Source organism: Mixophyes fleayi, chromosome 3 (assembly GCF_038048845.1).
Source record: "Mixophyes fleayi isolate aMixFle1 chromosome 3, aMixFle1.hap1, whole genome shotgun sequence".
Classification (NCBI taxonomy): domain Eukaryota; kingdom Metazoa; phylum Chordata; class Amphibia; order Anura; family Limnodynastidae; genus Mixophyes; species Mixophyes fleayi.
Genome location: NC_134404.1, coordinates 304,944,998 through 305,017,086, shown reverse-complemented (window position 1 = coordinate 305,017,086; position 72,089 = coordinate 304,944,998). Strand labels below are relative to the sequence as shown.

Below are 72,089 nucleotides of genomic sequence, written 5' to 3'. Positions count from 1 at the left end.
TGCAGAATTTTTATGTTATGACATTCTGCTGGCAGGTCCACTTTAAGAATGCAAGTCACCACCCGTTTCACAATAAATATAGTTACAAGTATTTTAGTGTGGAAATATCCTCCTATAACTACTGCTGTTTGCTGCTCTTGGAATTGTTTATAGTTTTGATAAGGGATCCAATGGAAACAGTGAGTCAGTTTCTTGGCAGTAATAGGTAAAGTAATGTCGGTTAGAGAGGAGTGTGGGACTCACTTGTATGTGTTTGGTCCACAATGTAAACACCTTCAAAAATAAAAAAACATGCCCAGTAGATTTGGATTCATCTATCACTTACCATGGCACTTAATGTGCAGCTGTGTGCTTTCAGCAGCATAAGCAGAGAACGCTGCCTGAGCCAGCCGGCTTGTTGTTAAGGAAAGGCATGATCTGGGAAATTGCCAGAGGAGATTTATAGCAAACACACTAAGCTAGCAATGCATTTATCATCATATCTGATGTTCGATAATGAGTATATATTTCACTGTAAACATGTAACGGGACATCACAGGTCCTGTAAATAAAGTAGCGATGTGTACATTTAATATTAATCAGATCACAGCATGAGGCAGCGTCTGTCATCTGCTTTATCCAATAACTTGGAAAGATTTTCAACACATTTTATTTTATAGCTTATAAATTGTTGTGGGTGTAGCTGCTGATGACACTAGTGAGGACTATGGGAGACTTCTGGCATGTGGAAGGAATATTACACTTATCAGCAGATTTATCACATGTCATTTACAGGTTGCAAAGAGCCCTCAGGATGCCATTTATTTCAAATAACTGAATTACAGTCAGCTGGGCAAGAGATACTGTTACCTGTGATCTATGCTATCTTTTACCTCATTATGCTTTTGAACACTTAGAAACATGCTTTATTTAACTGACAGCTAACTATGTTTTAAGGGTTTTTGTTTCACTGGGGTTTGAGCACCTATTATATTTATTTATTTTTTACTGACGTCCATGTATAATGGCTGCCACACGCTATTTGATCCTACTGCTAAACCCAAGAGTAATGCAATAAGATCATCTTTCAATTTTACCACGCACATTAGTGCCAAATTTGGTTGAATTTCTGGACGTTTGTTTCTCAATTTCTACATCACTATGTTCTTCTGATGGAAAATGTCCACAAACCATGCCTAATAATCATCACAATGATTTTGACACTTCATTATCTGGGATCACAGTTTTTTTGGGACTGCCATATCTAGCCAATAGGCAGTGTATGTAGACAGCTTAGGTGACTTTAAGGTGGGTGGAGGCTGAAACCAATCTGTAGAACATTAACAGAGCTATATCAACTTGTAGCCAATCAAGTGTATTATAACATTCACAAGGATAGACCAACATATAGCCAATCAGAACATTAGAAAATGTACAACACAAAAGTTAATTGACCAAATGCAATAAAATAGCAACACTTTATTTAACTTTCCACTGGGACCTTTCGGAGGGAAGAACGAGTGGTGTCACACACCAGACATGCTGACGGGCTCCCCGCGGTTACTCACCCTATTCACAGGGGCTGGACTTCTCCGAGACGGATGCCATGGCTCTCCTGCGAGATGCCACCTCGTCTGGTGGACTGCGCATGCGCGACCCGGCACTTCTCCCCAGTTCCTTCAACTAATCGGATGCCTGACCACACTATTTAAACACGCCTCTTACCTGTGTAAGTTGCCAGATCTTCAGGTCTATCCTCTTGTTCAGATGTCCAGTTCCCTGGCTCCTGTTTACTACCTGTTCTCTGAGTCTCCAACACATCTATCCGAAGATCATCACAGCTTCTGTGTCTACTCCACTAACCTGTAGTAACGCTCTGCAGATTAATGCTACCTGTTCTCTGAGTCTCCAACACATCTATCTGCAGATCATCACAGCCTCTGTGTCTACTCCACTAACCTGTAGTAACGCTCTGCAGATTAATGCTACCTGTTCTCTGAGTCTCCAGCACATCTATCCGCAGATCATCACAGCCTCGGTGTCTACTCCCCTAACCTGTAGTAACGCTCTGCAGATTAATGCTACCTGTTCTCTGAGTCTCCAGCACATCTATCCGCAGATCATCACAGCCTCTGTGTCTACTCCACTAACCTGTAGTAATGCTCTGCAGATTAATGCTACCTGTTCTCTGAGTCTCCAGCACATCTATCCGCAGATCATCACAGCCTCTGTGTCTACTCCACTAGCCTGTGGTACTGCTCTGCTCAATACAGTCTCGCTTATCACCCCCTAAGAGGGATGCGACCTGAGGTCTGGGAACAATAAAGTCCAAACTCCCTTGCAGGAGTCCCTGGCGAAAACCTCCCTCACTGTTAGACTTTGCGCCTCTGTGGAGGTAATACCAACTTGAGCCAACTGTTCGGGCATCCCTCTGACCCTAGATGAGTGACAAGTGGCGATTCATGAAAGCAGCAATTGCGTCATTACGCTGCATGGGTCGGGGTCAAAATTACGCAATTTGCAGCAAATTGTGTCTTTGAGGCCCTCTGTTCCCACCCACTTCATTAGGAAGTGGGAAGGTTGCAGGAGGGTGTCCTGTTCTCCCGGGAGTTCGGGAATACTACCCAAAATTGAGGTGTCATCCGGATATTCCAGAAGAGTAGACAAGTATGAACAATTTATGTGTGAAATGTGCCTCTATATGAAAATAAAATTCATTTATCAGTTTAATCTCATTATAAGCTTCATATAGTCAGAACACTCATGTCGATCTCATACTGAAAGGTAATTTAAGTGATAAAAAAGATAACTTATCTTTCCTTCAATACTGAGCAGCTTTATGTTTTTAGGATTTTATTAGTTTCAACTCAGTTTTCCCAATATGTTGCTATAGCTCAAATTAAAACCTATCCTTGTGCTAAGTTTAACATTGCCATGAACACTGCTGTCACTACAGATAGTTATGCACTGAACGCAGCAAATTAATACATGTAATGAAGTGGAAAAATAAGACTCGGCTGATTACATTCTCAAAAACTGATGTACTGCTGGCATTTAAAGAGTTAATCCATCGGGAACACTTTTGGAGGAATCTATGATATGTTTTGTGAACTGATTGAATTCTACTAATTATTTTCTTTCTAAGAGAGTATATCTGAGAGGTTTGTGTGTAGCGGGAGTAATTCTATGGTACTCTTGGATATAATACATTTAGTCACTAAATTTTATATATAGGAAGTCAAATAATATTCCAACAATGCCAATTCAAAAATTGGGACTTTTTAAGTTATGTTCCTGTTCCACTGATCGTCCTGATGTCAACAGTGATGTTACAGTGATATCACAACATGTGTCACCCACTTTCCTGTCTCATTTTATACAGTCACCCATTTTGACATCAATGACGTCACCTACTATAATTTCATTATGTCACCATTGTTATAAAATAGTGTGACCGGTTAGGGGAACAGGTTCCATCTCCTGGGGTAGATGGTATTGTACATCAGCAGAGATGTCACATGAGTCAAAGGTTTTGGTACAACTGGCCTTATCCACTTTTATTAAGAAGAAAAAAATAAAGAAAACTTCAAAATAAATACCTTGTCTTTCCAACACTAACTAAACATATGTCATTCCTGACTATCAAACTAAAGAAAAACATAAGACATTCCAGCACTTATAGTCACTCCCAATCAATATCAGGCTTTTTGTTTTAGAGAGTCTGCAGTCCCTTCACGCAGGCTGAGCAGCCACTCAGACTGACATCCTATTAAACACCTTTCACAGGTGCAATCATTAACCAGTCTGTTGTCAAACTGGCAGAACAGAAGACCTGCACTGGGCCTTGTAAATGGAACCCACCCTTCTCTCTCCATTTACACTCCAGGGTCTTTACCCTTTTCTCTAAAGCTGAACACACTCTCTGGGAAGCTCTTTCCCACACAAAACAATGTCCCTGGGGTTTTTAAAAGAAGTAGGTCAGAAACCTGAGACAAACATATCTGTCCAGAAACATTATTCCAGTGTTTTGTGACAGTAGTTACAATTACAATATTAAAAGTCACAGATTTTGAAATCAGTGGTGAAACATTATGAAATGTCAACCATTTGTCATGAGTGATTGTGATGTCACTCAATGTAAACATCTATGTAAACATCTTCTATGTTGTTTTCACTGTAAAACTGTTCCCCCCAACTTCAATAGAAGAGTGGGCATGGATTTATCTGCACCTGGGGCTCCTGTCGCTGCTGGTTATGCTTATGCATTGTGATGTCATCAGTGATGTAACTCACTGTGAGGTCACTCATTCTGATATCATCAGTGATGTCACCTTATAATAAGACATTTACTGAGGTCAGTGCCCATACCTAATTTTATAACAGTTGTGATTATTATTCTTGTTAAATTGTAAGGCGCCAAATTGCTCACAGCACCCGACAGTGTTTGGGGCTTTAACAAAGAGATGGGCTTTCAGAGAGAGTTTCAAGATTTGAAGGTTGTGGGAGAGTGTGAACTCCATAATTGGGTAGCGGTATGGGAGAAGTCTTGAAGGCAAGAGTAAGAGTTGATTACCAGAAACAAGGTGAGGCATAATTCAGAGGTAGATCTAAGAGGGCAAGAGAGAGATTATTTTGAGTTGAAATTTGAAATGTATGAAGTGGTGGTGTTGTTGAGGGCTTTCTAGGTAAAGGTGAGTAATTTGAATTGGATTCTGGAGGACACAGGGAGCCAATGTAGGGATTTGCAAAGTGGTGCAGCAGATGTGAAGTGGTGAGAGAGGAAGATCATTCTTGCTGCTGCATTTAGGATGGATTGAAGTGGGGATTGATGGGTGAGGGAATGTCAGACAGGAGAAGTTTACAATAGTCAAGGCAGGAGATGAGAGAGTGGACATAAGTTTTAGTAACATCTTGAGTAAGAAAACGGTGTATTCTGACAATATTTCTAAGGTATAGGTGACAGGACTGGGAGAGAGAGATTGGATGTGAGGAATAAAGCAGAGGGCAGAGTCAAGAGTAACAACAAGACAGCAGGCATTGGACACTGAGGAAGTTGTGATGTTATTAAAAGCAAGGGAGATTTGAGGGGAGGTATTGACTCTGGGACGTAGTGAAGATGACAGGTGCTGTTTTGGGCATGTTGAGCTTTTCTGTCACTACTGTTGCTATTTCCATTCAGGTGCTGGACCCACAGAGCTCAACTGTTTTTGATGTCGTCATATCTGTTTGACTGTTGGTCCCAGTGACTGTAACTGTCTTTGCTGTTGCCAGCTCTCTTTGGCTGATGGGCCCACTGAGCCCAACTGTCAGCATCCTGGACCACATGTCAAAGCTACAGAGACTACTACTTTATTAACACCAGCCAGGAGGCGGTAAAGTAGCCTCCCCCTCCTCCACTGCCCTGAAAAAATGTGATCAATAGTTTCTCCCAACTCTCTTATTACCTACCCGAGCCAATTCCACATTCATCCACATCTTTCACACCACTCTACGATGCAAGTACTCAATTTACCTTCTCTGTTCTTCTACTCACTTTCACCAGACTTCTCTCCAAACTCCTCTTTTCTCTCAAGCATCCTAGTTCTCCTAACCCAACTTTTTATCTCCCTTTCACTACTTCCCCCCTTGCTAGTCTGCACCCATGCACTGTTGTGTTTCTTGAACTCAACGGCCTACATAAGCAAAAAAAAGCCTTGTCCTTCTATTGGCTGCTGACGACATCTTACCTAACCCTGGGTCCCATGCAATCCCAGCTATCTGCTCATGCTCAACGTTCAACCCCAAAACTTTCCATCCACCTCGTACTTCCAATTCCTCCAACCTTACCCACATATCACCACTATGCTTCCTCCCCTTATCCTGTGCACTTTAGAACTCAAGATCATTTTGTAAAATTTGCATCCATCCATGACCTTGGAAGGGAATAAGTTAGAGGGGAGGTTGTAGAGTGAGATGATAAGATGAGTGTAGAGACCATTTTTGGATAATGGAGACGTGATCACACTTGTTTTCGAGGTTTCCATTGTAATTATTAATATCCCTATTATGATATCAGCATTGATATCACTCATTTTGGTGTAATTTATGTATTCACAGATTGTAGTGTCATCAGTGGTATCATGTTTTAATGTGAGGCAGACGCACCTCACCATCTTCTTCAACTCTCTGTCGATCGCTCGGCCTCCAGCAAAGCTCTTTAACAGCCAATTTGAAAACTTTTTGTATAATCCCTGAGGAGCCGCATTTTGTCTCTGGAGAGCTGGCCTCCAGACGATCACTCGACCGCCTTTGGGGTTTAGTCATATTTCACAAACAACAGTCATCTGAGTGTGTGTGAGACAGGGTTAACCAAAAAGCAACCACCTGATCTGTCTAAAATGATGAAATCCTTCCATATCTATGCCAAACACTAGTTTTGCCGTACCAACTATGCCACCACCAAGGTTTTTTATGAAGAGCTGACACTCTTATTTAGGAAGCCTTTGGTTCTCCCTAGAATTAATCTAGCACAATTTACTTTAATCAGCGTTAACATAAACCACAAATGTTCTCCTCGTTTCAATTATGTAGCGTCTTGACCAAACTGTCGCGTGAATTCGTAAGAACACAGAGACTTGAACTTATTAAGTGTAATTTAATATGGAAAATACATCCACAATGCTTAAGATAAAACAGTTAATAAAAGACTTACAAGTATAATGTAATTGTTTCTTATAAAATAAAAAGGATAAAACACAGAATTGATAACTCACTTATAATCAAGTTTCTGGTGCTGGGAGAAGCAGGAAAAATGGGAAACTCTTCAATATCAGATTGACTCCCAAAAGTGAATAATTTCTTAGAGTCACAGTACAGTTTTAAAACCAAGCTGCAGGGCCCACAGCCCCCTTTCCTGTGATGTCAGAACAAAAAGGTCTGTGAGAATGCAAATTAGGGTTTTATGACTCTGCTGGAGAAACACCTTTTAAGTCAGGTTTTTGTTACTATGTTCTAACTTTTCACCAGTATGACTTACAAACATGTTTTTACCTCCACACAACAGTTCATAAGTTCCCATTCATCTGCATACCACACATGCCTCTGGTAAGTATGATATTGGACAAAATTATATGATATTTTCCTGTGACCCTATTCAGCTTGAATTTGTCATTAACATACAACCCGGTCTCTGCAGTTGGCATGTCTGAGGCTTCCCAGACATGTGTTAGATTTAATTGTCTTGAAATAGATATTTTCAAAGGCTTTCACATTTGTTACCTGCCATAAATGATACAAGGTACTACAATGGATCCAGGCTCTTATCTACCAGCCCCCTCTGGGTAGTTTAACATAAACAAAACACATTGATTTAAACAGCTTCTCTGAGCCATGTCACACTATTTCAAGGAATTAATTCACAAACAAAAATTTGCAGATTTATATGCCTAAAAATTAGCAACAATGCTAGAGTACAATGAGGTCTTCGATTATAGCAAACCGCCTTTCCCGTAGACTGCTATATATTCACAGGTACTCAGATGCCCCCAGGACCTAAGGTCAGGGTAGTAGTGACTTATCTGATTACCAGCTAGTGAAGGGGTATGAAGACTAGTATACACGAGGAAGTAACCAGGAAGGCCAATGGTCAGGGGCAAGTAGCTAGCAAGAAGATCCAATAAAGATAAGCCATAGGTCAGGGTGGGCAGTGAGCAAGAATATGCAATAACACAAGCCAAAGGCTGAGACAGGCAGCAGACAGCGAATTCTAAAGACAGTATGTCAGGCAACAGAAGAGCAATAGGAACTGAGGCAGAAAGAGCAGCCTTCAGGAACATGCACACAGCAAGAATGCTATCATGGTCAGTAAGGCTGAGCACTCCCTACCATTTAAACTACTGTCGCCCAATCAAATTGCTCCATTAGGAACGAGTCCCCCCAACAGACTAATGCTGCAATTGCGGTTGTGACCGGCATTGAGGTGGGAAGAAGCTGCCTAGCAACCAGCTGCAGCCAAAAAAAGGAAGAGAGTGGCTCTCTGAAGTGTGAGCCATCGCCAGTAGCAAGGTAAGAGGTAAACAGACTAAGTGCAAATGATTACCATTACTTGCTATACGTTTTCCTTATAACTAAACCCCACACTCCATTGTTTGTTTTACTTCTGTTTGCTACATTCAACAAGCAGGTATTTTTTAGATATTATTTTTTCAAATTCCCACTTGTATTTACTAAACTGTGGGCTTGAAAAGTGGAGATGTTGCCTATGGCAACCAATCAGATTCTAGCTATCAGTTTGTAGAATGTACTAAATAAATGATAGCTAGAATCTGATTGGTTGCTATAGGAAACATCTCCACTTTTGTAAGCCTGCAGTTTAGTAAATATACGCCTAAATTTGTTTTGTTTTCTGTCACTGTTACTAAAGCATAAAATACCACAGACTGGATGTCCTAAACGTAAAACATTGATATCCAGGAAAAAATAAATTATGTTAGCATAATAAGAGCACATTAACACAAACTGTTAATGTGATACACAGGCTAGGAATGTAACAGAATAATGTATTTATGTAAAATTATCTAAAAGACACTATGGGGGGTATTCAATTGTTGGTCCGGACCTCAGAAAAACTTGCGCTCTAAAACTATTACTTAATATGGTAATATTGTGCATAAATACCGTTCATACGGTAATTTACTCGCTGAATTTCAGATTCCGTATTAAAGGTAATAGTTTTAGAGCGCAAGTTTTTCTGAGGTCCGGACGAACAATTGAATACCCCCCTATATCTGGGTGGAGAAGTCCAAGGTCAAATATGATACTGAGATTGATAATGATCTTTGTTTTTCACTTAAAGATTATTAAACTAATTTCCTCTTATATTGCCTTGGTGTTATCAGCAACAAGATCTAAAGATCAAAGTTACAGTCAAATATTTAAACATTCAAACATATAAACATTTATTGTGGCAACACTATAAAAGCAATACATTGTCAGACAAAGACCCGTGAAACACACAATGGACCTGATTCACCAAGGCACGTATTCTGATCGCACGTGTTCAGTATTATATGCACGTATTTATAATTTGTGTCCGCCTCAAGGCAGCAAGGGACAGATTTCAAGATGTGTGTGCTTTTGAAATCAGGGGCAGGTCTGCTGTGCCCTACTACACCAGACACAGCAGGACGTGTCTAAAACCTATGTGGATTATAAATTCGCAAATGAAAGCACAGGAAAAAAAATGTTAAAACAGTAAAAAAACAAGAAAACATAAAAAAAAGTGTTTTTTGTTATTTTTTTTCCTCCATGAAATACATTTATTTGAATGTTTTTAATGGGTACTGAGCATAAAATATTTTTTTGCAGTTGCTTGTGATTGCAAACACATGTTATAGCATGCATACGAGACTGTCATCACTACTGGTCAGGATTTAAATGAGCCCTTTAGCTGGAGCAAGAGATACGGCAGAAAAAGAAGTAACTTTGAGATGCCCAAAGCTTGAATCAGAAATGGCCGCCCAGTTCACTCCCCGAAATCGTAGGCTGCAGCAAGTGTCATTTGCGCTCGCAAGCACACAGAACAGAACAGAACAGCGTATACGGACGTCTCTGTCAATTCTAGGCCTGCATAGAATGATTTTGCTTACAATACGCTCAAATCAGCTGATACGTTCCTTGATTAATCAGGCCCAATAGGTGTAAAACACTTCTTGAAAATGTACTTGTCACCTTTACATTGTGAAGGCAGACATTTTGGGCCTCATTTAGAGTTAGGAACAAAGCCAAAAAAATTGCTCCTAGGCAAACCATGTTGCAATGTAAGGGTTGCAAATGCATTTATTTTTTTGCATGCCTACTTGTCTAAATTATGACAACTCATACAATATACAAAAGTTATCGGTGAAATATAAGATCATAAAAATTGTAATGAACATACTTAGATGTAGAGTGAAGAGAAAAGGTTCCAGCAATTAAAGCCTTAACTCCCAACTGTCCTGATTTAGGTTGCACAGTCTGCCTTACAGACACTCAAGATTTTTGTCCCAAGTGCCGGGACTGAGATATTTCTCAACATTGGTCATGGCCAGGGCCTGTCTTGGCGTCCCCCTGCCAGAGGTTACACATGTGCAGTGAAGCCAGGGTAAGTGTAGCGCCCTCCTGCCTGTCTTTCCAGGCCTACTGTGTTCCACTAGCTCGACCATGGCAATGCAAGATAAAATATTTTTTTTAGGTTTTTAAAGATTTTTAAGGAAGGGTACAGGAGCAAAAAAATGGAGGGAAGGGAAAAGACAGTACATTTGGGAAAGGGTAGGGGGGTGCATAGTGGGTAAGGAACACAATAATAGGTCATCAAAATCTCAAAACACGTAATCACACCCCTGAAATACTTTGACATGGTTATAACAGAACAATTACACAAATACTCTGCAAACCTTCACAAATAAGTGTACATAACATTGAAACACTACTCCGAATAACACAGAGGATCCCATGGAGTCGGCATTGGTAATCTGTTCAGAGGTCCGTGGCAGAGCTCCCTCCCCCTCAGTTAATTAGATATGCCAATTATGCCTTTCACTAATAGAGAGGCAGCTGGCATAGAGTGTGGCACACTTAAGGTCTCCATTTAGAAACTACGATTCACTTTGATGTAATCTTTGGCAGTGTTAGTGGTTGCTTCCATGCCTGAGCTATGGCAGCCCTAGTTGCTATGAAAACGTGACCCATCATGTATCTGTCCCATTGGGGGGTAGTGGTGCAGTAGTAACTTTGGGGAGGGATGAACCGGATGTCGGAATATAGCTCCAAGTAAGTTAAATACCTCATTCCATAAAGATTGAAGAGCTGGACAGGACCAAAAAATGTGAAAGCTATCTCTTCTTCCAGAGCAATTACGCCAACATGACGGAGAACCCAAGGGCCACATCTTATGTAACTTCTCTTGGGTGACTTATAATCTATTCAGGAGCTTAACCAACATTTCAGTGTGGTTGAGACACTTAGACAATTTAAAAGAGTTTCGTAAAATACGCTCCCACTCCTCTCCCGAAAATTCCAGGTGAAGATCTGTCTCCCAGTTGTATTTTGGATTGGGTAAGTCTACTTGTGTAGTCAAAATGGTGTACCATGAGGCTATACTGGCTCTGTTACCTGCCTTTATCAAATTAGTGCAACATAATGCTGGAGGGGGTCTTATTGACAGGTCCTTAAGTGGTGGCGCCGCTAGCCAGTGCCTTGGCTGTAGAAATTTGTAGAAATCGCTTCTAGGCAGCTGAAAGCGGTCACTTAGGTGGGCAAAGGAGGACAGCGTACCAGATTCAAACAGAAGACCCAAAGATGGAATTCCTCTAGAGATCCACGCTGATAGGTTTAAGTCTGGAATTTGGCAACTGCCTGCATTGATGCATTCACTGTGGGGCATGGAAATCCTTCAGTACCACTACAGAGCCAATCCCAAACCATCAAGGAATCTCTAGTGAGAGCAGGCAGGTTGTGAGCTGGAGGTCTCCAATATCCAGGAGCCAATATTAGGTCTACTAAGGGGAAATCTGGGTTACACGCCGTCTCCAGATCGACCCATGATTTCCTCCCCCGAGAAAGAAACCAGTCTCACAAGGTCCAGTCCCCTGCAATTTTCTCTGAGTCATGCATTGCATCGCCATACATGGGGGTTTAGTTTTCCACACATATGACTTCATTACAGCTGTAGTTTATTCATCAGCCACGCTGGGAGCCAAAACAGAAGCATGCTGAACAAATACATCAGCTTCGAGAGTTTTCAGGGATTGGGAGTGAGGTTCCGGGGTGACCTAGCTCTTCAAAAGCGCTGGGCATACCACAATGTGATGCGGCCACACCCTCGTGTGATGGGACCAAGCCCCTATTTCAGATGCTGAGTGGTGGTGTGCACTCCCAACTTTAAATGTTAGAAGTTATAATGAAAAAACTGCTGTTACAATATAAATTGCACTGAAAGCTCTAAGAATATATAGTAGGTACTAACAAGGTTTTTACTGACATTTTTATTTAGACTTTTCTGATGCCACTTTTAATGTCCTATGTTTTGTGCGACAGTGTAGTGCACTGATTAGGAACAAACGACCTACGCGGCCCACAGCACCGTCCAAGTTTTTTTTACCCCAATCTGACTGCTATTCAGTAAGTCAGAACTGGGTCTGTTGGTGAATCTGTCTGTGAAAGAAAAGTGATTGGAAGAAGTCGATTCTGCATATCTTCAGGTGGATGTAGAGGGACTGCAGATCAGAAGAGAATATATCAGCACTAGGTGGACTTCTTCATTCCTCCACAGGAAAGACCTGAATCCTAGCTTAAGTACACCTTTTGGTTAGAGAGGTATATTGATCATTGATACTTAGTGGCCATTAGTAAATCAGTGGTCATTAGTTGCTAATTAATGGTGAGTAGTCGCTGGTACTTCCAGTGCAATGTTGTGGGGAGGTCTGAGTGAGTAGTTTTGGAGTACATGTGGGATCTGAGGGCATATGGGGCTTTTGCGGAAAATGGGAGTCTGAGTGCATGTGAGTAAATTTTTGAGCAAGTGCAGAGTCTGACTTCTAAGTTCTGAAGGGATATGGGGACATTTTGGGATGAATGATGCGGGGGTGCGTTAGTCATTTTGTGGGCGTTTTTTATTACAGAGATTAAGAATAAAATGCAGCTTTTATGCGGCCCTTTAAGTATATCAGGTTGCAGTGTCAGTCAGTGGGAGTAACAATCATAAGATTGCAACCAAAACACAGTAATGTTTTGTAGATCCTGGGTTTGCAAATAGCTGTAGAATGTGGGACAGGAAAAATGAGGAAGAAAAAGGTTTTGTTCCAAAGTGCACAGGAGAAAAGAGGATAAGGCAGGCAGGGAGCACGGCAACAGAGAGAAGTCAAAGGTTGAGGCCAAGAACACACAGGAATTAAAGAGAATCCTAGGTTGGAAGAGACATTACTAGGAACAAGCAGCCGAAATAGAGTAAGTAAAATGTTGGATGATTTGTTGAAAAAGCAATTATATATATATATATATATATATATATATATATATATATTTATATATACATACACACACACAAACACGTTTGGAGTGTGTGTGTGTGTATATATATATATATATATATATATATATATATATATATATATATATATTTATAAACATGTTTGTAATAGCAATATTGCAATCTGTTTTCTGAGAAAGTGATGACTGCAAACAGGTAATAAATACTCATTAGTACACACTCAACTGCAAGTATAGAAACTTTTTACATATATGTTTCTAATGGTCAAAGTATGTTTTATTTCTTTTATGAAGAAAAATCGTATATACTATATGATGATAATGGAATCTTTGCCTTTACCTTTAGCCTCTCTCCTTGAGAAGATTCAAATGTGCAAAACGTACTGCGCAATATTAATAAAACCAGCACTGTTGATGATATTGTGCGTGTTCTACATTATCGAGAAATTAGTGCAATGTGGGGGAAAAAACATGCAAGACTACCATTAGTCAGTAGCGGAACCACCGTAAATGCCCCCACTCCCCCTTAGGCCAGACCACGCATGCTCAGAAGAGGCACCCTTCTCTGTTCTTTTCAGAGTAGAATGGGGAACCTGGGAGGCTTCAGAAGTATTGACCAGCCCCTACACAAATTTGGTTATGGGGCTCTACACTTTTCCTCCCCTGCCCTTAGTAAATACCTCAAGAACAATTCACAGTTTCAACGCTAGTTGGTAATTTTACCGGAGAAAATTCCAATCCAAACACCATAGATACATTATATATAAATAGGGCTGCCATCATGGGGGTACAGGGAGTACAGCAGTAAAGAGCCCAACCAGCCCTGGGCCCAAACAGATTTATTAGGGTAGGGATCCTATGCATTAAAGGACGTAGCAGGCTTTACTTCTAGGCACTAGCTGTTCCTGAGATGTGAGGGGTAGGGGTGGTCTCTGCGCTGAACAAAGGGATGCAGCAGTGAGCCTCTTGTAGGCAGCGCACCAGTCTCCATCCCCAAGAAGTGTGGGACATCACGGCTCCTGCTATTTTCTCCAGTGCAAAGAGCTACAACAAGGCAGAGATGCGTTCAGCTCCCTGATCCCTGCAGAATCTCTGACCTAACTAATGATGTCACAAATTTGTCAATGTAGAGGAGCGGAAAGGAGCCAGCAAGAAGCAAAGAGGTCAGTAAACTACTGCAGGGGTTATATAGAGCTGGAGAGAATGGGGATGGGATGGGGTGGCCAGGTGCCAAATGTTGGGTAGATGATCATATACAAATGGGGTGGAGTGAGAGAAGGAAAGGTGGGGCCCTGTCTGTTACATTTGTACTGGGCCCTGCAATTTCTGGGAGCAGCCCTGTATATACAGTAGACAGATTTTTAAGCCATGCCCACAGTGAGATCATGCCAGCGCAATGATAGCAAAACAAGAATAAACTTACAAACACAATTAAAAATATTACGCTGTTCAAAAACTAACTCTGTGTGACTTTTGTACTCGTTTTAGAAATGTTGCTCACTGTGTACTATTGTTTAGGATGTTGGACTTTTTAATTTCAGAATAAGTTACATTACCACCTATTGCTAATATCCTTCCAAAGCCTTGATAATTAAAAGAGTTACAAATTCTAAGGAAATTGAGGGTAGTGATATAAATGGTTTAGAATGAATATAGGGATCCAATAGGTCACTTCAAAAGTTTGGACATTGGTAATCTAAGAAAGTGGTTCTTAACCACTGCACAGGGGAATGTATCAATCACTGATTAGTCCACCTGTGCTGCTTACTGGAGATCCACAAAGCATGCACTACTGTACTTTAAAGATTGAGATACCAATTACTGATGTCTGCCCTGGAAATTAATATTGTAGATACATTGTTTTACAAGAAGACAAATGCAAGGAACTGCTGTATTGTGAATGATTTTCAAATACATTATTCTGTCGACCATCTGCACGATAAAAACGTTTGTCTGCTAGACGCATGAATACATGTTACAGTAGTCAAGTAGACACATATACAGTATATGCAATAACCAGTATAGATCTTCTGAGGGCAGCAGATAAAAATTGACAACGCTTGTAAATATTGATAATAATATAAACATTTATTAACTACCATATTTTCTGACACTAAAGGTGTCTGAGGATAAGACCCACCAAGGACAATGTGGATCAGCTCTACACCATTTAAAAATAATTGGTCTAAGACTTTTATTTATAGAATGCCAGATTATTACAGAACTCTGTGATTTTTCTTGTTAACACGTTAATTTGACTTAATTTGATATACTGATAGTTGCTAACTCTGTGTGTATCATTTGGGCAAAGATAAAGTAGCAAACTGAAGATAATATGATCACTGCTTCATTTACATTTTCAATTTAAGTAGACCTTATTACTGTCTGTACTATGTGAAAGTACGATAATGAGCGTAATATACTCTAATATAGTTGACTCTGATCAATACTTTGTTAAAGCATGAATATTATTATACAAAATAATGGGTACAATCTAAGGTTAAAAAAACTGATGAATTAATAAAGATGAGAGATTACCAGGAATGTAAATCAAGGAATGTAACATGTTAAGGAGGAAATCTTGTTCACTGTATAGTAAGACACAAAATCAATATTTTCCTGCATTTCAACCCTGCATATATAGCAGGGAGTAATTTACAATGAAAATCAATAACTAAAGCAAAAAAAATCTGGTATATTTATGAGCAGTCCTGATCTTGGACTTTGCAGTTGATTCATATATTTTAACATGTAGGTTAATAAAACAGAGAAGATAGGATGGATAACATTGTTTCTAATGCTGTGGGTAAAGGTTTGCCTCAATAAAGACTGGAGCACATAAATATCTCAGATACTAGAACTGTCATAAACACACATACTTGCCTACTCTCCTGAAATTTCCCTGAGGTTCCTGAATTTCAGGGAGTCCTCCCAGACTTCCTAAAGAGTTGGCATCCTCCCCAAGTTAATGAAGGTGGGTCTTAATGATGTGATTTTGCGCCCCCTAGGCTCGCCCACTGGTATGAAATGCTGTAGATTTCTGCTTTTCCGAGCAGAGGGCGGGGCTACAGTGACGCAAGGGTGTCACTACGCCCCATCCCTTGTCACATGACTTCTCCTCCAGGATCTCCCGGAGGAGAAGTTTAAAAAGTAGGCAAGTATGCATACACACAGTGAAGGTGGCCATTTTGGGGCTGAAACAATATTCATTACAATACAGCCTCTCAATTGATTGAAAGCTAGTTACATCAATGAGGTATGCTTCAGTTATAATTATGCGCTGTCTCCTATTAAAGAAGAACCCCAATTTTGGGCGAAGTTCAATGAGTTAATAAAAAAAAAAAAATACATGGTACTTGAAGTGGACGCACAGTTCATTGGATCAACTAAGGTCCCTTATAGCTGTAACAGCCCATAATATTCCAGAGTGCCTCCAGAACGCTCCTGAAGGCACTTTGCTGTGATGTAACATCACAGATTTTTTTATGGTACCACACAGATGTGTGTAGGATAATTCATGATGTTCGGGCCATGAGCACCATGAGCACAGCCGAACATCGCTGTGATGTCCAGAAGCTCATCGTGTGGTGTGAAATTCTCTCATTATTTTTCAGGCTTTTTCAAACTAAAAGGCTGTTGATGTCCCATGTTCTACCTTTCTTCTATGCCACTCCCCAATGAACTTTCCAGTCATGGGGAACAGTTGCCAGGGACACAGTGTATAACATTATTATTATTATTATTATTATTATTATTATTATTATTATCGTTTATTTGTTAGGCCCCACAAGGTTTCCGCAGCGCCGTACATGGTACAAACAGTACACTATACAGGGTAAAACAATACAGAACAATAAACACAAAGTACCAGAACTTCAGAAACTCCAGGCAGGCAAATACAGTAGAGACGGAGTGGAAGAACAGGTATGGAGACAGGAGGGGAGAGGGGCCCTGCTCATACGAGCTTACATCCTAAGGAGGGTAAACAAAATCAGGCACAAGAGGGAGCCAGTGAAGCAAAGGGGAGAGAAGAGGAGCCAGGGGAGAAACAGAAGAGGTGAGAGGTTAGGTGGATGGTTGGTAGGCCTTAAGGAACAGGTGAGTTTTAAGTGCCCGCTTGAAGGAGCACAGATTGAGTGAGAGACGGATGGAGCGAGAGAGGTCGTTCCAGTGAAGAGGGGCAGCTCGGGAGAAGTCTTGTATTCTAGAGTGGGAAGAGGTGATCAGAGTGGAGGAGAGGCGGCGATCATTGGCCGAGCGCAGGGAGTGGGCGGGAGTGTAAATGGAGAGGAGGTTAGAGATATAAGGGGCAGTAGACTGGGAGAGAGCCTTGTAAGTGGTGGTGAGGAGTTTGAAAAGGATTCTGTAGGGGAACAGCCCACAATATTCCAGAGTGCCTCCAGAACGCTCCTGAAGGCACTTTGCTGGGAAGTAACATCACAGATTTTTTTTATGGTACCACACAGATGTGTGTAGGATAATTCATGATGTTCGGTTACCAGGCCATGAGCACAGCCGAACATCGCTGTGATGTCCAGAAGCTCATCGTGTGGTGTGAAATTCTCTCATTATTTTTCAGGCATTTTCAAGCTAAAAGGCTGTTGATGTCCCATGTTCTACCTTTCTTCTATGCCACTCCCCAATGAACTTTCCAGTCATGGGGAACAGTTGCCAGGGACACAGTGTATAACATTATTATTATTATTATTATTATTATTATCGTTTATTTGTTAGGCGCCACAAGGTTTCCGCAGCGCCGTACACGGCACAAACAGTACACTATACAGGGTAAAACAATACAGAACAATAAACACAAAGTACCAGAACTTCAGAAACTCCAGGCAGGCAAATACTGTAAAGACGGAGCGGAAGAACAGGTGTGGAGACAGGAGGGGAGAGGGGCCCTGCTCATACGAGCTTACATCCTAAGGGAGGGTAAACAAAATCAGGCACAAGATTGAGCCAGTGAAGCAAAGGGGAGAGAAGAGGAGCCAGGGGAGAAACAGAAGAGGTGAGAGGTTAAGTGGATGGTTGGTAGGCCTTAAGGAACAGGTGAGTTTTAAGTGCCCGCTTGAAGGAGCACAGATTGGGTGAGAGACGGATGGAGCGAGGGAGGTCATTCCAGTGAAGAGGAGCAGCTCAGGAGAAGTCTTGTATTCTAGAGTGGGAAGAGGTAATCAGAGTGGAGGAGAGGCGGCGATCATTGGCCGAGCGCAGGGAGCGGGCGGGAGTGTAAATGGAGAGGAGGTTAGAGATATAAGGGGCAGTAGACTGGGAGAGAGCCTTGTAAGTGGTGGTGAGGAGTTTGAAAAGGATTCTGTAGGGGAAGGGGAGCCAGTGTAAGCCAAGACAGAGAGGGGAGGCAGAGGAGGAGCGGCGTGAGAGGAAGATGAGTCTCGCAGCCGCATTAAGTATAGAGCGGAGGGGGGCGAGGTGGGAGCAGGGGAGGCCAGTAAGGAGGAGTTTGCAGTAGTCGAGGTGGGAAATGATGAGAGCATAGATAACAGTTTTGGTGGCATCTTGAGAGAGGAAGGGACGGATGCAGACAATGTTACGGAGTTGGAAGCGACAGGATTGGGCAAGGGATTGAATGTGGGGGGCAAAAGAGAGAGAGTAGTCAAGAGTGACTCCTAGGCAGCGGAGTTGGGTGACAGAGGAGATAGTGGAGTTGTTAACGATTATAGAGAGGTCATGATGGGAAGGAAGTCTGGGTGGGGGAAAGACAATGAGTTCAGTTTTGGAGATGTTAATCTTAAGAAAGCGTGAAGACATCCAGGATGAGATGGCTGAGAGACAGTCAGTTACACGAGAGCGGATGGAGGAGGAAAGATCAGGAGAAGAGATGTAGAGTTGAATATCATCAGCATATAGGTGATACTGAAGACCGAACAAAGAGATGAGCGCTCCAAGGGAGGAGGTATAAAGCGAAAAGAGTAAAGGGCCAAGAACAGGGAGAGGGGAGGGGGTGGAGGAAGAACCAGACGTGGATACAGAGAAGGAGCGGTTAGCAAGGTATGAGGTGAACCAGGCATGGACAGAGTCAGAGAGGCCGAGAGAGAGTAGAGTTTGCAGCAGGAGGGGGTGGTCCATGGTGTCAAAGGCCGCGGAGAGGTCGAGGAGGATGAGTATGGAGTAGTGACCCTTGGATTTGGCTGATGGGAGATCATTAGTAACTTTAGCCAGGGCTGTTTCGGTGGAGTGGAGGGGGCGGTAGCCGGATTGGAGAGGGTCAAGGAGGGAGTTGTCAGAGAGGTGTTTGGTGAGGCGGCTACAGACAATCCGCTCAAGTAATTTGGAGGCATATGGGAGAAGAGAGATAGGGCGGTACAGAAGAGAGGTGGGGTCAAGATTGGGTTTCTTGAGGATAGGGGAGATAAGAGCGTGTTTGAATGAGGATGGGACAAAGCCAGAGGAGAGTGATAGGTTGAAGAGGTGAGTGAGGTAGGAGCAGGCAGTGGGAGAGAGAGAGCGAAGAAGGTGGGAGGGGATGGGATCAAGAGGACAGGTAGAGGGTGGAGAGGAAAGAATAAGGGATCAAACTTTTTCACCTGAAGTGGGGATGAAGGAGGACCACAGCTGGTTAATGGCGGGAGGTGAAGTGGAGAGGAGGGCGGGAGAGCAGTGGGAGGAGGAGATGTTCTGTCTGATGGCTTCAATTTTGGAATAGAAAAAGGAGGCGAAGTCAGAAGCAGAGAGGGAAGGTGGGACAGTGGGAGGGGGGGAGAGGAGTGAGTTGAATGTGGCAAAGAGGCGGCGGGGATTAGAGGACTGAGAAGAGATAAGGGACTTAAAGAAGGATTGTTTAGCGAGGGACAGGGCAGAGCAGAAAGAGGAGAGGATGAATTTGAAGTGAAGGAAGTCAGCCAGTGAGCAAGATTTCCTCCAGAGGCGTTCAGCTGTGGGAGAGCACTTTTGGAGGGAGCGGGTGAGTTTGGAGTGCCAGGGTTGGGGAATAAGGCGACGACGGCGGATAGAAGAGACCGGGGCAACGGTGTCCAGGGCAGTAGCGAGAGATAGGTTATAGAGAGAGGCACCTGATCAGGGTAGGTCAGAGAGGGAAGGGGTGATAGGAGAGTATCAAGGGAGGAGGAGAAGGAGATGGGGTCGATGGCGTCAAGGTTGCGCCTGGTGAGGGTGGCTTTAGGCGGGGTGGGAGCAGGGGCAGAGGACAGAGTGAAGGAGAGGAGATGGTGGTCAGAGAGTGGGAAGGGAGAGTTGGAGAAGTCAGAGAGATCACAAAGATGAGATAACATTCACAGACATGACAAGTACAATTCAGTCCTTTATATTGGATTATAAACTTCTGTCACAAACAAAAAAAACTGTGAAGCAAACTGGTTAAAAGATGACATATAACTGCACAAGTACAATAAAACTACTATTGCAATCAATAAAACTCATATTGAGCACTACATCATGCTAATGTAGCATTAAATCTGCAAACACTGCCATTTGGTTGTCTCGCCATCTTGTGCTGATGCAATCCATAGTAGAATATGTAAGAGCTTATTGAATAAGTCATGAGGTATTACCGTATTTTTCGCTCCATAAGACGCACTTTTTCCCCCAAAAAAAGTGGGGGAAAAAGTGTGTGCGTCTTATGGAGCGAATACTGCATGCCAGAAAGGAAGGAAGAAAATAAAACTTACGTGTCCAGCGTGGAGAAGCGGGTCCCGGCCAGGCTGCAGATCCTCCTGAGCGTCCGTCCCTCCGCCTATCTGTGAGGACCTAGCTATCACATGGGACGTCCCATATGATAGCTAGGTCCTCACAGATAGGCAGGGGGACGGACGCTCAGGAGGATCTGCAGCCTGGCCGGGACCCGCTTCTCCACGCTGGACACGTAAGTTTTATTTTCTTCCTTCCTTCAGGAGGATCCGCAGCGCTGAAGACACCTGAGGGAATAAGATAAGGATATAGTGTTTGTGTTGGAGGCTATACTGTGTGTGTGCTGGAGGCTATACTGTGTGTGTGCTGGAGACTATACTGTGTGTGTGCTGGAGGCTATACTGTGTGTGTGCTGGAGGCTATACTGTGTGTGTGCTGGAGGCTATACTGTGTGTGTGCTGGAGGCTATATTGTGTGTGTGCTGGAGACTATACTGTGTGTGTGTGCTGGAGGCTATACTGTGTGTGTGCTGGAGGCTATACTGTGTGTGTGCTGGAGACTATACTGTGTGTGTGCTGGAGGCTATACTGTGTGTGTGCTGGAGGCTATACTGTGTGTGTGCTGGAGACTATACTGTGTGTGTGCTGGAGGCTATACTGTGTGTGTGTGCTGGAGGCTATACTGTGTGTGTGCTGGAGGCTATACTGTGTGTGTGCTGGAGGCTATACTGTGTGTGTGCTGGAGACTATACTGTGTGTGTGCTGGAGGCTATACTGTGTGTGTGCTGGAGGCTATACTGTGTGTGTGCTGGAGGCTATATTGTGTGTGTGCTGGAGACTATACTGTGTGTGTGCTGGAGGCTATACTGTGTGTGTGCTGGAGGCTATACTGTGTGTGTGCTGGAGGCTATACTGTGTGTGTGCTGGAGACTATACTGTGTGTGTGCTGGAGGCTATACTGTGTGTGTGCTGGAGGCTATACTGTGTGTGTGCTGGAGGCTATATTGTGTGTGTGCTGGAGACTATACTGTGTGTGTGCTGGAGGCTATACTGTGTGTGTGCTGGAGGCTATACTGTGTGTGTGCTGGAGGCTATACTGTGTGTGTGCTGGAGGCTATACTATGTGTGTGTGCTGGAGGCTATACTGTGTGTGTGCTGGAGACTATACTGTGTGTGTGCTGGAGGCTATACTGTGTGTGTGCTGGAGACTATACTGTGTGTGTGCTGGAGGCTATACTGTGTGTGTGCTGGAGACTATACTGTGTGTGTGCTGGAGGCTATACTGTGTGTGTGCTGGAGGCTATACTGTGTGTGTGCTGGAGGCTATACTGTGTGTGTGCTGGAGGCTATACTGTGTGTGTGCTAGAGGCTATACTGTGTGTGTGCTGGAGACTATACTGTGTGTGTGCTGGAGGCTATACTGTGTGTGTGCTGGAGACTATACTGTGTGTGTGCTGGAGGCTATACTGTGTGTGTGCTGGAGGCTATACTGTGTGTGTGCTGGAGACTATACTGTTTGTGTGTGTGCTGGAGGCTATACTGTGTGTGTGCTGGAGGCTATACTGTGTGTGTGCTGGAGGCTATACTATGTGTGTGTGCTGGAGGCTATACTGTGTGTGTGCTGGAGACTATACTGTGTGTGTGCTGGAGGCTATACTGTGTGTGTGCTGGAGACTATACTGTGTGTGTGCTGGAGGCTATACTGTGTGTGTGCTGGAGGCTATACTGTGTGTGTGCTGGAGGCTATACTGTGTGTGTGCTGGAGACTATACTGTGTGTGTGCTGGAGGCTATACTGTGTGTGTGCTGGAGACTATACTGTGTGTGTGCTGGAGGCTATACTGTGTGTGTGCTGGAGGCTATACTGTGTGTGTGCTGGAGACTATACTGTGTGTGTGCTGGAGACTATACTGTGTGTGTGCTGGAGGCTATACTGTGTGTGTGCTGTAGACTATACTGTTTGTGTGTGTGCTGGAGGCTATACTGTGTGTGTGCTGGAGGCTATACTGTTTGTGTGTGTGCTGGAGGCTATACTGTGTGTGTGCGCTGGAGGCTATACTGTGTGTGTGCTGGAGACTATACTGTTTGTGTGTGTGCTGGAGGCTATACTGTGTGTGTGCGCTGGAGGCTATAGTGTGTGTGTGCGCTGGAGGCTATACTGTGTGTGTGCGCTGGAGGCTATAGTGTGTGTGCGCGCTGGAGGCTATAGTGTGTGTGTGTGCCAGTGTGCTAACATAGCATGTGTGTCTAAGAGTGGGGATCAGTGTGTTAATATAGTGTGTGTGTGTTGGTGAGTGTGAGTGAAGGGGCCAGTGTATTTTGTGTGAGTGAAGGGGCCAGGGTATGTTTTCCTTCTCTAAAACTAGGTGCGTCTTATAGTCAGGTGCGTCTTATGGAGCGAAAAATACGGTATTTAATGAGCCTGGCTGAGGTAATTCCTTTTCTGCATGCACAGTAGTTGGACTCCACCGGTACTAATCATTTTGTGTCAATTTCACTTATTTGATTAAAACGTCTCCATTTGATACATGAATTTTCAACATTGTATCGCTACCCACTTGGATGTCAATACATTAATTGAATGCCAAACAAAAACAATCAATCAGTGAGCTGCAATCAATTAGCCGTTGACAGTGTGATATATATATAGCCTGTGCTTAACGAATAGATACAAAATGATTCTGAAATTCTCAATTTCAAGCAGCCACTTTAAGAATAACACATTTTGTGTTTCAAATAAACCTTTTTTTCTGTTGATTAAACTATGCTCTACTTTTAGTTGCTTGTAATGTAAACTGAACATTCCCTCCAATATTGTACAGATATTTTATCTACGCACCACCATTCCTTTAACTCTAGATACTCCCCCGAAAACTCCTCCCATTCTCTGTTGTGAAGTGAATTATGTCCCAGTATATCAAAAGCACTATCTAGGCTTTATTTACCATATAAATAAACTAGGCACTGCTCAGGGCTGCAAATATCAAACTGTTATATGACCCCTGTGAATTACTTTTTCCTTTTTGTTATTATGTGGTTTTGCTACTTCAACATTACTAACAATCTCTTTTTCCATTTAAAAATAATTATATTACACAGTGAGGGGGGGAGGGGGGGTATGTGGGGTGCACGATTACTGATTTAAGGGATATTTATTCTCAATGCCTAGGGTAGAAATAACCCTTAATATAACCATTTGTGCCACACAGGACAGACAATTTTTGTCACAGAAAACATATTTTTCTACAGTTCTACTGATTCACCTTCATTACCAGTGACAGCCTGGAACCTGCGATAATGCACCAAATAAAGACCAATTAGATGAACTGTATTGAGTGGTGTGCTGAGGGAACTCCTGTTGTACAAAGGGGTTAAACATAGCTTTAAGGGGTTAAACATAGCTTTATTTAGAGCACTGCAGAACCCTTCTGGTGCCTTACAAATAAAAGGTAATAATAATAATAATAATATATAATATTTGACATTTTTGCCTGATCTTTACCATTTCCTATTTACTGTACTAAAAAATGCTAACTAAACTAAAATGCTAACTAAATCTGCTATGATTCCACAGTGACTTCAAGAGAAAATTTGGTACCTAATAATCACTGTTGCTAAGCAACATCATGGCCTTTTCTTGTTTTCTCTGGGGGAAACAGAAAATCCTTACAAATTCAGGATGGATCACCAACACCACATTCAAGGGGTCAAATGTCAAAAACTGTTTCAGCACCAATAAGCATTCATTACCATTGCTAAATTACAGGAATATTCCGGATACACAAATGCAAAACATCCTATACAAAATGCAGCATACCAGCCAGACAATAAATACATTTAAATTAAGATCGCTTTCCTTCTAAGATTATTAGCTTTGCATTAAATTTAGCATTTACTTTACCCATTTTATAATTACTATCCAAACCTGTACTGAGTCCTCTGGCCTCAAGGTGCCTGCACACACATATGTTTTCTCGCTGTGCAATCATATTTCATGAGATCCACAAAGAAAAGATCTTTATGCAATATAATCAAAAACATATTTCAGTATTATAGATAATCCATTTTGATCAAACATTATACTGTGGACAGATTGAACAATCAAGCAACTGCTTTTTAGATCATTCTGTGAGTGCACAAATCCATTAATGTCAAATATTATTTTTTTGTTTAATCTCGATTAAAATGTTTAAAATCTTTGAGTGTGTAGGCACGTTTAGCCCAGCAGGTTCTGGTACATGCACCTACAAACTAGAGATGAGCGGGCTCGGATTCCGCTAATCCGAGCCCACCCGAACAGTGCGGATCCGAACGGGATCCGAGCACTGTTCGGATATTTCCGGCGGGCAAAAAAATGAAAACGAGGCTCTGTCGTCCAAGTCTCGCGTCGAATCTCGCGAGGGGTGGGAGGGAGGGCCCAGAACAATTCCATGTTGTACCTCTTTTTTTGGCATTATGTGCTCAAGCTACCTCGGTGCAACCTTTTGGCCTAAAAACAATATTGTGAGGTGTTCAGAATAGACTGGAAATTAGTGGAAATGATTGTTATTGAATGTTATTGAGGTAATAATAGCGTAGGAGTGAAAAAAAAAATGGTTTTTAGCACTTTTTATGTTTTTTTCAAAATAAATCCGAATCCAAAACCTTAAATCCGAACCAAAACCTTTCGTCGGGTGTTTTGCGAAACAAATCCGAACCCAAAACCTCAAGCAAATCCGAATCCAAAACACAAAACACGAGACACCAAAAGTGTCCGGTGCACATCCCTACTACAAACAATGGAGGCAGCTTTTATATAACAATATTTTGTACAATACAGCCTATTAATAATCTAGGAACTATTGACACGACTGATACTGTAGTGCAGCAGTGTCCAATCGGAATTTGATGATAGCCACACTTGCTATGAAAAATGTGTATACCACTGGGCAGAGCTGTTCAGTCCCACAAGACTGAAATTTTCCTTGGAGCCGACTGAACATTTAAAGTAAACCTCTTCTTTCAAGGGATAGGGCTGTTTCCAGAAGTTGGCAATGTACTGGCTCCTGCCACTAGCAACAGGATAAGGGTTTCTATAGCTTCACAGCAGATTGCTAATGATCGATCTCTTGTATACAATGATGCATGAGGATGTAACAGTCCATGCACCACATGTGGCTAGTAGTGAACATGTTGGGCACTACTACACTAGTGAGTTGAGATGTCCATACACGCTGCAATAGCATAGGTGACATTGGTCAATTGGCCAATATCTCAGTGTATATGGACTGAAGACGACTACAATTCCAGATGAGTATATTTTAGAAATTAAGTGGATCATTATCAAGCATGGCAGAAATGCAGAAAGGGAAGATTACTGCTGATAGTCCCTATTGGCCTATGTGTCGTCATCTTGCAAACCCCCAATAGGATGATATGTAGCTAACAGTGATCCAGATAGGTCTTTCCTTGATGTAACCATCATTGCTAGGGTTGTATGTATATTTTGCAGTGCAATATGGCAGCGTAATGGAGGAGCAGAAGTTTGCAGTGGCCAATAGTAGGAGTTGGACAGAGCAAGGCTAAGTACAGAGTAGGGGGTATATTTACTAAACTGTGGGTTTGAAAAAGTGGAGATACTGCCTATAGTAACCAATCAAATTTTAACTGTCATTTATTTAGTGCATTCTACAAAATGACAGCTAGCTAACTTATCCTTTATTCAGTTAGAAAATAACTAATCTTTAACTATGACTATTTTTTACCTTTCACCCCAAATGTAAAATCTTTAAATTTACATGTCCGCACCATACGCATAGATATAGACCTGGAATATAAACAAGGCAGTATAAACAAAAGCTAAGGGCATGGATAGAGGGCAGGAGCACAGAGGAGCTGATGGGGTGATCCACAGGTAGACTATATGGCTGGAGACTGCTTAAATGTAGCACTGTGTCAATCCAACAAAATTATGTGCAGATGTCTCTATCTGACTCGAAGTGTCTTGTGCTATGATTTTTTGCTTGAGAGAATAAGGATAATCTGGATATAATGTTACAAATATGTTATAATAGCACCTGATTTGAAATTTTGGACTGGAATAATCTGGTTTATATAAAAAGAACAAATTGGGGCTGGGTTTATGATCAAAGTGGCAAACAACGTTATAAATCGATTGCAAAACTCAGATCTCACTGGGTCAAGCGTGCATTTATTTTCACATACCTGGTTAGAAGAACCTATGTCACAACTGCATCAGGTAAGTAATGCTTAAAAACCTATGGTTAGTATTATATCTCATAATATATAGTCTATTTAAAAACACCCCTCCTGCCCTTCTTTTGCACCCAAATCTTTTCTTCCATTATGTCACTTTTTTAAATTACAAAAGCTGTATGCCTGTGTCCTAAGTGTAATGCATTATAAAATCATACAGCATTTATATATTTTTTCCTCTGAGGTTTACTCTTTACAGCTAAGCTCTTCGCACAACATATTTTATATTTTATACTATTGTTGGTCATTTGAAAGGTTGAAAAATAGGCACAACAGTGTTTAGCATGTTCATACAAAGGTGCAAGTTGGACATTGGTTTACAACTGAGCAGTCTTTAAAAATGATGTCTACCTTTAATAAATATTTAATGGTAAACTGTAATTGGCGTGATTGTCCTGATTCGTGAACCCTCAAATCGGTGTGGCCTATCACAAAGTTAATGTTGCTTCAAGGGGCTGTGGATATGTTTAGGTAGATATAGGAAGGCTTAGGGTGGATCATTGCTAGGGTTTACTTTGTCCCAATGTGACTTTTTAAAATGTTGGGAGGTCTGATGCAGACGGATTATGATTCCAATGTCATAGTTAGATAATTCTCCTGCAGTGGTTTGTGGGAATATTTCATATTGAAATATTGCTTCCAGAGCAGCTGCATGATTAGCTAGCAGATCTGTTCTCAACACAAGAGGTGTTAGCCAGGAAAGTTATGTGCATCTTAAAATATGTTGGCTACAAGATATTAATTTGCACCTACATAAAATGGATGCAAGTTTTCAAGTTGATAATTATTATCACATTATTGCTCAGAAATTATACACTAGTTTATTGAGGTGCGTCCAACTCAAAATAGATTTGAAAATTGAAATGTGAAGATTTCTCTTTGCTATATGTATACAGAGCATCTTTAGGTTTAACTCTAAGGGGTAAATTTACCAAGCTGCAAGATTCCGGTGGGTTTGAAAAGTGGAGATGTTGCCTACAGCAACCAATCAGATTATAGTTATCATTTATTTAGTGCATTCTACAAAATGATAGCTAGAATCTGATTGGTTGCTATAGGCAACATCTCCACTTTTCAAACCCGCAGCTTGAAAAATTTACCTAAATCTTCATACGGCCATATTTCAAAACAAGTTAACCCGTGCATGATACTCATGCATTCTAGTCAAATCAAGCTACTTAAGGTGTTAAAAAGGTTATTGTCATGCATTTGGGCCTAGCCCAGGCCTCCTCAGGGGAAGAGCGTTACTTCCCGACGCAAGCGCCCTTTTTTAATGTGGTTTTGTCCACATGTCACCACCTCATCATTTTTCTCCATCACCTCATCCTTCATCTTCATCGCCACATCCTTCATCAAGCTACTTAGGGTGTTAAAAACTCCCCACTGTCACCCCCGGCAACCACCAACCACTCCCAACTGTCACTTCTCCTTCAAGAAATATATAGGTCAGTGTATAACTCTGCCCAGCAGGTGGCGCTGCAGCTTGGTTTTTTTTTTCACACACGCCACTAGTCATTTATATAGTAGATGGTTTTAACTTCAGACTGTACAGAGACGCTCTTCAGTATCTTGACGCCAACAATATATTTTTTAGTGACATATATTATTTGTGCCTAGTTAACAATGGGTCACCTTTAACCTATTGGACCACACTGGAGAAGAATTTCAGGCATGTTTACTCAACCTGTTCCATTCCCTTCCTGCAGATTACCTCACAAAAATCTTTACCCAGCTGCTGGAGGAGCTTTTTCTAGAATCAGATTGAATAATTATTTAAAGGAGAACTACCATGAAATAAGAAAAGAAATAGTAATAGATTACAGCAAATTAACAAAAGTGATAATTTTGTTTATTGTGCAATATCACAAATGGAAAAGACATGTCAGACTTTGCTATAAATTCTTGTGCAGTTCATACAACATATCTGTGTTTAGCATTCTGACAAGACAGGTGTGTCATGAGCCGGATCCTCCAGCTTTCTTACCAGGGTCCTGTGCACAGGCTGGCCTCGTTCGTTAGGCTCCATCTGACGGCGGCCACCATCTTGGAGTACCTTTGTAATCTTTCCTTGCTCCCCATTGGCTAATCACCTGTCACCTCATCCTGAAGACACCCGCTCTGATAACATGATACCAAATCTTCATGTCTTGTAGTCTGCTACACTGCTGGATTGTTTTGGCTACTGTTTTCCTGTGTAGTCGTTGTTGATCCTGGAATTCAGTTCCTTGTAGTATCCTGATATCCATTTCTACTCAGCAGATCCTGGTATCCTACGCTATATGTTTCTCAGCTAATCCTTGTATCCTGGTTTTCCTATCCTGGAGGTAAATGTACCAAGCTGAGAGTTTTCCAGCGGGTTTGAAAAACCAATCAGATTCTAGCTATAATTGATTTAGAACATTCTACAAAATGATAGCTAGAATCTGATTAGTTGCTATAGGCAACATCTCCACTTTTCAAACCCGCCAGGAAACTCTCAGCTTGATACATTTACCCCTTGGTCTCCTCTTGCCGGATGTCATACTTTTCTCCTGTCAATCTCGGCTGGTACCCATCTGGAGAACTGCAACCTGCGTGATGTAAGCAGTGAAGACCAAACCCCCTTGCAGAGAGTCCCTGATGAAAACCTTTGCCATACTAGACTCCACACCTCCATGGAGGGTGGAGCTAAATCGGGCAGATTGTAAAAATCCTACCGTTCCTGTGTACTTCGTTATAAGGTGCTAGTGTCAGACTCTATAATGGAGATGCTCACCCAATTTTAAGTCAGTCACAAAATCTGATGCCAGCAGCACCTGCCTGCTTAGAGTTGTAAAGAGAGGTATGCCTTGTGTGCTGGGTGGGTGTAAGAGCTTATAGTGTCTGCTTACAACTTTCTTCCATTTGTCATATAATAAATAATGGCCAAATGAATACATATTTCACAATATTTTTTATATTATAAGATGCAGATATTTCAGCACCACAAAATGCACAATGTGGCCTGCGTCTCAACATCTAAATGTGTACTCAAACACTGTAAGGTAACCAGCGAAAAGGCAGGTTGCCACCACACGTGCATTCCTGACTTCCACTACTCCCCTTTCTCTTTGCCTTAAAGTCCTCTGTTAAATTAGAGTGTTCAGTTGTTCCTCTGGATGACATCTATCAATGTCTCATCCATTGCACTATATACAAGGACTGGATGAATGGATGATGCCCTGGCTATACTGTGGAAAGAGGATGTTCAGGTAAAAGGAAGGGGAGGATTGCTTCTCGCTTTTTGTTAATTGATGAGGTGGAATTTTTGAGAAGTCAGCTTGACTGTTGGATTTTTGGACCAGATGGATGCACATGACTAAAAAAGTAAAACTGATTAATTCAAATCCCTGCCTACTAAGGCACAAGTAACTTTGTGTTTGTTTTCATGGTGCCAAATAAGAGTTTGAATTTAAAACAGAACTTGGACTATTAAATAATCCCTAAAAGTCGGACAGTTCTGGTTTATCATGGCACAACTGGGAAGATATGTTGTTGGCTCTGCGGGATGAGACGACGTCTAAAGTGTTGTTGCACAGAGCAAACCTATGTATTACTACTCAGTAATATGTGCCATTTATTTTTAAATATAACCTGCAAAAGCATAATTTTACCTAGATTATTACAGAAGTGTGGAACAGCTGCGCTGCATGTGTTATGGCAAAAATGCAGTGAATTATTGTTATCCTTTTTTTATATGCTGCTAGTATAATCCTTAGTGATGGACAACTACAGATATGAATGAATATAATACACATTGTTAAATATAAAGAAAAAAAGCAATGGTTTCTAATGTCACGTTATTTTTTCCTATCACTAGGAATAGTCAAATAGTATTATGATATACTGCAAGGTGGAAATCTCGCTTCATGTTTTGTGAGCACTGAATTTTGCTGGTCGATGTCCATTTGTGAAATGTATAAGCACGCAAAGAAAATTAAGGTATGAGAGAAAAGATTAAAGGAGGTAAAAATTGGGCTTTCCATGTCATGATTTGTGTTATATTTATGCATGTTTACATTAATGTGCTGTATGTGTAAAAGGGCTTTTTCCATCTTAGACATTAGATACTTAGCCACTCAGTTCCAAAAATTCCAGATCTTAGTTCAACAGTGATTCTGAGGGGTCTGTAGTCTTGTTCTGCACACTAGTGACTTACAATAAAACTGTGCTTAGGCATGTAAACTCCTTAATTCCAAAGAACAGGTGGCAGTTATTACCAGCCAATTGCTGCCTTATGTGGCTGCCTAGTGCAGGTCTGGCCAACTTGCAACTCTCAGGGTGTTGGGAGACTACATGTGCCCACATGCTTTGCCAGTAGATATGTAATAGCAGGCACGGCATGTTGGTACTTGTTTCACAATACCTGGAGAGCCACCGTTGTCCAAGCTTGACCTAGTCTTATCCTGTAAGTCAATCAGATCTTTCACATTTTGATGAGAAACACTTTTTATTGTATATACGATGAATGCACTGCACTGCAATTTATTTTTGTACAACTAGTATCTATATTTTGATTTTATTCTGTACCTCAAACTTACAAAACATTTTAAAGGTCACGGGCACAACTAACAGAATTAAAAAAATCTTATCAAAGACAGAAAGTTCAGACCAGAGAGAAGAAATAATTTCTCACAAAGAATTTGTTCTACTCTTATTAACAAGAAATTGTCTTTTTTAAAATTCTATGAATGCTTCTGAGTCATTTTGGGTGGTGTCTTTCAATAGCTTGAAAAGGGTTCTTCACCACAAATTAATAATAGATCCTTTTCCCATTATCAGCAATTTAGCACTAACTGGCTACAGTTACTTACTCTCAGTGTAAATAGAAATGATGTGATGAGCCTACTGAACTTCAGTTTTGGCCATAATTGGTGGGAGACGGGAGAACTTGTCTAACTAATTTAAGATTATGTGTTCTACAACAAATATGTGTTGCAGAACATTATCCCACCAGGTAAACATTAAGAGGTAGAATTATCAAGCCATCTAAAGCTGGGTACACACTACACTGTTTTCGTCAACATACGACCGCTCGTTCAAAAGTCGGGTCAGTGTGTGCAGTGACACGATGGTCGAAAGTCTGCTCAAATGGACTATTATCGCCTCATTTGGTTGGTCCTACCGTTTAATATTTTCGTTCCAATCTCGTTTCCGCTGTGTAGTGTGTATAAACTTCCGACTGATCCACAACAGTGAGTACTAAATAAAAAAATTATAGTCATTGCTCACGACAACATGGCTGTAAAAAGTCGCTAAAGGGACGTCCGCTCTTCCCTTTATCGTCCTAAACAAGGATAGTGTGTATGCAGTCCATGGACTGAGCGATCGGACCATCGATCGCATATAAAATCGCTCGGCATAAAAAGTTGGTCGAAATTTCTGTAGTGTGTGCCCAGCTATAGAACGAAAAATTGAGGTGTTACCCATAGCATCCAATCAGATTCTAGCTACCATTTATCTAGAAAATGACAGCTAGAGACAACATCTCTACTTTTCCTTTTCAGAAAGTTTGATAAATCTACATCATAATTCTGATTCAATAATGCATACCCATTAGTGGCAGGCTGTTACTTTCCAGCCATCAAATTGAGTGAGAGGAGCTCCAACGTTTCTAGTTGAGTACCACGGCAGCCCATTGCATTCTGTGCTATCAACAGAATATATGTAACTAATATGGTACTCTACTGGATTGGACATGGGTCCTTTCCATTCACATGCTGTCAATCATGACGGTTTATGGTCACCTTTAACTCATAGCTATTGTGTACGATAGTACCTGTGCTAATTTAATGCTTTGGAAAAATTGCATGCCTGCCACGAGAGAAGACATCGAGTATTTGTGTGCTACATGAAAAAACAGTCAGTGTTTAACTTATGTGCAAAACAGAATACTAATTTGCACCCCTTACATTGTAACATGGTTTTGTCCAAGAGACTGAAATAAGAAGTTGCTCAAGTTAAGATCCTTAATGAATCAGGCCCTTTGTCCGGATTTGCCTTAAGGAATTGTGAGAAGACATGAATTCCTGTACTTTAGATGGTCAGTGTGCTTACCAAAAATCATTTATGTAAGCTCTCAGCTCTTTAAGCATTGTGCATATATAAACTATAATGTCTCAGCTGTCAGTAGATCTTTCACAGCTTCCAAGTTAACTGGAGCTGCTGAGTCCTCAATTCTTCCTTCCATATTAGGATCATCAATATTTACCAGCGGTTCTGGGTCGAGATCAGAAGAGGAAGAGGTTTGCAGAGTCACATTTTATATTTATATTCTAAGTGCCATCTTGGACTTGGATGCACTTCTCAGATGAAGATACTGTGTAATGAGTCATAAAAGGTGTTTTTTGTTTCTCTTTGGAGACATCTGGGTTCAAGGATATTCTTGTGTGGGAATCACAGAGCCTGAGGGCTAAAATGCCTGTCTTTTTACCCACTCATCAAACATGGTACAGAGAGTTGAGCTAGCCCAAACCCAGTTCTGATTTTTTTTAAATATATGTAACTTTGTAACAGAGGGGACATGCAGCCTGTTTGCCCAGTTACCGGCCTGAGGTACCTGCTGTTTACCCAGTAATATTGGGTACTTAATGTGAATGGAGAAAAACACAAAGAAGCAGTAATAATTTACACAATTAAGTTGGTTGGTTTCACAATGTATTTATTATTCATTCAACAGCTGCTCTTCTTTATACTGGTACCACTTGCCTCTTTCATACAGGCAGTGGTGTCAATGACCCTTATCTGTGAACTTTGCATTCATGTGAATGGGTAATACTGACATGTCAGTGCATATCATCATCATCACCATTTATTTATATAGCGCCACTGATTCCACAGCGCTGTACAGAGAACTCACTCACATCAGTCCCTGCCCCATTGGAGCTAAATTCCCTAACACACACACAGACAAACAGACAGACAGAGAGACTAGGGTCAATTTTGATAGCAGCCAATTAAACTACTAGTATGTTTTTGGAGTTTGGGAGGAAACCGGAGCACCCGGAGAAAACCCACACAAACACGGGGAGAACATACAAACTCCACACAGATAAGGCCATGGTCTGAATTTGAACTCATGACCCCAGCGCTGTGAGGCAGAAGTGCTAAGCACTTAGCCACCATGCTGCACAGTATCACCCCAATGTGAATGGGTAATACTGACATGTGAGTGCATATGTTATGGATGTAATAAAAAAAATGTCTCTTTTTAGAAAAAATAACTTAGGGCTCATTTAAATGTCCAGATTTGGAATGCATACTCATCACGTGTCTCTCGAAAAATGCAGATGGGAGTAAAGTAGTGTGAATACTATAGGTTTAAAAATCACTGAAAATATCTACCCTTGAAAATATCTATAGGGAAAAGGGAATATTGGTCATATAGTTTTTCCAGTGTAACCAGTCACTTTATCTTATGTTTGTGCAACATAAACATATTCTCCAAAATAATTGTAAAATGCTTGGTGCCACTCACCCTTTGAATTTGCCCACCCAATTGCCCATACAAATGCAAAGCTAAAGCGTTTCTCAAGCACTGCACCTGTTGTGAAGCAGTAAAGTCCCACCGTTTTCACTGATGCAACTTTTGTCTCCACACCCAAAAAAATCATGTTACTCACCTCTGCCCTACAGTCTGCCCTCAACAAACATGGCGCTCAGCCACTTGTAGTTGACGCAGTGCAGCCCTGCCGCTCCCTTTGCCCACCGATCCGTGATGACGTCAATACGCTACTGTGGGAGGGGCGACGTTTCGCTAGAGTACCCGGACACAACGGCGGGAGGCCACGCCCAAACCCTGAGTGACGCAACAACGCCCCGCCCGTTGCCTCCCGTCGCTGCTGTTCCCTCTCCCCACTGTACGAGGCTGCGGGTCAGTGTTGAAGCGTCCTCGTTGCAGAGCCGGAGCCTCGATACCCAGCGGAGATAGCAGCGCGGCTCATCCTGCCAGTCACGCAGCAAGCAGGGAAGGACAGGGAGGCACCAAGCGAAAAACATGGTGAGAATGTATGGGGCGTCCCGTGCTCGCTCCGCCGCGAGGGCCGCATTGCGGAGGGGGGTGAGGAGGGTAGTTGGGGCTGAGGGCACCTGGCCCGCTGGGCCCCAGATAAGCCTCCTGCCGTCATTACTGTCAGGTGTCCCCCTCGCCATGCTGGAGTCTCTGTCATTGCCACACTCCATGTCTGTCTGCGTGTGCAGAATACATCTATATATGTATGTGCAGTGCCGTGTTCATACATGTCCCCAGCCAGCCAGTGCTATGTGCATATATGTGGAGAGCTCACCCCATGGCTCCCAGTCACGGGCAGGTGGTGGGTTGTGTGGATGATGCTTTTCAGTGATCCACAACCTGTCAGTGTGGATCTTATTTGATTTTGTGTTATATAGGAGCCCTCCTCTGCTTGATTTACATAGATCCTGTATGTACCCATTGCTGGGGTTTGTTTGACACAAGGAGGTGGAGGGAAGGGTGGGGGTTCCCGGGTTCCCTCCTGTCATCAATCCCATAGACGGAACTAGGGGTTAATCAGAGAAATGGTGCTGGGTTTGTGCACAGAGGATATAGGAGGATGCAGTAATGAGGCTTATTTGCTGATTAGTCCTGGTATGCCTCCCATTCAGGGGCTTGTAATTGTCGCCATACTTGAGTGACAGCAATCCCCCACCCCCTCTTGAATCTGCAGTGATACAGGACTGTGTTCTGCATATTATGGGGTATCATTTGTGTTTTGTCACCTATTGGTTGCGATTTAAATGCTCAGCCAGTCTGAGCAGCTTTTAACAGAGCTTGGTACAGCAAAGAAATTGCATTGTAGTCTAGATAAATCTCTATGCATATGGGTGGGGAGAACAGTGCAGCTTCATATGTCTGGGCAAGGATTTACTAGAGCTGTGTTTGCGCATTCTGGCTTTGGCATATTGTTAAAAGTAAATTCTAGATTTTAAATGAAATTGCCAGAGGAGTATGTTCATGGTTCAGAGATATGATGTTTGTATTTATATAAAAACTGTAGTTCTACTACAATGGGTTGGTTTACAGGTGTGTAAACACTATTGTGACTGCAAAACATGTCCTTGATTTACATAAAAACATAGAATAACCGCAATGACCACTAGGAAAATAACTACTTGTTTTTGTATTACCGCTGCAGAAAAATACAATTTTTGTTTATGGGTGTATATAGATACAATATCATATCACAGACTGAAACTAACCCAACAGGTTCACAAATGCAATAGATGATGTAATGTTGTTTTTGAAAAAGTAATTTTTCTATTTCTTGTGTCGGCATTAATCAAATAAACAACTAAAGTACAAAGTGATACAATGTAATCTTGCTGGTAAGGAATTTCTCTAGACTCTGGCCAAATGTTATGACATGCTATTTCTGATATTTAAGATTTCAAATCACTTATTTCAGCTTTAATTTGAGTCTTAATTGGCTGCAAATTAAGCGTTTCAATTAAGTTTACTAAATGGAGCTGTTGTAGTTTGATATGAAAATGAACCCATATATTCAGATTTGTTTTTGTGAATTTTAACTATACTGTCAAAATGTCTTTATTTTTTTATGTACACCAACTTGTTACCTAGCATTGTATGTAAGTTTTACTATGGACTATGTTTACACTTATACAGTGTTTGTTCATAGCATTTCATGAGTTTCTGTTTTTTAGCACTTTATTTATGGTTTGTCTGTAGCTAAAAAAAACTAATGGCTTGCCCTTATGTCAGTAGATGAGTGTATTTCCGCTGTGATTTGTTGGGATTCAGTTGATTGTAAACTGAGCCTCAAATGGGAGTTTCTGCAGTTGGTTGCCAGGCAACCAATAGGGATATAGGCAAATTAATTGAAGCTTTCTCTTACTTTACCAATCGGAGATCAAATACATCATGTATTTTAAAGTTATAAAATACAGTTCTAATTTTAGGAAATCTTTTCTCTTGTTGTATAGTCCTAATGTTAATGTAAAGTTTTATAGCTTGAAATGTTGAATTGATAAAATCATGTGCATATTATTATAACATAAAAGTAGCTTTTACTAGCACATGGGAAATAAGACACTGCCTATAATATTTGAGAGCAGCTTGTGTTTGAGATACTGTTCCTTGTGAATCTGTAGGCTACATTCTCATTAGTTTATCCCACCAAGTGAAAGCCTCTACCACAAGTAGGGGACACATACACTTTTTTTAATTTTTGGGTATAAAAATATTAAAGTTAAAGCTAAGCAATAGAACAGTGTCAGGTTAGTTAATTACTTTAAATCTTATGTAATATAGCTACTATTAGTATTCACAAATATATGGGCAGCACAATGGTTGGCATTGCTACCTCACAGCGCTGGTTTACCAAGGCAAAATCTTATTGGAATTTTGAAATAACCTGGTACAGATGGTTCCCTGATGCTTGTAATGGTCCAGTATAGGAGATCTAAATAGCTAATTGCAGCATTGTTGATGCCCTTACCTTGTATACTTCTGTTGCGTGTATCATTAGGACATTTTGGTACAATGTGATTTGCTAATAAGGAAACCATGGTATTGTGAGGATTTGCTCAATCGTGACAGTTGATTTAGTAATATGGATTCTAAAACCGCGTGAGTAGTTGATCGGTGACTATGGTTTGATCAGAGCAGGGTTCCTCATTAACATTTACATTTAAATTTACACTGAATGTATATTTGCTTGCTTTAGAACACTGCTTTTCATTTGTCAGGAAGTCACAGCCCTTAAGTATATGTTTGCCAGAGCACATGTTTTGCTCTAAATCTTTGTACCTCCTCTTAAATAACTATATATCCTGATTCAGCTTCCTGCATGCAGGAAATGTAAGTGTCCAAATTCAATACTGTACATGTTCTGAGATGCATGTTTCAGAATACTAGGGATGCACAAGGTTTATTGTGCTAAATAATTAAGAAGTCATGTACAATTAGGAGTTTTACATTAAAATATATTACTATCTTTTTAAGTATTTTAGACCAAACTCCCCTAGTCAGTAGAACCACAATGTTCCCTCCTCTGTGACTTCTGCTTTTGAACAAGTAGAAACCCCAGATGTTGGACTGCAGCTGATTTTTATCATCCGGGGTTTATAACAGATTGTTCACTCAACTGAATTGGCTCCACTCACTCAGTTCAGAGGCCTGAAGAATACATTAAGTCGGCGGTTCCCAAACTTTGCGCCGCGGCTCCCAGGGGTGCTGTGGCGCTGTCACTGGGGTGCCGCGGGCCAAGCATTGATAAAAAGAAAGAACACAGAAACTTACCAATCTGTCGGGCGCCGGGACCCAGTAGATTCCTCTCTCCCACAGCTGTCACTGAATATCGACGTCAGTAACAAGCTGCTGCGGGAGAGAGGAGTCTGCTGGGTCCCGGCGCCCGACAGATTGGTAAGTTTCTGTGCTCTTTCTTTTTATTCTATGGCTGGCGCGCGGCGTGAGAGTGAGCGTGACAGCGGGGCACAACAGGACAGAGGAGGGAGACAGCGGGGCACAACAGGACAGAGGAGGGTGACAGCGGGGCAGAGGAGGGAGACAGCGGGGCACAACAGGACAGAGGAGGGTGACAGCGGGGCAGAGAGGGTGACAGTGGGGCACAACAGGACAGAGGAGGGTGACAGCGGGGCAGAGAGGGTGACAGCGGGGCACAACAGGACAGAGGAGGGTGACAGCGGGGCACAACAGGACAGAGGAGGGTGACAGCGGGGCACAACAGGACAGAGGAGGGTGACAGCGGGGCACAACAGGGCAGAGGAGTGCGACAGCGGGGCAGAGGAGTGCGACAGCAGGGCAGAGGAGTGCGACAGCGGGGCAGAGGAGGGGTTCAGCGAGGCAGAGGAGGGGGACACAGCGTAGGAGGGGACAGCGTGAGAGAGGGCAGAGGAGGGGGGGCATCGTGAGAGAGGGCAGAGGAGGGGGACAGCGTGACAGAGGGCAGAGGGGGCAGTGTGTCTGGATGCAGAGTGCCTGAGGGCAGAGTGTCTGGATGCAGAGGGGGTATTTTTGCATACAACTAAATAAGTATTTCTGTCCTGACCTAAATACTTATTAAAATTTTTTGACCCAACTACTTCTAAAACAGGACTGCTCAATAATTATTTTGGAGGGGTGCCTTGAAAAAATTTGGAGACTCTAGGGGTGCAGCGAACTGCAAAAGTTTGGGAACCACTGCATTAAGTGATGGGTAGAACTGCCCATGAACTCAGATTTAAGCAGCTGTTTTAATTGGTGATAATTTGATCTTAAACCATCTGCTGTGTGTGTTTGTGACAAATCCTAAAATTTGGGAGTGTCAGAAAATCCTGTTGCTTTCTATAGAGCTAATGTTAGTCATTGGTTAACTGTACTATTTAAGCCCCATGGGAACTGGTCATTCATTCAGAACTCCGATTGGCCAAATCTGTCTAATGCTGTATTTCTTATTCAGCATATCTGTGATCAGGATGGATCCTTTAAGGATCTTTTTCACACATTTGTCTTTATTCGATTTTCATTTAGAATGCTGTATGCTCTGGAGATCGTTTTACAGAATAAATATGTTTGAACTGTCTCTCCAACATATTCTAGTGACATAATTGTGTATGAAACTGTGTTAACATAATGCAGATAAAATGCGCTGATGGCATAGTTCATTTCTAATATCTGCTACTAAAATATTTACTGTATTTTACTATTGTCCTGAATATATTCTCACTTTTAATACAGTGTCTTCCATAGCTGCAAAACACTTGAATGTGATTTAATATCCTTAATGTGTTTTAATAGGACCTCTCTATTGTTGGGTTTGGAAGTTTTTGTTTTTTTTGTGTATGTATGAAGGCTTGCCTCTAGGGAATATCACATCTTACCATAATTGGAGGTTTGTCACTTTACAGTATAATTGAGGATTCAGCTGCCTTGTTTAAACTTGCAGATAAACATGTTTGTACCTTGCTGCAACCCTTAGCCCTTTTATTCAGTGTGTGATTTAATATTGTGTGTTGGCAACTTGTGTATCATCACAGTTTGGTTATTAATTGGAAATGCTTATTTTCCTTGAATTATATTTGTGATGCATTCCCTGCCAAAACATGTAGCTTGCTGGAGACAATATTGTGTGTGCCTGTATGTAATGTGTATTTCATGTAACTAAATATATTTTGCATCACTTTCTACTGAATTTTACTCGAGTGTGTTGATTCTGTTTTACTATGTTGTGTTTGAGCCCTATATACTAAGGAACTGTGAGCAACTAGGCCGCAGGCGGTCATAATTCAGGCGGAGCTAATGTCGACACTTAGCCTGCCAACATAAAAATGCCATCAGGCTAAATGCTGACACGTACATTATGCAGATAGATTGACAATGTCGTCAGTGCAATCACAATGCCAGCGGCTATTCCCCCGACATTGTCAATGTCGCCAATCACACTAACGACATTGTTGATATGTCTGCATAATGTACGTGGTGTCGGCATTTAGCCTGCCTATGTTTTCATGTCAGCAGGTTAAGTGCCGACATTAGCTGCGTCGCTATTATGTACCCTACCCACCGTAGACTGAACCAGGGGTTAATTGGAGAAATGGTGCAGGGATTGTGCGCAGAGGATATAGGAGGACGCAGTAATGAGGCTTAGTTGCTGATTAGTACTAGTATGCCTCCCATTCAGGGGCTTGTAACTGTCACTATACTTGAGTGATGGCATGTTTGTACCTTGCTGCAACCCATAGCCCTTTTAATTGAACGCACTGTTCTGAAATACAAATTGTAGAAAGTTAAAAGCAACTGGATGGGTTAAATAGTGGTTTAGCTAATGGTAACCACATGAACTTGGAGCATGTATAATGTGAAAACTGAGGGCCTGATGCTGAGTTAGGAGCAAAGGAAATAAAAGAGTAAGTTTGGACAAACCCTGTTGCAATGCAAGGGGTGAAAATGAATGTATTATTTTGCAAACAAGGAAAATACTGGCTGCTTTTTCATGTAACAAACAAATACTTGATAGCTTTATTTCACACAAAAATTTAAAGTTGTTCTAAGACATGTCCTGTTCCAAGTATAAATTTGTTCCCCCATTTTAAATTTACCTCCCTTCAATGCAATATGGTTTTGCCAAGATGCAAATTTTCTCCTTTTTTTACTTTGCTTCTACCTCAGCGTCAGGCCCTGAGTGTGCGCCACTATCCTTCTGTGTATAAAAACTCTGCCTGTTAACTAACTCTATGTGCTGCTAACACCTGTGTCAATATCACTTGTGTTTGTTTACAATGTGTCTTCAACCTTCTTGTGTAGATCTGAGGTTCTGGTTCTTATATCTGCTCTGAGTAATAGTAGTTACCTAGCTGAGAGACAAATGTATCCTTTATCTTTCTGTTGTAACACTGATGTCTAACTTGGAAAGGAGGATTGCAGGTTTTATTTCCTTAATATACCAGGTAGAAAGTCAGATAGCAGGGCACAAATCATTGCAAAAATTTATTTTATATGTGTGAGATCTATTTTCCGCAACCCCTTCCTTGATTTAGGGAATTTTCAAAAACCATAAAGTAAATAATTGCTGTTGCTTTATGAAAATGCCTTGGAACCCAAACAAATTTGAACACTAAGTGACTCCTCCTGCACCAGGAAGAGCAATTGGCTAGTAAGTGTGAAATGTTGAAAATGGATTTACACTAGCGCACAAATAGATATTTTATGTGCTGACTTGTGGCCAGCTCCATGCCCACTTTATACAGTACCATAATAGACTTCTTCCAGTAAATTACATTTCCAATGTCGCACTGCTCATGGTGATATACGGATATGCTGTGAAAATCCACTGTTCTACAGCTTTCAAGTTTTCTTTGTTTTCCTTTTTAGCTACCCCCCCCCCCCCCCCCATCAGTTTTAAATTGGCACAACGCTGCTCTTCTTAAATAGCAACTGTTATTTCATTTCACATTTGGTGAATTTCTACCACTCTTCCACCTACCTGTTGTTAATTGGCAGGTTATTCCCTTCTGACTTGTTAAGTCATGGTGCATCATAGTGCCACAATAGAGACACAAAGTAGAGCAGATTGTGGCTGATGGTGTATTTGTAATGAGATGCTTACAATTATAATCTGACAGAGCATCTATGGGTCCCAGGTAAAATGTATAGCACAGCTAATAGCAAGTCAGTAGGTGAAGATACTGAGGTATTTACTTCTCTTTTTTTCACCCTAACTTTTACTTTGTGAACTCTGGGCATTTGTAGATTTATTTTTAACATGGGTGATAAGTAGGTGTTTTTTGTCTTTCCCCAGCACCTGTCCCAAGTGTCTTATATGAGAGGTGTAAAAGATATGCAGACTTGAACACTTTTATATCCTATTTGGTCAGATTGAGACAGTGGCAAGTTCAAGACTCTCATTATTACCTGGAGGCCATGTGGGCCAGCATTGTCCGATCTTTACTTCCTTACCATAAGTCCATATACATTCTTCCCATACATACCCTTGTACGGGTCTGCGGGAACTACATATGCTAGTACCATCAACTATTGTTCTCTCCAGAGGTGACTGGTTTTGTGGAGTTGATCCCTTTTTGGTACCAAGTTGTATTTCTATGACCGAATAATTTAGGCTCTGCTCTGTCAGTTGTGTGTGAGGTGGCTTTTGTTTTGTGGAATGATAATCCAGTTGTGGATGATCAGATAAATGTAGGAATAGGCAAAATACTGGATTCTGGTGTACATTTCACTATGGTCAAAAACTTGCCCAAAAATATTGCTGTCATTTCCATCTAAGCAGACGGGGTCAGAGAAAAGGGAACAGAGAGAGAAGACTCGGCCAAAAATCCAGCATGCTGGAAGTGTAATGGGATCAGTAAGGTGCCATCCATCTTTGGAGAATTGGTAAACCTAAAAGCTGTATGTATGTAGAAGTATTCACCGCCCCCCCCCCCTTCCCCCTTTTTTTTTTTGTCACTTTCTAAAATAATGCAAGCAAAATGGATTTATTTGGAAATTCTAACCACTGAACAACACATTCAATATTTTCTATATTGTCAAAACAAACTCTGAAGTGTTGTTTTCCTTAATTACAAATAAAAATGGTCACTTTATTGATTAGTCTGCCTGCGTACAATTAGTTTTTCAATTGAATAAAAAATAAATACAGTTCTTACATGTGGTTGGAATGAAGAACAGTCAAAGTAAATCTGAGTGAGGGTAATGGAAAATCCCCAATTGGGAAGGATATCTGAGGGTTGGAAATACTTCTCATATTCCCAGAGAACTGAAGTCCATCATAAAGAAATAAATATGGTACAGCTGTGAATGTGTGTAGATCAAGCCTCCTTCAAACAGAGTACACACTTGACCACACATTGGTGCCATAAAAACATTGAATAATAGCTAGTTGTGTAAGTTAGTACCTTTCTTTTTAAACCACTGTTGAATCTCATGTCCATCATTACTTTTTTTTTGTTTGCATAGAATGTCAGTAAGTGTTTCTACTGCAATGGTTGATATGGATTTTTAGGTACTGTCATTGAGTCTGCATACTGGGTAAAACAGCTGCGTCCGCCACTTAGTTATTCAGGATGATGTATTTGATCTGTTTTCCACATTACAAGCTGGCTTGGCTTATACTGTTTGCTAGGTACAGAATTGTCTAGGAACAGAATGGAAAAAAAGACCTCTGGAATAGTCCATATTTGTCTTGTTGGCTTTATGCCAGGAAATAATTAGTAGTGCCAATCGCTATCTTGCACACCTTTCACTGTGTATGAATTCTAAAAAGGTAAACATCCCAAGGCCTGTACCCTCCTGCTTCATACTGTGTTTACATTTTCAGGATAATACCAAGGTCAGTGAGCTCACATCTCCATACACAAACAACACTTCATGTTTGGAGCAGATAGACCTTGTTCAGGTCTTCTCATTATAGTTCAAGTTTTGTTTTGTTTTTTAAAAAACTACCCACAAAGTACATATCAAATTACACTTAAATATTTTATTCTAAAGTTTAATTTAAGCCTAAAGTACATGGTGTGTTGTAGAGCAGGGTAAACACTCAGACTTTTACTTGAATGTCACAACGTCTATATCTGTTAAAATAATGATTGAGAAGGCACTTGCCACACCACACCCTGTATATTCCGCTAGTCGAACATTGTTGAAGAAATAAGCTGCCCTGTTAACGGCAATATATATCATAATAGATCAATTTTTTTGTTTGCTCTACTTTAAGGAACGTTAAATACCCTAAATATTTCCACGAAGAGCATTTTTTTTTTTATTTATTTATTTATTTATTTTTTTTAAAAATTCCAGAGGTAAAATTGCTAGAAAGAAATGCGTAGGGTCGCCATTATATCACACCACCCGCAGTTTCTGTACTCACAATTGGCGGTTTAACTCCTTACAAACCAATCTGGCTTTTCAGGAACTACAGCATTGTAGAGGGAGCTGTATGAGAAGATCTCGTCTGTGACTCATTTCCAGATACGCTGTTTCTACTGTTTTTAAATATGTCCAGTTTTGGTTTGCGTTTTTTTTTCTGTTTCTATGAAAGTAATTGGTGATACTACAGTATTTGGTCGCTGTTTGTGATCTCCTGCAACTGTTAATGAATTATTAACTACCAAATAAGGTAACTTGGTACGCAGTTACGTTTGCACCCTATAGTTTTTCATAGTTGTGTCTATTCAAGGCTATAAGAACCTGCGCTCCTTCACTATCTTACACCAACATGCTGCCTACATTTCATAATTTGAGGAAAAATACATGGACATACTGTTCCCTAAAGTATGTAAAGCTTCTTATGTGTGCACAAAATGTTCTGTTTTTTACTTGACTATAAACAGTCTTACTTTGTTTTACCTTTTTAGGAATGGTTGAATACTACTTTAATAGCTTTTTGACTAGGTTGTCCAATTCTACATGGTTCATGCATTGCCTAGAAAGGTTTTTACTTTCCACGAAAGTCCACCCCATTTAGCCCTCTGCTGGATGCCCATTTCCTGCGGGCAGACACCATTGGCAGCTGGAGTGCAATCTGCGCAGCAGGACCCCTCTCATTCGATCTGTTGTTGTAGGGTGCTGGGAAATGTGGCCTCTGAGTGGCAGCCACAACTGCTTTGCTTTCAGAAGCCACATTTACCTACTGAGCAAAAGTTTGAGTCTCCCACTCAGTTCTTACTGAGATCTTTACTGGCTGGCACCGAGGCCTGTGCCTAACTAGTAGGGTAAATACAGTATATACTATACAGTCATGGGTTAGGTTCACTGTGTTCTAATGACCTCTGCGTGACGCCCTGTAACAGTTCAGACATCCGAATGCATAATACAGATTTGGCTGTAACACCAGCCCTAACATATTTATAGTATCTTTGTCCGTTGTCTTAGTTTATAGTTTAATAATACCTACAGTAAATGTTAGGTAGCACAGCACTTAATCCAAATTGCAAATAGTAGATTCTTATGTCTGAAATTCCCAGTTTTGCTAGCCAGGAGTAGCAGTGTTTTGGTAGCCAATACCTTCAATAAAGAGGACAAAAGCTGTCGCCCGGCTGTTGGAGAGATGGTTGCGACATCTTCTGTAAAATGAATCCACACCTGGGAGACTTTTCCAGGCAGCTGCGTGCATTACATGTAGACTGCTATGCAGTAAAGAAGCTTGTTACTGTCACCAGCCCCCACCACCTTTCTTTTTCAGCTAATACTTAATATTGTGAATATTTGTATTCTGATGTCTGCAGAATACAGCTTGTATAATTTGGCAAGAATGCTGGATCAGTTCAAGCTTAGCTCCTGCATAAAAGCCGTCTTCCCTGATTAGCTCGAGTGGAGGCAGCAGGGGAGTGCTCTGTGTTACACTAGTGATGTGCGTTGGTGGAGCGATTCCTCAGGAATGTACTGTTAGATTGCAGTTTTATTTTCTCTACACCCACCTGCAGGACAGTAATCATTTGTCTTCAAGAATGCCCCAGACAGCATCAGAAAGCCACCATACATTTCTCTGTAATGAAAACAGAGCTCCTGTACCTACGGCAAACAAGTTTATTGTGTAGTTGAAAAAAAAAATAATTTTCATCCTTTTGCTGTGGTTCATTTTGTGAGCATGTTGTGGTGTCCCCCCTAAGGTACACATTTGGGAAAGAAAGGAAGCATAACACAGATCTCTTTAATATCATTCATATCTTGTTACTATAAAATTTTACTTTATTGCCAAATAATGCAGCTATTTTTCCTGATCATTATCTTGCTGTGAAAACAATATATTCTACCATAAATAGGAATTCCAACCACATCATGTCCCATTTGTCTTTAAATTATGTTGAAATTTTCCTTTTCATGATGCAATAAGTTTTTCTCTGTTCCAAGTATCTGATTTCATTGGAATAGGATTCAGCTGTGCGCTGCAACCTTTCTATAGCAAAGAAACAGACACTAGATGGAAATTGGGTTAAAATCCATTGCTAATTGAAATAGATGTTTTAATGACTATATTGCTTAAGTATTAATAGTGTCCTTTTGTTAGTAAATGTTTAGAAATGTCAGTTGATGTATATTTAAGATGGCCACATATATACAGATCTGGTTGGCCTAATGATCGCACCTTGTGTGTCCATCAAATAAGCATTTTGTGGTGTCTATAGTTCATGTGGAAGATTCCATACAAAGTGTTTTATTTGTATACCCTTGTTATTGTTCAGTTATCAGCCATTTTAGGCACAGCTACTCGCCCTTTTGTCACTATAACTAGTTTTCAGTACCTTTTTAAAGCGGAGACATTACACCATGCCCAGAGAATCTCCCCTGAGCCTATAACACATTGCAGACAGATACTTGAGTAGTGTGGGGGAACCCTGAGATGTAATGTGCTGGAGAGCCTCGGACTCCACATTTGCAGTATGCTTGTCTCTTATGTATTACTGCAGACTCTTTTGTAACATGAGCCACTTTAACATGTGCTTATTTTCTTAATGTTGTGCAGTGCCAATCAGAGACCATATGGGTAGCTCAAAGCTCAATTCAAAAAGAAAAAAGCTGCCTGCAGTGTTTTCCTTTCTGAGTGAAACAAAGGTGCTTTTATTTCTGGGAGATGTCATGTTCAAAGATGATTACAGTGGGGGAAAAAAATATTTGTAAAAAAAATATTATTGCACGTGTTCAGTTATTGCATTGTGTAAGCAGATTGTCGAAATGCAACATACTTCTAGCTGTTACTGAAATAGATGAAATTAGCTTACTTAGGCTATATTGTTCCCTGGAGCCTTGGACACGGTCATGTCCTACATTTGTTGCTGCAGTAAGTTAACCAGGCATTTGTAATTTAAGGTGGTCATTTCAGGACTAGAAAAATGACTAAAAGTTATCCATCATTATCATTGTTTATAAGGTACCACAGATTCTACAGTGCTGTACAGCAAAAGTACATCAATACAAAACAGACATACAGTAATAATGTATAAATAGAATAACATTAGCATAAAAGATATTGAGCAAGACACATAGGTGACATAAATGGCACGATACAGCTTCTAATGTGAGAGGTATAGTCAGCATCGGCATTTGTATATAAAACTGCAGTACTAGGTTGTAACTAGCTATAGTACTTGTGATTGTGTACTGCATAACACTAGCACTAGTTAGTTTTTGTCTGCTTTCTGGTTCCCTATGTTGCTCTAGCTACTCTGCTGCTATCGGACAAGGAAACTGCACATTGTGGTGAGATAGTTGCAAGCTAGAAGAATAAGTGTAGCCAGCAGATAGAAGAGATTTGAAGGGTGCTAATATCATGTGATAGTGCTTTGTTTCATTTTACATAATCACTAGCTCTTTCTAGCATAGGCTTGCCCTAAGATATAATCATTTATCTTGCTCTATCTTGTTATGCAGCTCTGTAAAACCAGCAAATGTTTAATTCACTTCCATCCCTGTCACAGGCACTCAGACTTATACAAAAGGCCTAATTTAGTCAAGTCTAGTTTCCTACCAGTAAGTTTTAGAACTGAGAAGAAAGCGGAGCCAACAGAGGAAATCCACATGAACATAGGGAGTGCATACAAACTCTACACAGATGACACCCTGTTAAGAATCGGACACAGGACCCTAGTACAGCAAGACAGCAATGTTAACCACTGTGCTGTCATGTTGCCCAAATGTTGACATTAAGTGAAAAATCTGTCTGTACACATTACCTGTCTGATCTGCAGAATGGAGCATGGTGGTTTAGCTTTTGCTGAGCTTATAGTAATTTTACTACTGTATAGGAACAGTTGTGTGGCACAGAAGCTTCTAATCAAGTGTCAAATATAATATGTAAAGTTTCAGTTGCTTATTGGAGCTGAAGATAATTGAGATTGATTTTGATCATATGGGGCAGGGGGGACTTTCTGCCACTTTTTGCGTAATTTCCTTGAAGGTTACTGCAGATGGCGGTTATGTTAGTCTCTCTTCGCAGAAAGTCTCTGATAAGAGATTAATATCTTTGCTGTGCAGCTATGTCAAACATCAAGTTCTATCAAGCTATCAGAACTTTTACATATATTTTTTTTGATTTTTTGTGGCTTTTCTGCATAAGGCTTTTTTCCCTTTTCTTTCTATAAGTTTAGTGATCCCTTTAAAGAGAACCTGTCACCATGTTCAGCATTTGCTTAACATAGTGCCATACACTCTATGTTGTAAGCAAACACAATCCAGCCCATTTATTACAGCTTTCTATGTGCTAGACTCTTTCTTGCCAGATTCCTCGATACCTCACAGCAGGAGAGTTTGAGTTGTAGAGCCTTCCGGGTTGGAAGGCCAGAGCGTGCCCCGTCAGCCTGACTGTGCTTACAAGTTGAGCGGTCAGTTTGTATATTATAAAAAAAAAAAAAAAATGTTCACTCAGGTTCCCTTTTATTGATTTATTTAATATTGGATTTAGTCTAAAGATCTTAAACATCCTCTGTGACAAATGTAATAATAGAGGAAACTCATGAACGGGGCAAATACTACTTAAATACTAATATTTTGTTGCTGCTTCTCAACTGTTCTCATATTTTTCATTTCCATGTCACACAGCAGATAACAGCTTTTTACACGTAGCCCACTTGCTTTCCCTGTTTTGGCAGAACCTGCCACTATATTATGTATGATTTGTTGCCTGTAATGCTTTGGCGGGTATTGCCATTTAAAATGAAACACAGCTAAAATTCATTGGAATCCTTTCTTGTAGCCTAATTACACCTTGCCAAATTATTCACCTTAATTGTTTCTATGTATGTGAATTGTGCGCTTGAAATAGAAACACACATCTATTTAAAATGCTTTTAAATAGTATTTTGATACACTTGTCATTACATGGCTGTGTTTATGAAGAGGCTTCATATAGGTGGTGGGTTATGTGTCCATCCTTAGAACTTGCTGTGTATGTGCAATCCCTTGGCCTTTTGCACAGATTTGAAAAGTGATATGCAAAGGGGAATCCTTTCGCATAAGAGGATCTGGGTTGAGGCACTGTCTGCTCAGACATCTGTTAAGTCAGTTAAACAGAAGTTAAATAGAGTGGGCTGGGATGTAAGTCCTGCAAAACTAAGCACAAACGGGGATCTAAACTTCCAGATGTACGTCCTGTACATATATAAGCTGTTTATAGAGGTTTTATCACCAGACTGCATCATGTGTACGGACTTCTGTTCTTTGCACAGATAATCATAAAAAAAACATAATTGTCAATATTTAAGTGTCTTATAGCATGAAGATGTCCAATGGCTGACAATATGAGTTCTACAATGACAGTCATGGCAAGTGACACCTGCCAGTTGTAAGGAGTAACCACAATGACAACAGAATTGAACCTAACTGATCAGTTGCCTTGGGTATACTTGGCAGATAGCATTATGCTTGTGTGTATGGATGGGAGTGTGTGTCAAAATGGTTGTGGAGTACAAGAATTGCTTTGGACTCATTTTTTTTCTTTGACTTATGCTATAGGACCATGGTTTTGAAAACTAATTTTAAGATGAATGTTTACGTTCAATGGGTAATTACAGTGAATTAATAAAGCACATTAACAGCGAAACGGCCCTTTGCCAAATTACTATAGTAACCATATTTCTGTGTTCGTGGTGCCATTTTCTCCCCTACCAGGACTTACAGTGGGAGGACCATTTATTCATTTGGACCAATATATTAAATACTACAAGTAACCCACAACGATTGGCCAGTTTGAAGTTTCTGAGAGGTTTGGGATATTCTGTCTTTGAGGGCTTGTTAAAAACACATGTGCTGGGAAATTATATAAAACCGCATGAAAACTAACACATGTTAGCAATGCTTTCTTAATGTGATTTTTATGCTATTTTGAGGAGTTGCACTTTTATCAAAACAATCTGTACTGGTAGCATTGTGTTAACACATGAAAAATAGAATGTCATGGGAGGGAACAAATCGTCCAGAAACCTTCCTATATTTTTTTGTGTGTGTGTTTTTCTGGTATTGGTGGCTGAATAGCACACCATGAGAAGATTTCTCTTGTAGCATAGGAAACAACTTTACATTTGGGCATCCAGAATTATTTACTTTAATATTTTCTTTAGTTACTATTGTGTAGCTCATGTTTCCACATGAACACAAGTCTTATTAAATAATGTTATATTTTTGCCCAAGAGTACTCCTGGTGCTGTCTGAATCATTTCAAGAGGTTGTAGACCCTTTGGTAGGGGTTATTCGCACTTGATTTTTCTATACATGCTCAGTGAAACATATAGGCATAGCTGGGTTAGCTTTTTTTTTTTTTCTCTCTGCATATTTATATTTATTGTCTCAGATAAAGCCCTCCAAATCTTCACCTGCGGTCCCCAGCTCCTGTCTGCTTTGTCAGGTTGGGTTCTTATAGCTTGTAACACTTGTTTCAAACTCCTGTTTGTATATTATTAGGTGTCTTTCTTTGATTAAAATGTATTGTTTTAACTATATACTGAGGTTAAGGGTTATGTGCTGCCGTTTTGTAGGTTAAAGGGCAGTCCATGTTGCCCCTGAAGTTTTATCCAGTTGCTTGTATTAAAGCGTCAACTGCCGCATATGGGCAAATTTATCATTCTATATAGCAGTTTGGGGTTTGTTTTTTTTGGACCAAAGCATTTCTAATAAGATCAGAAAGACAGGCTTTTTAAAATGGAATTATTCCATTTTCGGAAAATATTTACCGCAAAACCATCTACAATGGGTAGAACAGGTCTGTTCAAATTTTTGGTGTGAATAACTCTTCCCCAGATATTTTTATGTATTATCAGCCATTAATGACTAATATATACATAGCTATATTAGTATATATTATTGTGAGATCTTGCTTTCCCATCAATTTAATGCCATGTATCTGTAGTTTCTGGCATAGAAGTGAAAAAAGTGCCATTTGGGGGAAATTTCTTAGAAAAAATACTTGTAGTTTTTATCAATTTTGGGATGTTTTTGTCCATTAATTTCCAGCTATTCTAGATTTACCCTGTATTTCTGTGTGACACCTTGTATAAATGTACCCCATTACCTCATATATTAACTGATACTGATCAGGTACTTGAGTGATCAGTTGGACTTTGTTTAGGGCCAAAACGTTCCTGAGGTAGGTCAAAATCTGGTGAGGGTCATTGAGTTGATTGACTCTAGTTGGAAAATCAGTTGGCCATTAAGCAAATTTGGCATGTGTGAGCATCTACATTTGTGGCAAACTCAAGTCTGAAAAACTTATTTTGCTTAGCATTGTTTAAAATAAACATCTATTTCTCTTCCTACAGGGAAATGAGGCAAGCTACCCGTTGGAAATGTGCTCACATTGTAAGTAATTTTCTATTTGTGTTCTTATAAAAGTGAAAAAATTTATTGGTTCTTTTAAAGTGACATTTTACAAAATTTTAATATCTTAAATAGTACTGGCTCTATAATAAGTGTTTATTCATGACCTCTGCTGTAGTATTTTGGTGTGATCCCAAAAGGGACCCCAAACTGGATGATCCAGGCAAAATCCATCAGATCATTATCAGACATGTTGGTAAATGCGTTGGAAGAGGACATAATTGTCCTATGTGTGCACTATAATCTTCTGCCTGCCCAAACCGGCCTCCGTTGACACCTACAAGTGATCTTGGGGTCTTTTCCAGTTTGGCCACTTGCTTTTCAGAGTCGAGCAGCAGGACATTTCTTTGTGGCTGAAATCATTGTAGTAGAGACAGTAGTAAAAGTGGGGTGTATTTTGTTCTATTGGATTATTACAGATGTACTGCTGGTGAAAGTGTACTTGGTTCCCTGGATAACACTCCAACACCCCCTCTCCTATTATTTCACAAACCTTGCATATGTACGGTATCATCTAACAGACTATGTGCAGTGACTCTTATACAAGGTCAACGTTCTTTGCTGTATTAAAAAAGCCAATCCGTGTTTGAGTTATCAATGGTTTTACAGTTAAAGAAGTTGCGTTGTAAGCTTAAAATGTTATATTTAGTTGCTCTTGGTAAATAAAAGCAAATGTTTAAAACATGATTATTGCAGAACGTAACACTGGGTTCAGCTCCATGCATCTTATTTCCTGATACAGTGAATGTCATGGCAAAGAATTGAAAGCTACTGTCATGTTCCTGCTACAAGCATGTTGAGTGCCCTTAAATGCCAAGTATGAGTGCTGAGTGTAGCGCCTATTTATACCAGAACATTTTTTCACTACTAAATATTTTTAAATATTAATACTTTTTCCCAGCTTCCTTTTATGCTTGTTAGCTACATATAATTGGGAAAAGTTGATTATTTATGTTGTCCTGGGTCATCCCAGGTCAATGAAAATAAAATACTGCCTGCTAAAAATACATTGACAAACAGGAGGAAACAAAGAAATAGCTTCAGGAAGACATGTCCATGCAGCTGGCTTACTGTATGTTTGAAATAGTTTTGTTTGGGGTTTTATGCATTTTGTTTCTGATAAAGTAAAGTTATACACAAGTTGAAAAACTTTTTCAACATATCTACATGGTATATTCCCAAAACATTTTACTTTGAAATGTATTGGTTTTCTTTAAGATGTTGGGCGGGATATCCTCTGAATGTTCCCCTGTAACTTTGTTTCTGGAATAATTATGTGACCAGAAAAATCCTCACCAGCACATGTTAGAATCTAAAAGTGCATTTATTCCTTCTGATTTTGTACAGTATACTAGAATACAAGCGTCTTTGTACGCCGACTAGCCGCAACATTAATATCACCTGTCTAATATTGTATAGGTCCCCCTTGTACTGCCAAAATAGCTCTGACTTGTCGGTACATAGATTCCACAAGATCTCTGAAGGGGTCATGTAGTATCTGGCACAGACTTTAGCAGCAGATCCTTTAAGGCATGTAAGTTGCGAGGTGGGGCCTCCGAGGTCACTGCCATCATGGAATACTGTTCCAATGAAGGTCTGCAACAACGTTTAGGTTGGTGATATGTTTCAAAGGAACATCCACATGAATGCCTGGACCCAAGGATTCCCAGCAGCACTTTGCCAAAATCACTGCCTCCGCCGGCTTGCCTTCTTCCCATAGTGCATCCTGGTGCCAACTCTTCCCCAGGTAAATGATGCACACGCACCCGGCTTTCCACATGATGTAAAAAAAATGTGATTCATTAGACCAGGCCACCATGGTCTAGTTCTGGTGCCCATTGCTGACGCTTTCGGCGATGGGCACTCTGAACGGTCTGCGGCTACAGAGCAAGCTGCGATGCACTGTGTGTTCGGACACCTTTCTGTCCTAGTCAGCATTAACTTGACAGGTGCCATTATAATGAGATGATCACTGGTTTTTTTTTTTTCCCTTTCTCCGTGGTTTTAATGTTGTGGCTGATCGGTGTATATCTTCAAGGGCATTGCCTATGTAATGTGAGCCAAGAGATTGAAATAGCTGCCTTGACTCTAGCTTTCAGTACTGTGCTTGTGAATCAAAGACTCTTACTTTAGGCAACTATTTATGTTCAGCGGATCACTTCTTGAAGAGTTTTAACCCTAAAAGATTAAATATGAATGAAAGATTTATTTTAATGTACACTTACAGCCGGTGATGATTTTCATTCTTAAAGTGACACTTCACCATACTTGTCATTTGGAACATGCTTAAACCATTGATTGGCTGTCCCCTGTGATAGTAAAGTTAGACCGTTCAGCAATCATTCATATGTCCATGTGGTGATTATTGCCATCTTCTAACTGCATTTTTCTGCATTCCTGCTATTTGTGGCCTCATCCTGCAGTACTAAGCCATCTAAATAGTAGTGCCAGCTTTGAGTCTCGGTAGGATCTGTCATGTAGTAGTGCGATCGAGAATGCGTCAGTAGATGCATTTCACAAAAAAATGCATCTACTGTTTGCTCTATAAATGTTCAAACAATTTGTCGTCTTAGGTAAGCAAAATGATCAAGCATAGAAACACTTTTTTGTTGAGTGTTTTTTCCTAATTATTTAGTATATAGAATCTTTTTCTGGAAAGTGGTTAATGTTGTATTTTCCCCTAGACTGCTCTATGGGCGGAGAGTAGTATAAAATTCTTTTGCACTCATTCACTACTCTCCAACTGTGCCTGTATGAAATGACCGATGATCTACTTAACTTGTCCACCTTAATTATGCCATGTGATCGTGTGGAATTAAGCATTAGCAGCGCCTTTCTGCTTAGTCTAGGAGTCAGCATAGTTCTAAGTGAGCCTCAGATTTGACTGTTATGGCTGGTGCTGGCAGAAAGCTAGGTAATTGGACTACTCATTTCACATTTTTTCTGGGACCGACTGCAAAAACTGTCATTCGTTTCAGTAGATCTAAACCTGAAGATGTGTTTTCTTTTCCTTCATTGCCTTTTTCAGTTGTGTCTTTGAAATATGCTATCCTGATACATTTCTTTTCTCTCGCAGTTGATGCTGATGAGATCAAAAGACTAGGAAAAAGGTTTAAAAAACTCGATTTGGACAACTCTGGATCTCTAAGTGTAGAGGAATTCATGTCTTTACCCGAGCTGCAACAGAACCCTCTTGTGCAGCGAGTAATAGACATATTTGATACCGACGGGAATGGAGAAGTAGACTTTAAAGGTAAGAGATTTTAAAGTCTCCTATCAGTCATTGTATAACACTAATCTGTACAGGTTACTTATACATGATGCAAAAGTGGAACTTTTCTGTGTAAACCGTTAAGGTAAAATAATATGGATTAAATTCTAGAAACAACAGTTTTGTTTTTTGTTTGGTTTTTTAGGTGTGATATTTTTGCTTCAAATAAATATTTTCATTATTAGGATCTTGTTAAAAGGCATTGGCAAAGCTATCAAACTGAACCAATAACTGCCATTGCCTGTTTCAGTAAAGGTGATTTACTGCTTTAAGACTCTTTTAGATGCCAGACATATTTGGTACTTTGTTAATACATGCATTCTTGTTATGTTTTCCAACATGGACTACCATAATGCACAAACCCACATGCTGTCATTGCAGGCCTGGCCCTCTGACCTGCAATCGTCCTAAAGGTTTTTATACTTAAAAACTGTGATGCCTTTATTATTGTGGCTTTCTCTATTTATAATCTAGCCTTCAGCATTTAGTTATGAAGACCGCACTGGACGGTCCTCTACTACAGAAGTCATTTTTAAACTTGTCTTGCACCTACCAGATACACATAGCACATGTAAATATTGTTTGTATAGTTTGTGTACTTGATGTGGAAAACATATTGTCTACATGCCCTATGAAGCCCAGTATCCGGCCGTAAGACTGCCCTGAGCTATAATATGTGATTTTCAGGACCCCTCTCAGAAAGTATTCCTTTGCTATAGGAATAGTATTAAGTAGGTCCTTGACACACATTCTCTGTGGATGCGGTAAAATAATTTCAAATATGCTTTTGGTGTGTTCAAGATGGTCTGTCCATCCCATCAGTTCTCTATCTGCTGTCAGCCTATTCTGTTACATTTCTATGTTGTTTTGATGATTATTAGTTATGTTTGTTCTTGTACACTCAGGCTGCATATAACCTGGGTCAGTGTTCTGGAACAGGTAATAGGTGTGGCTTTGCAGCAGGCAGAGTTGCCAGGATGTTTCAGCATGAGAACTGCGTTTTTACCCGTTTTCTTCTTACAAAAGTACCAAACACTTATGGTTTAGATCTAATTATTTAACCTCCTTATTGCTAGATTGGTGTTTTCAAATGCACCATGTGTTGGGGAATTACACGTAACAGAAATTATTACTCACCACTTAGATTTTAAGCTCATTTGGGCAGGGCCATCTTTACCTTCTGTTACGTGTCATTGTATTTAATTTGTTTATATCATGATCCCCTCAATGTACAGCGCTATGTATTTTGTTGGCGCTTTATAAGTAAAAGATGATAATTGCTTGGTATTGTAATATTAGATTTGGGTTTGCAGTTGTCATGCATATGGAATTTGCTAGTTTGGTATAAAACATGTTTTGTACATTGGAAAGACTGATTAGAATACCTATACATAGGTAACAGACACAAACTTTTGCCACATTTCAGATATACTATAGATGATTTGGGGAACACTGCTAATATTAGAATTGTTTCTTAGGCCTTGCACAGAGAGCCTCATGTGGTTCATATTGCCTTATAATTATGCACTATGTACATAAATACAATTCTAGTGTATATTGTTGGTGCACCTATAAAATTACATCTGTAGATGTTACATAGTAGGGGTTGGGTTTGCTGTTCATTACCAGAAGATTGGAATGGATTCTTCTGTGCTCAGCTGATTCCTAGCACATGGATTCACAGTATCCATAGTTATATAGTGCACTAAAGGGCTATTTGCATGCAGATATCATATAATGTATTCATAAAGTTTGTGGCTCATGAACGAGGGCAGAGTTCAGAGGAGTGCCTGCTGTAGCCAGAGCGCTGGACAAACAGGTCACAGTTGTGCCTAATTGCTGGTGAGCCGTGCCCTGCTCATGGCTTATGATCTAGCCCTCTGGAGCACCCAATTTAAACTTCCTTAGAAGGGTCAGTTTCTCTCTGATTAAGAGTGTTTCTCTCTCTCTGGGCCACCTCCTGGATGTAGCCCAAATGGTGACTTGGTGCAGGTTCAGTCTTTAACACAGACATTTTTACAATCCACTAAGGCCTTCTACCCACTGGCCTATGAGTAAATGCATTGTGGAAGCCTATGTGGAGGTCCAAGTGAGCTTCAAACATTAGTGAACACATGTCAATGATTTATTTGTTACTAGAGTTTTCACTAGCATTTGTCACTTCATCTAGGTTTCACAATGCCAGTGAGTATGAAGCCTTTGTGTGTCTCCTCCGATCCTATATATATCTTCATGTCTGTGGCTTACATGTTTATAGAAATGATGTCCGGGTATTTTACTGGTGATACCATGAATGGCATATCCAGCACCAACTGAAAATTTTAGTGTATCTGGGCACGCTTAGGAATCGCATGCAACCGAATGATGTCCACTATAGGTGAATGTAGCTTGACCTAGAGCAGTTGTTGGCTAACCTTTTGTTATTTCAGGTATTGCGAAACTGCAAATCCCAGCACACCCTTCCAGCAATAAGCTGCTATGTATTATGAAAGCATGCTGGGACTTCTAGTTTTACAACACCTGGAGTGTCACAAGTTAGCCAACACTGACCTAGGGTACAATTGATTTGTATTTTCTGAAATGAATGATGGGACAGGGATGCTGCTCCTATTTTTGGGCAGACCTAATGCTTAAACTGCGGAATTTACTCGGCGCTCCTAAATACGGTTGTGTCCCTGTTTAGTAGTAGCATTATTTATCTTTAGGGGCAGTGTGATCGTTGTGTTGCAGAGCTGTGGGGATCAAGTGTCTCTTGGGTCATAAGGATGTTTCTGAATGTTTTAAATGTGAAATAGGGCAGTAGATAGACTCAATCCGTGAACCCACAGTTCTTGATGCTAAAGCATATGCAATTAAATGTATCTGGTCCGTTTATTTTATGACCAGTCCCAATTGTCAGGTTAAAAATTTCAAGTTTAGCGTCAAGAACACCATGATCACATTACCCCTAAAGATAAATATTACTACTAACAAGGGCATAACGATAATTAGGAGCGCTGAGTAATTTCTGTAGTTTATTTATACACAGTAGTGTGGTTAACTCTCTACTCTGTGCATACTGCCACAGCATCACTCAAGCTAGTTGTGCCGACCATTACTTTCTCCTCTATAGACCTATGAGTTATGTGTAATTTATCACTCTGCAGTCTGCTTGGGTACATTTTACTTTTATATGTTTGTCATGTGTTTTTCTTGGTGATTACTTCCAATAAACTACTGCTAACTTTGCATATGCGCTTTGTGTTGCTGAGTATTGACATGCAAGATGGTTTTTACATGGGTTTGTGTGCAATTTGCCTTTTCCTGTTTGTCATTTCAGAAGCACCTCACTATATATTTTCTTAATAGTGCTGGTGATCTCTTTACATTTTCTCACTGCGGTAGGTGTTGGTTTCTGTGTAGGCAGCGTTCAACACTCGTGCTTTCATTTCCAGGGCATGGGTGTTCTAGGATAGAACTGGTCACTGGGTAAGCATTCCCATGACCTTAACAGAGATTTTCTCTGCAGCGCTGTCTCTGCCATCTAAGGTTACAGTAAATAAGGCTTATTTCAGTCCATAGGAGGTTGACATAAAGGTTAACTTGGTGCATTACCATATAGATTTACTGCATTATCCTTTATTTGATTATTTGTTTTGCTTTTCTCTTGGGAGTGATACAGTAATAATTATGGTGGGTTTCTTTCTTTGTAACCTGAAGGAATGTTGTGATTAAAAAAATATATAAAAAAAATAGTAATTTGACATAATATGATTTTTTTACTTGTATTTTTCCTTCTACAGAATTTATTGAAGGAGTGTCACAGTTCAGTGTTAAAGGTGACAAGGAACAGAAACTGAGATGTAAGTAATTGTTTAAACATGAAATCTGTAGGTATTTGTGTCCATGAAAACAGGAGACTGGCAGCTTAAGTATCCACCATGACATGTTAAATACTGCAGGAAATGACGCTTCTTAGGATAAATATTGTTTCTAAAGTGTACCAGTCACCATGTCTTATTTTGTACATATATTACCTAATTATTTTGTGCGTGTGTATATGTATGTGTATATATGTGTATATATATATATATATATATATATATATATATATATATATATATATATATATATATATATATATATATATATGTATGCATATATATGTGTATGCATATATATGTGTATGTGTATATATATGTGTATGTATATATATATATATATATATATATATATACATACACACAAAATAATATATATATATATATATATATATATATAATATTATATTTTGCAATCCACTTTTTTTTCGAAACCATGCACAAGTGCAGATCAATTGCTCAGATATATTCAATAGTTCTGAGAACAAAGCCAGCTGTAATTTCCCAGCATACAATATTCAGAATGCTTTCTTGGACCAAGACTCTTTAGTCTGCTTGCGGCCCTTTATGTGGTTTCCCTGAGTCTTCACAGGTTTAAAATGGTTCTGTAATAATAACACAAAGGGTTCGCTTCATAGTGCATTAAAAACAATATTTTAATGAAAAGCTCAAAACATTTCACAATTAATGTGTATAGCAGAAGAGAATACAGTCAACACATATCCATAAAATCCAACAGGAAGGACAGCATAAATACTACACAGCAGACCAGCATACAATAAATACCACGAGTTTCTGCAGAGCTTGAGTTGTTGGGCCATGCTCCTTTCACGTTTCATCACAATGACTGTCAGGTTACATATTTTTTATTTAATTGACATGGCTCATTTTGCAGATTGGCTTCTAGTGAGGGCTCTCGTATATCCCTTCATAGATTAAACTAAAGTAGCTTAGATTTTATTTTTGCCTTTTTATTTTATTTTTGTTTGCTTTGCTGCTTTTGTAGAAGAGGCATGATCATGTGGAGTTCATAATCCTAGTCAATACTTTTTCGTCTGTATTTACTCGCAATGCTGAGGGATCTCGGAGAAGTCTGATGGGACTGCTTTCTATAGCCGCCTCCCTTTTTATTGGCCCTATAGTAACATTAATCATGACCTGTCCAACAGTTTCAAATGTGTAGACATTCAAGATCAATTAGAAAACTAAAAAAATATTTCAGTCCTTAAGTGCATTTTGATGACTCTCCCTTTCTTGATAATCTCCAAAGATTCTCTTGTTACGTAATTTTGTACTTGGGCAGCAGTGTTTAGAAGTTATGTCTGTGTATTTTTAATTTGTTTATGTATGCAAATTAGCTGAAGCCTATCCTTCTTAAAAGATGTGTTACCTATTTCTGGTTTTAATCTGAACTTGGACTCCCCGTTGTGCACATTTTTTGTGCAGGATGGATGAAGTGTGGGCCACATAACTACATTCTTTTGCACCTATCCATCCTGTGTGTACTTTCCCCATCATCTTCAGGATCCCTGCTCACTTCCTCTTATACCACTTTCATACTGCCACCCCAGCAATATCCCGGGTAGTTAACCCGGGATATTGCCGGGGCACAGGGCAGTATAGATAACAAGATTCCCGGGTCGGGCGGGTTCATACTGCACCTGCCCGCCCCGGGTTTTACAAAAAAAAAAGTGTTAAAAAAGATTTTAATTAAAAAAAAAAATACATAAGAAATGTTTACTTAACTTATTTTCAGCCAGCGGTGTCTCCGGTGCGTTGCCGGCTGTCAGGGGGACCTCTGGGTACTAAAATGACGTAATTTCTAGTCCTTTAGACTAAGTTAAGTAAACATTTTTTTATGTATTTTTTATTAATTAAAATCTTTTTTCTTTTTTTTACCTCACAATTTTTTTATTTTTTTTTTACAGTATGAATGGTGAGACCCGGGAATTACACGGGTTGCACCACTCATACTGCAGGCTAGCGGGGTCCAACACGGGAATTACCCCTCGCAAAAAGATTTTGTGGTTGGACTATTCATACTGCACCAAGACCCGGGTTTTTCAGCGTGCCTCTGCAAAAACCCGGGTTTTTGGTGCAGTATGAATGGGGTATTACAGACTATGCCTCTAAGCAACCTCTTGCTGACACTCCATAGAACAAGCTAATCTGGTTGGCCTATGTCTGAGCAATAGGCAACGCTCTGACTCCGCAGTGCCTGTTCAAGTAGCAGATAGCATGTACTTCTCATACAGTACCTCCCCTCCACCAATCACCAGCAAGCATTTTCCTTCCTAAAAGTACTCCCCATGAGTATTGGACTTAGGAAGTAGAGTACAGGCTTGTGATTGGGGGATAAACACAATCTCCACTGAGCCACACTTACTCTGCCTTCCTTCTAGATTGTAAGCGCTCCTTGCTAGTTTGCATGCTCTTCCATGAGCCGGGCTCTGACTACACTGTTCTCACATCTGCATTTATTTTGTCTACCTTGTGTCTTCCTATTTTATGTATGCTCTGTCCTCCCCACTTTCACCAACAATAATCATACTGTGTGAGGACCAGAGCTTGCTCAATAGATGGTTGTATAGAGTACCTGTCTGCAAACCCATTAGCATAGTGATAAGTATGAAAGAGGAAGAAAGCACTTATTCCTGAAAACGAGAGGAAAAACCACAGTGATATACATTTATGTACCACGGTGGCTCAGTGGTTAGCACTTCTGCCTTACAGCACTGGGGTCATGAGTTCAATTCCCGGCCATGGCCTTATCTGTGAGGAGTTTGTATGTTCTCCCCGTGTTTGCGTGGGTTTCCTCCGGGTGCTCCGGTTTCCTCCCACACTCCAAAAACATACTAGTAGGTTAATTGGCTGCTAACAAATTGACCCTAGTCTGTCTGTGTGTGTTGGGGAATTTAGACTGTAATCCCCAATGTGGCAGGAACTGATGTGAGCGAGTTCTCTGTACAGCGCTGCGGAATTAGTGGCGCTATATAAATAAATGATGATGATGTACCCACAATATTTCATGTTATGGGAAAGATGCAGGAAAATGCATATGGCCCTAGCATTTCAATAGCGAATTGTCATTTTTGTATGATATAATTCCTCTGTAGTATAGCGCTATGTGCAAATCCCTTTCTGCTCAAATAACCTTGTCCTATAATAGTTATTATGCTATGTTTGCATGATGCATTGGTGTAAACCATGTATTTTTTATTCTTTTTTTTTTAAATAGTTGCTTTCCGTATATATGACATGGACAAGGATGGCTATATCTCCAATGGCGAGCTTTTCCAAGTGTTGAAGATGATGGTCGGAAACAATCTCAAGGACACTCAGCTACAGCAAATAGTAGACAAAACGATTATCAATGCAGATAAAGATGGAGATGGAAGAATATCTTTTGAAGAATTCTGTGCTGTAAGTAGAAGACCTTTTGAAAATCACCAACTGTCTTTACCCCAAACCCTGACCTCCCCCCTGGGTCTTTGTGGTTAGCTGTTCATAAGCCTCTTATCCACTTTAACAGACTGATTAAGAGGGTGTAGGGCTGTACTTTTTACACAATTTGTCACCTCCAATTTCAAGAAACGGGCAGATGTAATTTAGATGGAAGTGAAAGTAAAAATAACATTTTGATGCATTTTTTCCCACTGATTTGTAACTTTTTAAAAATAATTAGTCCTTTTGAAACTTTTGCTGTTTTGCATTTGACCGCAGCTTAGAAAATCAGGATCAAGCGAGGACAATTTTGAGCAGTGGGATTTGTGTATTACTGTGATTTTTTTTATTTTATTTAATTAGATTTTTTTATTTTATAATTCAGGTCAAAGTACTGAACATTAAGCTCTTATTATCCATTAAGGAGGAGTTTAATAGATGTGCTGTTAACCCACATTCTGTATATTATTGTAAAGTCACTAGAATTTCATGTGTGTAGTCAAATGTCCTTTGACTAAAACTGCAATGAAAATATGTTATGGTCCTTTGCCTTGATCTATGCAGTTTTAATACTCTTTGGATTGATCTTTTTCCCAAGGCCCATTCATGAAGTGTGCGTTACGCCCAGTAATTGTCTGCCAGGCTGCCGCATATAATCTTTTTGATTTGTTTTAAATCTGTACTAAGAGCAATTGGCATAAATAGTTGCAGTTAGTGATAATCAATAAGGTAGAGTACTAGTGACTTTTATATCTTTCAGAGCTGGCATGTCTCCTAACCTTTATATAATAAATTACAAAGTTCAGTTTTCCTACTTTCCGCGACCTTTCACAAAGCTAATTTCCCAAGTGTTGTGTGACGTCTTCATGACCTGTATCTGAAGATAGGAAATAATGAGAATATATAGGTTCTGATTTTAGCCTTTTTGTTTAGTTTATGTTGGTATGTTTAAGTATACTTTTTTTTATAACATTTTATTTTATTACATGTACTTTTCCAACCAACTTCTTGTAGTCCCATGTCAGTCTGGTACGCATAGAGTGTGTATGACAGAAGGGCATCTAGCTACAATGGCTAATTGTGTAATTTTTGCCCTTCTCGTGCATTTCACGTTCCACAGTCTGTGAGGTTACTTCAGTTGTAACATTCATTCCAGAGGGAAACTCACAATGTAGCCAAACTAGGCATCATGTTATCTTGCAGGTTAAATCCCACTCCCACTTTTAGGTATTTTATTCTAAAAATAAATAAGAATTTTTGTTTATATGAAGGACAGGTTATCAATGATACTGATTTTTGTTTCAATAACCAAATCCTCCTTTATAATAAGGTAACTTCTGAAATATTTGAGGGAGAAATGAATCTAGAATTGGTAGATTTCTTCTGCAACATGTTAATGCTTCTTACTTATGAATACAATACCCATTACCTTTTTGTTATGTATTAGAATGTACTTTTCTCAGTAACCTGGCTGGTTAAGATTTAGCTGTACTCACTCTTTTAATCACATGTTGAACTGCGTTAAAATGTATTCTGTGCATAACTTGTTTGCCTAAACATGTTTGTTTTACTACTGATGCTATAAATCTGCTCCTACCGAGCTGCAGCTTGAGTGGTTCAGTGAGTCCATTCTCCGATTGTAAACAATGGCAAGGAAGTCTGTTTAAAAAAATATATAAAATCACGCTACTGCCAATGTGCACAGCTTACTGTAGGCCGGAAGCAGTGACTTCTTTTTGTATAGTTGATGTTTCGATGGCACTGTGACTTAAGTGTAGGTTTACCCTAGAGGTTATATATTTTAAGCACAAACGGAACACTTTCAGAATGTTTTAAGACTCCAGTTAAGCTGCCTCATTATCTCAAAGCTGTTTTGCATTGTAAGCTTCCCCATGAAGCAATGAAGCAGCGTAACTGTAATCCCTCGTTTTAACCTTTTTTTTTTTTTTTTTTTTTTTTTTTTTTTAAATATTATAATTTACAAAGGCGTATAAGTTGACACTCTTTTGTATGGTGTCCACTAACCTCGCTGGCAATTTTGCTTTGTGATCTAATTGGTCCACCTGTCCTCCGTCTACCCCTCTGCCCAATGGTATACCTGAAATCTGTAATATACAAACAATAGCTGTTAACAGAAGGCATTAGACAAACTTTGTCAGAAAATAGTAGAAGAGGGTGAGAAGACAGGGAAAGGAGAGTTAAGGAGGGATAAGGGAAGTCAAGGACTCCTCAGAGATCAGTGTAAGAGCTACTTCTACCATCCAAAGATGAGAAGATGATTCAGAATTTATGGGTTAATAGTTTTATTGGACAGATGTGCTTTGTAGGCGATTAGTCCCATTCTATGTTGTACATCGTCTTCAGTCTTGAAAAATACTTCTGTAGCCCCATGTTATCTAGGATTTCTTCTACCCACCCACTACACTCTGTTACCCTTTAGCACACTGATGTATGCTTATAAGGCTTCAAGCTTTATCTGCTCATCATGTAACGTTTGACACTTATCCGTGTCTCTTAAATTCTAGTTTTCCTGCATTTTCTCATAATAATTTGCCTCCAAAAATGTTTAAACTTCTTGTATCATCTTAAACTGACACACACTCTTCTAAAACTGTACAAAAAAACTAGTCCAGTGCTTGTGTCTGTCTGGGGACAGATTTGGGTCTGACTTAAGAAGTAGACATTCTTGTTGACCATCCACAATTATGACCTATACCTTTCTTATATATCCATAGTCTTGTGGTTAGTGTAGCTTATTTATGACTAGGATATTTGATTTATAGTTTTATATTGATGCATTGCCCTTCATGTTAATAACCTTCAAAGTTTTGTTTATATTGTGTTCATACTTATTTTCTACTAATGGATAGCCTGTCCTCTCTTGCAGGTTGTAGGAGGTTTAGATATCCACAAAAAGATGGTGGTTGATGTGTGACTCTTCAGAGCATCACCCAACACTTTTGCTTTCTTCTCCATCTCTGAAGATCTGCTCAAGACGTCCAGCAACGCTCTCTCTGTGTATTTTAAATGGAAGTATTTTTCTCTGTGAAGCCACATTTTCCAACATGAGCCTCATGAAGCCAACTTAAGTGTTATTGAACATTTTATTCTCTCAATAACTGTGTAGCACTTTAAGGTCTGAAGGACAGCAAGATGGGGAAGAGCGTATCAGTGTGATGGAGAAAAAGAAGGGAGTTGGCTTTTTTTATTTATTTTTTTCATCTTTTATAACAAGGAATTTATATATATAGCTTTCTATGTAGTCATTAGATGGGCTTAAACTTAATTACTTGAGTGAAAACTAAACTAGAGTAAAAAGTGCCAAGCAGAACATAAGCCGTTCAATACACGAAAATAAATCCTTACTTTTATTTCACACAGTATGTATATGTGTGTGTGTGTATGCGAGTTTGTGTGTTTATCTATATCTTAATGTAGATATACAGATATAGAAGAATGTATATTTGCAACTGGATGTTTAGCCAGTGTGTTTCTTGTGATATTTTTATTATTCTCTTTAAGGATTGTGTACATTAACTGCTTAGATTGACGGGAATCAACAGCGTTGATCACTTTACATGTCTGTCGGTTTTTTTTGTTTTTTTAAAGCGGGAAATTTGTATGTTTAATTTATACATGTTAATATATTACCAGGGACTGTGTCTCTTGCTTTTTGAAATGTAGTTGAATGTTACTGCCAAGTGAAAACCCTTTTTAATGCATATAGTAACTGCACAGAACTTTTTCTTCTGCTTTATGTAGTTGATAAAGCCACTACACCTTTTATTTTCCATCAATGCAGCAACTGCAAAGGGTACACTGTATATGGAGCCTCTCCCTTTACATACGCAGTGTGGGGGAATTGTAATGAGCAAACTACTGCAGGCAGCATGACTGGTAACAATGACATTGATACATACACTTAGAGATACACACACTAGGCAATAGGAGAGGATTTGTATTATTTTTCTGGCGGAATGTTCTTCCTATGTAATCCTCTTACCTGAAATGACACCATGTTGTTTTGGTCTGTCCGTATTACTACATCATGTGTGATATAAAAGTAGTGAGACTTTTCTGAAACGTTTTCACCTCTCCTGTTTCTGCTCTGGTACTATTGGCTGGAAAAGATATATATATATAATTACATTTAAAAAAAAAATGCTGAATATTACTACTTTTTTTTTTTTTTTTTTTGTTTGTTTGTTTGTTTTTTTTTTAAGCATATCCATGGTGTTTTTTTATATATAGAGAATAGTAACGGGCTGGTGAATGATTGCAAAAATAAATAAAATAAATAAAATAAAAACAACTTGCCTGCCATAGCTGTTCCTTCAACTGAGTTGCTGCACATCAGGGGCTCTGTCTGTGCGAGAGAAATCGAGGTGCTTGGTGTCCTTGCATGACATGAAGTTTTGCATGTAGATCGATTTGAAATGTTCCTCTTGTTTACATAATTTGCATTATATATAAATATATATAATATAAAAAAAGAAATGTTGCCAAACTTTGGTACATGTTGATGTTCAATCAAAAAAAAAAAAAAAAAATCTCCACTACATGTAATTTTTTTTTTTTTTTCTTCCTCTGGATCAGTCCGTGGTTCACTATCCCAGCCAGTGGTCTTCTGTTCCAGTGTTAGCTGCCATGTGCACTGCTTCAAGGGGGATATAGTCTTTTGTGAATTTATTCATTTTTTTTGTACATAAATTGTGTTATAAACATTTTAGCAGATGCATTCTATTTCTTATGCTTGTGCATTTCTTGGCTGATGTTAAAATAGCAATCATTTCCTTATTGGAGATTTTTTTTTTTTTTCACTTTTTTTTTTTTTTATTTTAAAGTTTGTGTGGGGAAATGGTTAATGTTGAAAGTTAATTTTTTTTCTTTCCTCTGCATGCTATATAACTTGTAGGAACTGTAGAATCCTTCATACTGTATGAATAAAAAAATGGAACTTGTTACTTAGTTTTTGGCTTTTTTATTATCTAAGAAATGAAAGTTCTGATCTACAGATATTATTCAAGTTTTATTAAAATATATATTAAACACACAATTCAGATGCCTATTTTAAATAGACACCCTAATATGTATCAATTAGTAAATATAAATTGATCACAAATTATCCATGAATTAATATATAGATATTCAGTATTCACAAATTGCTTGTTTCGTCAAATGTTCATTAAGTGCACCATTTGGTAACTCCATATAAATATTGTCTCAATGAATCCAAAGACTGATATAAATGTTCCTTTTTGAAAAAATTACGTAAACTTCTCATGAGATCTTCATATGGCCAAAACTTATACATGCATGTTGAAAATAAAAGGTTATGGAGTTTGATCAATCGGAAAAGTTTAAAATTACAGAGGTATTCTTTATGAGAAAACAGACTTTCCCAATCTTGAATTGTATATAAATAGTCACATATACTGTGGGGGCCATTCACCTGCCAGAGATGAGGCATACATCGCTATTAAAATCAATAATAATGCTCCCATTCAGTAATTTCTGTATGGATGACTTCAAGTGGTTATCCCGAAAGCCGATATACATCCATTTAATAACAGCCAAGACACTTGTGGCTGTGTAAATAAGCTGTGTATCCAAAAGGAACGGATACAGAATACTAAACAGCTTACTAACGTGTGTGTTTATCTGGACAATTGTCTCACTACCCCTGGTGCATTTCTCTGCCCACTTGTGATTGGCGGCTTCATCAGAGGAAATATTGCCTTACTGTTTACAGCACTAATTAACTTTCCCTGGCCGGTCACATGATCGTAACTGTTTATTATTATATGGTTCTGTAGAAACAATTGGCTTTCAGAAAGATGTATTACAAATGCATTTCACACCACACCTTACCAGAATAATAGGGAAGCTGTTTCATAGGATCCTTTTACTTTTGGGGGATAACAAACGGAGAAGCTAACATGCAAACTGTAATGTTTGATTTAGAAATCGCTAACATATTACCCCTGCACTTAACAAGGCTGTAGGTAAATATGCTTATATTGAGCCCTGTAATTCTGCCCGATGTAATTAATAACAGTTGGTTAACCAAAATAAATAGTTGTTGGTACTTTCTAATGTTACTTCAGTGGACTTAAGTAGGCTGGGTACACATTACAGTGTTTTCTGCAGATTATTGGGCCAATCAGATGATAAATGACTGGTCCGATATCATAGTAGTGTGTACCCTACAGCGAGCAACTATTATCGTTTCAAAGCCCATTGTATCGGTGATTGAGATTTTTAAACTGAACTAAAAATCTCATTCAAAGATGGAACAATGTTCCAATTCTGCAGTGTGTATGTATCAGACCGCTACCTTAGCCAGTGGTGCTCTTGCTGTAATTTAGAATTTGGTGCTGGCTTGTGAATGCTGCTGGTCGGATCATGCTCTGGGATCACGTTAGAGGTCATAGGCTGCAAAAATGAAGGAACAGGTTGTGTACTTGCACAAAGACTTTTAGCTGTCCTTTCTAAAAGGAAACTTTGGTTACGCTGAAACTGTTACACGTGGTTCAGAAATGGAGGCTGAGTTGGATCCCAAACAGCTGAAGGGCACCAGTAGTAGGTAAGTCACTAAATATTGGCATGCTTTACATTTTATTTTTTTTAATAGTTAGTAAGTTCTATTTTCTACTTTTGAAGAGTTTGACAAGATGAAAGACTGCAAGATACAGAGGAGTATGTGAGCCTGTGATGAACCTTTAATAAAAGGAGTGGAAGGAATGTTTTGTGCAGCATGCAACTCTCAAACAAAAGAGAAAAAGCAGCCGCCAGAGCAATATAAAAATCTAATAGTTGATGAGACAGGCGTTTGTCACTAAGAAAGATATGGGGCCTGCAGGAGGCCTAGGTTTCAAATAAGAATAGATTTGGAAGTCATGTGAGTAATCACCAACAGATGGAGAGGACTCCAATAATGAATTGGGGAAAATCAAGGAGTCCCCTAGAATTGTTTTTTCCTTTATATCAAGTAGTAAAGGATAAGGTTTTGTAGGATTAAACACAAGTGTATAAGCATCAACCCAACTAAGGCAAGTTGGATCATATATGATTTTGATGATGATGATGAGGTCCAGAAGTCGCAAGTCTGTCTTCTAGATATTGTCTATTAAGGATAGGTGCTTAGAGACCACATGGAAAGAAAGATGGAGAGTTGTTTTACAAAGTCTCATGTTTCCTCATCAATTACACTGAAGTCTGGAGTGATTATGACCTCAGTAGTGAGAACTGTTAGATTGTTGTGTGACACTTTATACAGATGTCCCAACAGAAAGCAAGTAGACAGCTTATGTTAAAAAGCACTGAGGTTTTGCAAAAAAGGCATTGAATATGTGTATTAAGCCTCTGAATACAATTGTATTCAGCTAAGGCAATGGCATCAACAGTGGTGGCTAGTGCACTTGGGCAAATTTCCATTTGCTGGAGCATTGCTTTTCACAGATAAATTGGACACTGTTCTACATACGTCTTTGGGGCTAGGTCTAACCACTTGCCACAGGATAGGTCTAAATACCATTATTTGGGTAATCAACACTTGTTGAGATATGAGTAGCTATAAGTCTGGGAGGCATTATGGGAAACAGAATATCTGGACCTCCACTGAACAATCCTTTAGTGTCTTTAAGAACAAAGAAAGAAAGTCAAATCGAAGAACTTGGCAATAACTATTACCAAAAACGTGCCTCAGTACCAGTAGGAAGCAGAACCGCACATTATGCAGGGACATGTTACCACTCCATCACAGATTAATGGGTGCTGAATATTGTAAGAAATGGATACAAGATATTATCATCACTACCCCAAAACAAATCCATTTGTTCAGTCTGAAGTTCCATCTACCAGGGTGGAATTTGTAGCCCTACAAGACTGTTTTCAAACATTGATACAGTCCCATGCAATTTGCCTTCTTTGCCTACTGGAACAAGAGGTTTTTTTCCCCCTCGACTCTTCCGTATCAGAAAAACAGGGTCCTTTCACACCATTCTTTATTTGAAAAGGCTCAACCAGTTTGTCCATACTAGGCATTTCCTTATGGAATCTAAAATCCATTATGTCCATGAGCAAGGGTTTTTTTTCACATCCATAGATCTGTTCATCACAGTAAGTTTCTCAGCTTTTGTGTACTGGGTGAAGACTTCCAGTTCCCTTGTCTGCCCTTTTGATTGGCAACATATCTGAGGACATTTACCAAAGTGCTAGTCTCACTCAGCTGAACTGAAGAAAAAAAAGGTCAAATTATGTCTTTATTTGGACAACATTCTTGTGGGAAATTTGTAAGTTGTTAGTTGCAAGACTGCTTAAGTAATGCTATTTCTGAATCCGTATGGCTGGATTGTGAACAAACTTAAGTCATCATATTCCTTCACAAAATATTCAATTCCTGTGTGTCTAAATAGACACTATGCAGAACAATGCTATGCACAGGTAAGGTGTATCAAAATCCATTCCCTTGAATGTCAGCTGAAGACTCAAACACGTTTTAATAAAAGTCTGAGATTACTGGGGATGTTCTCAGTCACCATGGGAACAATTCTGTGGTCAATAGGGCAAACCCAAGATCTCCAATTGAAGCTCATAAGATTATGGAACTGCAAAAAGGTTTGATTAAAAAGACGATTATAACAGAAGATATCTACCTTACAGGTTGGGGAACTCGCCTTCAAGCAGTGGCGGATCCAGGGGGGGCTTGCTGCTGACGGCTGCACACGGTGCAGGTCCGTTCAGCATTGACAGTGTGCTGCCCGGCTGCTCTGATTGTGTTTTAAACACAATCAGAGCAGCGGGACAGCACACTGCCAATGCTGAATGGACCTGCACATACTGTGCAGCGGTCAGCAGCCTTAGAAATTAGAAAGGGGGCGGGGCCTAAATCCCCCCCCCCCCTAAAATCGCCCCGGGTAGAGCAGTTGCCTAGATCCGCCCCTGCCTTCAAGGGCAAGTAGCGAAAAGGAAGTGGTCTTGAATATAGGCATATCTTCATGTAAACATCTATGGAAAAGTGATTCAGCAGTTTAATTCCTATCTGAAAGGAAAGTATCTCAGAGGACTGAATAGTGGTAGCCTACATAAATTCACAAGGGGCACCAAAAGTCAAGTCTTGATGATGGAAATAAAGAATGATCAGAAAAGAATTGTTACGAGGCGGCGGCGGTGACTCGCTTCCTGGTCTCCCCGAAGTCTCGGCCGTCACCTTGACGACCGGGACGTCGCTTCCAGTCGTGACCCGGCCGTTGCCAAGGCAACGGCCGGACGCTTCCTCTTCACCGCCGCGTCCCGGCAATGAATGAATGCCGGGCGCATGCGCAAATTGGCCCCACCAGCCTGCGGGCTAATTTATGAAATAAATTAATTTTATGAAGGGGGCTGTGTGACTTCAGATCCAGGCTCTGATTGGCTGCTTGTACTATTTAAGGCAGGGAGGGCTTAGCCTCCCTGCCGGTTATAGCTTCCAGATTCCTGTGTTGCTGCCTGCTGCTGTACTCTTGGTGTTAAGCCTTTGGATTGTTGCCTGCCGTGTATGACCCCTGCATGTTTCCTGGATTTGTCTTTTGCCTGTGCCCTTGACCTTTTGGCCTGTACCTCCGTTTCTGCTGATTTGCCCGTGACCTCGACCCTTAGCGTGTTTCCTGACAATTCTTCCTAGCAAGTGACCCCTGACCTCGGCCTGTTCTTTGGAATTGCTGTCTGCCAATTACCCTCTGCTCCTGGGTTCCCCGCAGCTGGTACACGCCACACGACCCTCTGTAGTCTGCAGCCAAGTCTGTCCCCATCACTAGGGGCTCCAGTGAACACCTGACTGTCAGAGTAGACTTCGGGTGGTGGTGTACTGGTTGGAGGGGT

The 72,089-nt window shown here is 40.1% G+C and overlaps 1 protein-coding gene across 1 annotated transcript; it reads left to right on the top strand.

The window, feature by feature from the left end:
* The first annotated feature begins 34,649 nt into the window (after positions 1-34,649).
* On the top strand, positions 34,650-67,192 carry PPP3R1 (protein phosphatase 3 regulatory subunit B, alpha). The gene is made up of 6 exons (XM_075203930.1): positions 34,650-34,862; positions 51,596-51,635; positions 54,730-54,906; positions 58,707-58,766; positions 62,023-62,207; positions 65,116-67,192. The coding sequence occupies exons 1-6, from the start codon at positions 34,860-34,862 to the stop codon at positions 65,161-65,163; spliced, it is 513 nt and encodes a 170-aa protein (XP_075060031.1). The 5' UTR covers positions 34,650-34,859; the 3' UTR covers positions 65,164-67,192.
* The last annotated feature ends 4,897 nt before the right edge of the window (positions 67,193-72,089 follow it).

Bases quoted from the DNA above. Each gene is read 5' to 3' on its own strand.
- PPP3R1 (XM_075203930.1), top strand. The intron at 54,907-58,706 runs GTAAGAGATTTT...TTCCTTCTACAG, and splicing joins TGGAGAAGTAGACTTTAAAG to AATTTATTGAAGGAGTGTCA. The intron at 62,208-65,115 runs GTAAGTAGAAGA...CCTCTCTTGCAG, and splicing joins CTTTTGAAGAATTCTGTGCT to GTTGTAGGAGGTTTAGATAT.